The sequence below is a fragment of the Vicia villosa genome, linkage group LG1 (assembly GCF_029867415.1).
Source record: "Vicia villosa cultivar HV-30 ecotype Madison, WI linkage group LG1, Vvil1.0, whole genome shotgun sequence".
Classification (NCBI taxonomy): domain Eukaryota; kingdom Viridiplantae; phylum Streptophyta; class Magnoliopsida; order Fabales; family Fabaceae; genus Vicia; species Vicia villosa.
Window position 1 is genome coordinate 73,955,966 of NC_081180.1, and position 54,799 is coordinate 74,010,764.

Consider the following 54,799-nt stretch of genomic DNA (forward strand, 5'->3'; position numbering starts at 1 on the left):
GATGAACTTGGTTTTAATTTTTGAAATTAAGATATGTTTCATAAAACGACTTTAATTACAGTAGTTGAAATTAGTAAGAGGAGGAATAACGAGAACAAAGTGTGGATTTTTGCTTGGATGAAAAAATAAGAGCTTCTTGGATCCTGTTAGGACCATTGACATTGTTGATGTTGTTCATAGTGATATCGACGATCAAGGGTTTAAAATCGGTACTGTGGATTTTAGAAAACCCTCTCCCAACAAACATGGAAAGGAAAGTGACTGATACTAAAAAATCAAAACTTATAGTAAAATATTTTTACTCCTAATACCATATTACAAATATGACAAAATTAAATCACCTTTTATTTGAATAATGTAATGATTAAAGTAGAATGATGGGTGATAAGCATGAGATTATGATAACTTCTATATGGTTGTTCTTAAATTTAAGAGAACATTCAAGGCTGCAAAAACTCTTATAATACACCATTGTAAAAAAGTATCACAAACTAATGTGATTGCTCCCTCCATTCCAAATGACTGATTTGTAAAAAAACCACAAAAATAAAAGTCATTGTTAACTTTTAGTGCAATTTCAATTACCATTTTTCAAATGTACCATCTCATTAATATTTCTTACACTCAATATTTATAGCAATTGTAGTCTAAATATATTTTAGTAAAGCACATTATTCTCTTTCCTTCCTTTTTATACATATTATAAATTCATATAAAATGATCAAATCTATCACCTATTATGAGATTTAAATAAATGATATATTTTAATGACTATTTTTGCTATAATTATATATTTAAAAGTGAAATCAAATATAATAATACTATTTAAAAAAAATGCTAATTTGTACCTTAATGATACATGTTAAACAACTCAATATAAAAGTATTCCTACTGAGCATTCAACTTTTTAAAATTAAATATCATTTTTAATTTTTTAATTTATATTCTTAAGACACATAATGCAAATTAGCAAAGATATCGTACATCTGTTATTCAATAAATTAAAAAAATTATTTTATTTACAATAATTAATTATTTAATACCATTATTCATCTAAAATCCAAATTGATTTTCCCAAGGCAGAGTTTCTATTAATGAAATAAAATAAAAAAACGTGAACAACAAATGAAAGCAAAAAAAGAAAGTATCATCTCCACGGACCCCACGGGATTGTCTCCAAGAGCCGTGTCACCACACGATTCAGCACGTGACAACCTCTTTAATATAACACCCATCCAATCTCATCTCGCCATGTGTCTTTCACCTTCCACAAGCGACTAGTGAAGCAACCGCTATCGTTCACTGACACACACTCCAAGGCTCAACGTAGATATTTCCATTTTCCACTCCAATTCTTGCGAGATTCGCGATTCTTCCAATCTCGCCCATTCCACCGATTCATCAAAGGTTCCTTTCACTTTTTCATCATCATCATCATTATCATCATGATCAATTTTCAATAATTTCTGTTTTGTATTGTAGTGTTCACTGATTGGTTTCGGATTCATACAGAAGAAAGAGCGAGTGAGTGGATCTATCAAAATGAGCCATAGCATCTTCCACCAAACTTTGCTTTGTCAATCGGTTGCTGAGTATCAAAGTAAGCTTGGTTCTCGTGGAATTGTTTCCGGTACTTTATTCCAATCGCAGAGTGTTGATAAAGAAAAGAAGCTTTTGCTGTCTACAAATTTCCGTGGGAGTAGGCTGTGTGTTAGGAAACGCAGAGTAGCCATGGGGAAGAATCAGTCTATTTCACGCGCTACGTTAACGTCAAATGCGGCTTCTGAGGTATGCGGTGAAACATTTTGATTATTATCGCATTGTATTGGTTTCTCTGAAAGCGATTATTATGGAAACATTTTTATTATTATTTTGGTTAGTATTATTATTGTTATTATTACTAGTATTTATAATATAATAAGATATGGCTTTATTTATAATTATGATTAAAGTTATAAATCTTCTAATTACTCTCTAATTATTTAATATCAATTGAATTATATTATTATTATTATTATTATTATTATTATTATTATTATTTTTATTATTATAATAATAATAATAATAATTATTATTATTAATAATAATAATAATAATACTAATTATTATTATTATTATTATTATTATTATTATTATTATTATTATTATTATTATTATTATTATTATTATTATTATTATTATTCCAGTAGAATCCAAACTCATTCTTTTATTTTTTTTTTTGAATGTGATTAATATTTTTGTTCTTTTCTGGTAACACTGAATGCAAGCCTGTTAAAATGTCTTAAGGTAAAATTGGGAGTGTTTTATTTAATTGAATTGAATTGGAAAATTGTAAATTCTTTTTAACTATTTTCACTCACATATTCACTCTAGACAATGTTAAAGTATCCGGGCATCAGTAGTTGCTTGTATATTTATTTACTAGTTATTTGGATACTTGTTAACTTGTGATTATGATTTGTTCAATAGCTTCGTAACTTTAAAATGAGTTGCATAATGTGTGAACTGTGCAAGGTGAATTTTAATCAATGTCTCAACGAGTCTTTGTTTGTCTGTTATTCTTAACCTGAACTTGGAATGGTGTATTGACGGGTTATTTTGGGGGTCGGTGCAGCTTTCAGAGAAGTTCAACCTGGATGGAAATATTGAAATGCAGGTATTCAGCTGGCCTGAAAAGTTAAATTGTTTATACGACAAATAAATGAGAGATTGTAGCAATACACTAGCTAATGGTTGCTTTGATGTGATGGAGCAGGTCAATCTTAGTTCCTCAGGAGGATCAGGAGCTGCATTACAAGTAGAAGTTCAGGTTTCAAATAGTAGGGGCTCTATGGTCTTACATTGGGGAATTATATGTGAAAGTAAAGGGTATGTTTAGTATCATAGTTTTTAATTTATTTCAATGCTCCTCAAGTGTTTAAGGTGTTTTTCTATTGCAATATATCTTGTTACTTGAAAGATATATTTTTCCCTTATTCTGTTTCCAGGAAGTGGGTACTTCCTTCTCGTCGCCCAAATGGAACTCAAGTTTATAAGAATAGAGCTCTCAGAACTGCTTTTGTAAAAGTAAGTTCCAATAACAACTACAAAAGAAAAAATGTTTCTTATATTTTCTTGAGTGGTTCAAATATTAATTTACTTATTGTTTGACGATTTTTTTCTTTTATTTACTCTTATTAGTCGGGCTCAGGATCCTCAGTTAGGATTGAAATTGATGATCCTGCTGCACAAGCAATCGAGTTCCTTGTAATTGACGAATCTCAGAATAAGTGGTGTGCTTATCATAGTCTATTTTTTACCCTATATTTAATCCACAATGTTATTGTGAAATTGATTAGTTATTTACTTCTTTTTTTCTTTTCGAAGTAAAGGTATAAAAACCATGGTGATAACTTTCACATCAAGTTACCAGTAAAAGATAAGCCAGTTCAGCAAGTTTCCGTTCCTGAAGACCTTGTACAAATTCAAGCATATATTAGGTGGGAAAGAAAGGGTAAGCAGTCATACAGCCCAGAGCAAGAGAAGGTCAGTAATCAAATAATGTTCGTGTCTTGCTCTTATATTTAGCTGCAAAGTTTTGCTTCCTACAATGTTTCTTTCAGCTGATTCTTTTTATGGTTTTTCATGGTTTCTATTTGGTTTGTTTTACTCTCCAATTTCATTAGTGCACTGCTTTGGTGCTTTGTCTTTAGAGAATATATCAATTCTGTTCCTTTGATCTATCCAGTGCACACACCCTTGATACAACACAGCATAACAACCTCTAAAAGAGAATAGTATCTACAATCTACTATTAATGTTATGCTTATGTATGCTCTAGCTAAATTGCTACAGACCTTCCTGGTTCTTAATTTTACCTTGGTCTTGGTCCTCATTTAAAATGATTCTAGGCTCCTTTGTAATGGGTTTTAAGTCGTTGGGATTCCCATTATAATGATGATTGGGTCTTGACCCAATTCTCTTCCCTTCCAATCAAAATTCATAACTGAATTTTGTTGGGAGTTGGTTAGATTAACCCCCGATATATTCTAGATTGTAACTAGTTCTAACAATCAAGATTCATTCTACTCATTTATGATTCATAATAGAATCTCTCTCGCTCTCGCTCTCACTCATCTTCATCATGATTCTTTAACTCTACTATTGATCACGAACAAGTCATTGCCGCTGCTAAATCTACGTTCAAACAACGGATTTCTATAAAATTGGATGAAACAAACTATCTCCAATAGTAGCAACAAGTTGAAGGTGTCCTTAGAGGCCCAAAAATGATGATATACGTATTGTCACCTCAACTTCCAGAACGATACCTCACTATTGCTGATCGTGATAGTGCATCTTAGAATCATGCGTACACAACTTGGGAGGAACAAGGCTCCTTGCCGTGTACTTAGTTGCTATCCACTGTTTCTGACACTCTTCTATCTTGCTTTGTCCTCCTTCATCAATCATGGCAGATTTGGGAGGAAATTCATGCATACTGTCACACGCAAATGAAAGGGCGCTAAAGATGACTTCAATATGAACTCCGTTTACTTGCAAAAAATACAAGAACTGTTGCCGAGTTTATTGCGCGAGTTTACTTGCACCATAATTGATATGCTAATGTCCATCGGAGATCCTGTCTTGCATCGTGATCAAACCAAACTCATTCTTGAAGCACTTCTCGGTGAATATGATTGAGTTGTTACTGCTGCAAACACTAGGTCTGAATTTGTCTCACTTGATGGGTTAGAATCTCTTCTTTCACTCAAGAATCTCAAATTGAAAAATGAAAAAAATGTTTGGCTTTTTCTCTGTGAACCTCACTCAAGGTGCCTATTTCTATGTTCCACAAATACCTTTCCTTTGTGTGTCTTTTGATTATTTTCTTTGTCCTTCCAAATATTCATCATCTATGTCATCTACATCACTTTTGACTCTTTTCTATGTCCTTCCACATATTAATCACTTATGCCATCTACATCACTTTTGACTCTTTTCTACGTCCTTCCAAATACTCATTACCTATGCCATCTGCATCCAATTCCAATGCATCTATCCATAGCAATACTACACTTTACTCTAGTCCTACACCTACACCTAGACCTCACTCAAGGTGCCTATCTCTATGTTCCACAAATACCTCTCCTTTGTGTGTCTTTTGACTATTTTCTATGTCCTTCCACATATTCATCATCTATGCCATCTACATCACTTTTGACTCTTTTCTATGTCCTTCCACATATTCATCACCTATGCCATCTACATCACTTTTGACTCTTTTCTATGTCCTTCCAAATACTCATTACCTATGCCATCTACATCCAATTCCAATGCATCTATCCATAGCAATACTACACCTGAATCTATATCTACACCTTACTCTAGTCCTACACCTACACCCAGATCTTGCTCTAATCCTATAACTACACCTCTCAAAGCAACACTATATCCAGTCATTGTTACTCTAAAACAAACGGAGTCACCTATATCTTCTCTTTAGGAACCTACCATCACAATCATGCCTTCAACTCATCCTCAAACTCATCATATCTTATCAACTCATCTAATACACCATACCCATTCCAAGAATTCATCCCCAAAATTGTCCCCCCATGAAAACTACAACCGAATATGGTATTGTGTAATCCAAACTCAACCCTACCTTACTTCTCACACACCTTGAACCCAATATTCCTAAATAAGCCTTGCCATTTCTGAGTGGCATGCAATTATGTAGTCTGTGTACGATGCTCGGATAAAAAACAATACCTGGACTTTAGTCCCTCCAACCATTCATATGCAACCTATTGGTACATGGGTGTTCAAAATAAAAAAGAACACTGGTGGTAGTATCAATAAGAATAAGGCTATACTGGTGGCCAAAGGATTTCATCAAATAGCGGGGTTTGACTAAACAAAAAATTTATCTCTATTTGTGAAACCTATCAATGTCAGGATTGTTCTAACATTGGCACTCTCTTAGCACTGGCAAATTCAGCAGCTAGACATTAATACTGCATTCCTCAATGGGATCCTAAATTAAGAGGTTGGTATGGTTCAACCTATTGGTTTTGAAGGAATCAACCCTAACATAGTCCTGCAAGCTTAACAAAGCTTTGTATGTGGACTAAAACAAGCACCAAGTAACTGGTGTGAAAGGCTCAAGAATGCTCTCATCTCCCTCATCTTCATTGCAGGCAAACGTGACCCCTCACTCTTCTTGCTTCAGAACTCGAATAATTGCATATTTGCTCTAGTATATGTGGATGATATTTTCATCACTGACACCTCCAAAAACATCACTCAACAACTGATCACTAAATGCTAAATCTTCCTTTCTCTCTCTAAAGGATCTTGGTTAACTAAACTATTTATTGGGAATTGAAGTTCATCATGTTCCTAGAGGGTCTCTTCATCTATCTCAAAGCAAATACATAAGGGATCTCTTCACAAAATCCAATATGACCACTGCCAAAGGCATTGCATCTCCTATGGCTTCTAACACCAAACTATCCATAGTTGGTTCTGACAATGTCACGTACTCAACAATATTCAAATTTATTGTAGGAGCTCTTCAATATGCTACCGTTACTAGACCTGAAATTTTCCATGCTATGAACAAGGTGTGCTAGTTTCTATCTAATCCTCTTGAAGAACTGCTAAGAAATGTGGTTGGATCTAACTCATCTGTACACAACTGGCTTGTAGGAAGAGGATTGCCTTTACTTATAAGCACATTTTCAGACCATATATTGTCTGATGTGAAACTCTTAACACACCTCTTCACGCCCCGGATTGGACATATGGAGTGTGGAAATAAATGGTGGGTGGCCCGATAGAGGAGATCTGATAGTAGGTGGTCCACCGGATCTTAAACGAGGCTCTTGATATCATGTTAAGAAATGTTATTGAGTCTAACTTATCCCTACAAAATTGGCCTGAAGGATGAGGATTGCTCCCACTTATAAGCACATGTTCAAGCCATATATTATCCAATGTGATACTCTTAACAAGAACATTAAAAAGCAGAAAAGCGTATACTAAGGTACCTATAAGGATCAATCAACCACTGTCGACTTCTTACATAAGCAAGCCTTAACAACCTTCAGTAGCATTGGTTTTTGTGATGCAGACTGGGCCTCTGACCCAGATGATATGAGGTCCACTCCAGGTGCTGACATCTACCTAGGCCTTAATTTGGTGGCCTGGTGGGCCAGGAAACAAACATGGGTTACCAGGTTCAGTACTGAAGCTGAATATAGAAGTTTAGCTCAGGCCATTGCCGTGATAATCTGAGTGTTGTTTCTCTATCTCAAAATCCCGTTCTTCATTCAAGAACCAATCACATAGGAGTAGGACATTTTCTGTCAGAGAAGAAGTCATCAACAAGCCTAGTGGTTTCTCATATTCTAGCTCAAGGCCGGTGGGCTGATGGGTTAACTAAGCCTCTATGTACTTCCATATTTGTGGCACTAAGGGACAAACTAACAGTGTTTGACAAGCTCTTGGTCAATCGTCCTGAAATTGAAAGGGGACTATTAGGAATAGTCATCGGGCTTCCCATTGCAATGAGAATTGGGCTCCTTTTCATCAGAGTTCATAATTGAATTATGTTATGAGTTGGTTAGATTAACCAACTATGTATCTTAGATTGTAACTAATGCTAACAATCAAGATTCATTCTACTCATTTCTTATTCATAGTAGAATCTCTCTCTTTCCTTCTTGATTCTTTAACTCTAATCCAGTCATACAACCCAGAGCAAGAGAAGGCCAGAATCAAGAAGTGTTCATCTCTTACTCTTGCGTTTAGTTGTAAAGTTTTGCTTCCAGCAATATTTCTTTCAGCAGATTCTTTTTACGATTTTGATGGTTTCTATTTGGTTTGTTTTACTCTCCAATTTAATTGCCACTTTGCTTTGATGCTTTGTCTCTAGAGAGTATATCGAATCTGTTCCTTTGATCTATCCAGGGTACACGTCCTTGATACAACACGGCATAACAACCTCTAAAAAAGAATATTATCTTCAATCTACTATTATTTTTATGCTTATGTCTGCTCTAGCTAATTTTCTATAACACGGCATAACAACCTCTAAAAAAGAATAGTATCTTCAATCTACTATTATTGTTATGCTTATGTCTGCTCTACCTAATTTTCTATAACCCCCCTTCCTAGTTCATGTCTTCATTTTACTGTGTGGTCCTATTATTTTACCGTTGTCCTGGTCCTCATTTAAAATGACTCTAGGATCCTTTGTAATGGGTTTTAAGGTCCCCTCTCTAGTTCTTGTGTAGTTGAGTTCTGTATATTATGCAACAGAATCTGGGAATTGGCTCTTATCACACAACTGCCATTCTCTTGAGTTGTTGGAACTTGGGATTTTGAATTCAAAAGTGTTGGCTAGATGAATTTCAAAAGTCAGAACTAGTGCATTTGTCTTTCAATGCATTATTTTTATTATATTTTTCTTTTTTTTAGGAAGAATATGAAGCGGCCCGACGCGAATTATTAGAGGAAGTTTCTAGGGGTACCTCTGTACAAGATATTCGTGCAAGGTTGACTAACAAAACTAGTGATGTTGAAGTGAAGGAGCCTAACAAACCTAATGCTGCTAAAGTAAAGGAGCCTTCTGTTTCGAAAACAAAGACCATCCCTGATGAACTTGTACAGATTCAAGCATTTATACGCTGGGAAAAAGCTGGGAAGCCTAATTTTTCTCCCGAACAACAACTTGTAATCTTATAAAATCATTTCTGATATCCCCTTATCTGCTGAACATTAATTACTTAGATTCTCAACATTATAATGTTCATTTTATCTAATCAGGCTTTTTTGCGCTCTTTCCTTAATTAATTTAGATTGAATTTGAGGAAGCAAGAAAAGAATTGCTATCTGAGCTTGAGAAGGGTGCTTCGGTGGATGAGATACGTAGGAAGATTACCAAAGGAGAGATACAGACTAAAGTTTCCAAGCAATTGAAAACCAAACAATACTTTCAAGCTGAAAGAATACAAAGGAAAAAAAGAGATTTGACACAGCTTATTAACAGTAATGCTGCTAAAAACACAGACCAGCAACTTGTTGATGTAGACCAACAATTTGTAGATGCTCCAAAGACTTTGTCAGTAATTGAAAGATATGCCAAGGAAAGGGAAGAATATGATACTGGTAGTGTTTTGAATAAAAAAACTTACAAGCTTGCTGATAAGGATCTTTTGGTGAGACACTTTCATCAAGTTGTAATTTTTTTCATCTCTTTTTGGAAGCTGGTATTCTTTTGGCTGTGGTCCTAATTTTAATTCTTTCATTATTTAAGGTCTTCATTACCAAAGATGGTGGTAAGATTAAGGTTCACCTGGCTACGGACTACAAAATACCTGTTACACTTCATTGGGCCTTATCTAAAACAACACCTGGAGAATGGTTGGTGAGTGTATAATATTAACTCAAAATCTGACAGAAGACTTTGAATGTTTAAATTGACGTATGTGTTGCGTGTAGGGCTTGTACTAACGTGGAACCAAATGTCAATCTCAGGTACCACCAGAAAGTTCTCTACCCACGGGGTCTGTTATTATGGATAAGGCTGTAGAAACACCTTTTAGAGCTGGTTCTTCATCTGATCCTTCTCCCGAGGTTTCTAAAATAACAATACGAAATTGTATTTTAATCTCTTAGGCCATTGAAATCCGAGTTTAAAAATTCTGATAATAATAATACAATTTTCAGGTCCAGTCCTTAGATATAGAGGTCAATGATGACACATTTAAAGGATTAACTTTTGTCCTTCTATCAGACGGGAAGTGGTTCAAGAACAGTGGATCAGATTTTTGTATTGAATTTGGTGGGAAGAAGCAGATACAGAAGGTTACACTTTATGAAATTGTATTATTGGTGCTTCTAAATCGACGTATATTGGTTGATTTTCAGTGTTATTTTGATTGATGAGACTTTTTTTTTTCATTGAAGGATTTTGGTGATGGCAAAGGTACAGCTAAGTTTTTGCTGGATAAAATAGCAGAAATGGAAAGTGAGGCACAAAAGTCCTTTATGCATAGGTACGTTATCCCTTAAAGGTTTTACTGTTTTTTTGAATTGTTGCTAGCTGTCATTGTCATTATGTATAAGTACTAGACATAGAGTTTTCATAAAAAATCTTAAGAAAACATAATTCGCTATTGCTTTTGTTGTGAGTATCGGATCTGATACCATGATACACCATTCACTGAAAAATACAGGATACGTTACATTTAAGATACATTTATATTAGGTTAAATACTGCGGTACCTCCCATCGTAAAAAAGATGGTAGAGTCTCGTCTTAAGTAATTTGGGTATGTATAAATGACATGTTCCGACTACAGCCATAGGCTCACTTGTGCAAAGACCCCCTTAAATGGGAAATTAGAAAAGTCAGCAAAATTAGTTATGTGAGAGAGAAAGAAGGTTGAATTTTTTGTATAGAATGGAGGCTAGAAATGAGGCATTAAGTATTCAGTTAGGATCCATATGGTTTGGGTATAGAGAGAAAGAAGGTTGAGTTTGTTGTATAGAATGGGGGGTAGAATAATGAGGAATTAAGTATTGAGTTAGGATCCATATGGTTTGGGTAGAGAGAGAAAGAAGGTTGAGTTTGTTGTATAAAATGGAGGGTAGAATAATGAGGCATTACGTATTCAGTTAGGATCCAAATGGTTTGGGTAGAGAGAGAAATGTCTCTTCTCTGAGGAGCTCGGTATGGGATTATAGGGATTTCAGTCTCTGTAATACTAGTTGTCAATTCAATTATACAAGTTCTTCCTCTCTTAAATTTCGGGTTTCTATCAATGGAGAAGACTCGAAGAAGCATGAGTAAGGAGGGTTGAGAAAATGGAAAATGCAATAGATATAAATAGAGGCAAACCAAGAAAAACTATAAGCCCATTATTAAGAACAATTTAGAGGTAAATAATTTATCATTGATCTTAATCTATGTATGAAGTCCTCATTATTGGCAATTTTTATTCCTTGACTGCTTGCTGTGAGTTCACCAATATATTCTTGGATCTGAAGTAGCCTATTTTGATTCAATGTAGTCACCAAAATACTTCATAGGATCTTACTTTGTTCAGTAGAATCTTGGTAAGTCACTTGTACATCTGTTTTTGCAGATTTAATATTGCAGCAGATTTAATAGATCAAGCCAAAAATGCTGGTCAATTGGGTCTTGCGGGTATTTTGGTGTGGATGAGATTTATGGCTACAAGACAGCTCATATGGAACAAAAATTACAACGTTAAACCACGGTGAACTTCCTATATATGATTAGTATTTCTTGGTTTATGCCCTCCAGACATGAAATTTTTTAAGCCTTCCAGAAAATATAAATTATGAATCGCAATATCTTGCTTTCTGCTTCAGATTTGGACAGCTCATTGCCTTTCTTTTGTGAATGGGCTAATTCGTTTGTTATAATATATCTATATGACTATGCTTAATCTCTTCTCATCGTAAGAATTGGTTTATGGTTGGAACAGTGAGATAAGTAAAGCCCAGGATAGGCTTACAGAGCTGCTCCAGAATGTTTATGCAAGTTATCCACAGTACAGGGAAGTTGTTAGGATGATCCTTTCCACTGTTGGCCGTGGAGGTGAAGGTGATGTGGGACAGCGTATTCGAGATGAAATCCTTGTCATCCAGGTAGATATGTTCTTTATTTGCTTTTATTTAGTTTCTGCATATTTATCTCCTCTCTACGTATATTGATCTTAAATTGCATGGAAATCTGTTTGATTTTCAGAGAAAAAACGATTGCAAGGGTGGAATCATGGAGGAATGGCACCAGAAGTTACACAATAATACTAGTCCTGATGATGTTGTGATCTGTCAGGTAATGTGCTATTTTTGATATCTTTGAAATACATATGGATTCCCATGTCATCATCACCTTTAATGTTTCGGTAAAAATATCTCCTCAGGCACTAATTGATTATATAAATAGCGACTTTGATATTGGTGTTTACTGGAAAACATTGAATGACAATGGAATAACAAAAGAACGTCTTCTAAGCTATGACCGTGCCATCCATTCTGAACCCAATTTTCGGAGAGATCAGAAGGAAGGTCTTTTGAGAGATCTGGGACACTATATGAGGACGTTGAAGGTTGGTTTCATATATTTGGCTTAAGTTGAGTTATATTTTGTTTTCTTTTTCTTCTTTTCCAGTTAGTGGTTGAACACTTGTTGAAAATGTTCTTGGCTTCTATTCAATATCTTTCTCTTTTGTTACGGTCCTTATTGTTTTGCCAGCATATGCATTGCGGTATGATCACAATAGATGTGTTGCACCATACCCCTGATACCATAAGAAAATAAACAATTTTGAGGTAAATTTGTACCGGATAAAGTTTGTTGTTGTTAATGATAAGCTGCAATGGGAAGTGGTAAGGTTCATTTGAGTTACTATCTTGCATTATATAGCCTAGCCACTCACTTTTTCAATAGATTATTTGAACAGTTGTTTCTACTTCCATTCCCTCTTTAGATGGTCTTCTACGAAAGTGTATTAAATCCCGGGTTGCCTACCGGTACCCTTAACACATTTGGCCAACTTGTCATTTATGTTTTCAGATGATGATTTTGGTTTGATTATATGATATGCAGGCAGTTCATTCAGGTGCAGATCTTGAATCTGCTATTTCAAATTGCTTAGGCTACAAAACTGAGGTAACAATATTGTTAAGACTTCTGTTTACAAGGACAATTTTTCTTATACTTTTAGGGATAATGCTATAAAATTTATAATCTATTATTCCTCAGGGTCAGGGCTTCATGGTTGGGGTGCAGATAAATCCGGTGCCTGGTTTGCCATCTGGTTTTTCTGTAATGTCATCTTACTTTATGTGATATTTTTTTTTGAGATAGTGTTATACCTCATGAACTACTATAATTATTTGTCTGATCTGTCTCAAGCAGGAATTAGTTCGGTTTGTGATGGAACATGTTGAAGAAAGGAATGTTGAACCGCTTCTTGAGGTATATGCTTCTTTAATCAATCAATGATCATTTTTTGTTTATGATGAGTGTTGAAATTATAAAGTTTCAGTAGGAAATAAGGAGAAGATAGAATAAGCTTATAATTAATATAAAGTTATATTGATTTGATGTGATACTAGAATTTGTAGCACTAGCCTTAAGATTTAAGTTGTATTTTTGTCTTGGTTGTTATATTTCCCCTTTTAAAAGGTAATATATTTGTAACAAGTTCTTTGAGGGAGTGGAAGAATATATAAATATCTCATAGTATCTTTTGATATTAAGTTAGAGTATCTTAGTTTATTATCATAATATCTTAGCATTCCAAGCGTTACTGTTTTATACTGTACTCTTATATCCACTATTCAGTTCATATCACTATCCAAGATTAGACTCTCAACACGCCTCCCACACCCAATACCATCCAAGATTAGACTCTCAACATGCCCCTCACATCTGATACCCATATTAGAGTTTGAGCTTAAGGCTAACTTAACCCCATTAAACTGTCTAATAAGGTGAAAAATGTCCACCACTTATGATCATCGTTCAAGCCATATCAATATCTAGTATGTTATTCATAACTCTCCTTTATGCCCAAAATTGGACATTAGCAGCGCGATCTGAGTGGTTCAATAACGGGTGGTCCAATAGATCTAAGATAGACTTTGATAATATCTTAGAATTTGGGCTAATGGCCTAACTCAACTACACACAAGTGATTTGTAAAGGAGAGACGCTCACCGTTTATAACCATTATTTAGGACTTACTATCCAATGCAAGACTCTAAACACCTCCCCACACCCAAGAATAGATTGGACATACTGAGCATGACCTCGATACCCTGATAAGGCTAGGGCTGTTAAAAAATAACCATAAATTAGACTGAACCGCCGAACCGAACCAAACTGAGTTTAAAATAATCAAACCGTTAAGTTTGGTTAGTGAACCAAACCATATTACACAAACAATTCTAGAATCGAACCGAACCAAAACTGAAAATGAAAAATACTAAAAATAAGTTATAATTTTTTTTAAAAAATTTTGAAAAACAGTTTAACGGTTTGGTTCTTTAATAAATGGTTCGGTTCAGAAAACATTGTTCGGTACGGTTTGGAATTTTTAAACAGTATACCAAACTAATGCTCTTGGTTCGGTTCGGTTCTGAGTAAATTGAAACGGTTCAGTTCGAGTGAACTTTAACTATGATTGTCAATAATTCTTGGCTTCATACTTTTCTCATTATTATTTCTCGTATATATAAAGGTTACAGGGCTATATCAGTAATTACACTAAATAAATACATTTAAACTAATTCCTATTCACATCCCCCCTCAAATTGATGCTGCTTGTCAATGAGCATCAATTTGCTTACAAGAAACTGATGACGTGGACGCGGAACAGCCTTGGTAAGAATATCTGCAATCTGCAACTGAGTACTGACATGAGGAAGTGATATTATTCTGTCATCATAAGCGTCACGGATTGAGTGACAATCAACTTCAATATGTTTGGTGCGTTCATGAAAAACAGGATTCGCAACAATTTGGATGACACTTGTATTGTCAGCATAAAGTGAAGTTGGCTCTATTTGAGGAAATCCAAGTTCAGCCAAAAGACCACGGAGCCAAATTATTTCAGAACAAGCCGCAGACATGGCACGATACTCAGATTCAGTAGAAGATTTAGAGACTCTCGCTTGTTTCTTACTTTTCCATGAGATCAATGAAGAGCCAAGAAACATGCACCAACCAGTGACAGATCGTCGAGTATCAGGGCACCCTGCCCAATCGGCATCACTATAAGCACTCAATTTAGGAGGAATTCCAGTAGGAAAGAATAAACCACGATGAGAGCTTCCCTTCAAGTAACGAATTATACGTCGAACTGCTGCCAAGTGTAGGTGGCGAGGAGAGTGCATGAATTGACTTACTTGTTGAACAGCAAATGATATGTCAGGGCGAGTAATAGTCAAGTAATTAAGGATACCCACGAGTTGACGATACAATAAGGGATCATGCAACAGATCACCATCATCACGATGATATTTAACATTAACCTCAAGAGGAGTATCTACTGGATTAGCTGATTGCAGACCAGCCATAGAAATTAAATCTGTGGCATACTTGTGTTGATGGAGGAATATGCCCTTGGATGTAGAATGAACCTCAAGACCAAGAAAATAATGCAAATTACCAAGATCTTTCATATGAAACGCTGCTTGTAACTGTTGTTTAAGGCTTTGAATGGAAGCATGATCAGAACCAGTAATAATCATATCATCAACATACAGAAGAAGTAGGACAATTCCAGTAGATGTTCTATGAATAAATAGAGAAGAATCGCACTGACTCTGAGTAAAGGAAAACCCAAGTAGAGTGGAGCGAAATTTTTCATACCATGCTCTAGGCGCTTGTTTCAAACCGTATAAGGAGCGTTTGAGCTTGCACACACCCTTAGATGACGGAAATAAACCTTGAGGAGGAGTCATATAAATATCTTCCGCCAGGTCACCATGAAGAAAAACATTTTTCACATCTAATTGATGAAGAGTCCACCCGTTAGAAGCAGCTATAGAGAGTACCGTACGAACAGATGTCATTTTGGCAACCGGTGCAAATGTCTCATCATAATTAATTCCATATTCCTGCTTGTTTCCTAAGGCAACCAAGCGAGCCTTGAAACGGTTGAGGGACCCATCAGAATTCAATTTCACAGAATACACCCATTTGCAGCCAATGGGTTTAACATCAGGAGGACAAGAGACAATATCCCATGTGAAATTCTCTTGAAGAGCTTGAAGTTCCTCATTCATTGCTTTTATCCAACGTACATCTTTAACAGCCTGTGAATAGCAAGTAGGAATAGATATGCTAGAGAGTGTGGCAGTCAGAGAAGTATGTGAGGAATCATACCTGTCTGGTGAATATCTATCTGGTGCTCGAGATATTCGACCAGAACGTCGTGGTTCAACCATTACAGGATCAGGTGGCGGTTCAGCGTCGAGAAGGGGTGTGGGAACCTGCTGTTTGTGTTTTCTGACATATACATGACCTGGTTTATAGCGTTCTATAGAAAACTTAGGAAGAGTAACAATATCATTCATGACAGGAGAAACACATGGAAACATAAACTGGTTATCAAAAAATGTCACATTCCTAGAAATACGAAAACGATGGTTAGTGACATCATAACACACAAATCCCTTATGAGAGTGACTATACCCCATAAATGCACATTGAACAGACTGCGCTCCAAGCTTATGCCTTTCAAATGGAGGTAAGTGAACAAAACACACATCCAAAGGTATGTAAATCATTATAATTAGGCTGAATTTTAAAAAGACGAAAAAAAGGAGAATCGAGATCAATAACCGTAGAAGGAAGACGATTGATCAAGAAGACAGCTGTGGAAAGAGCCTCCACCCAAAATCGGGGTGGTACAGAAGCTTGAAGAAGTAAACTGCGTGTCACATCAAGCAAATGACGATTCTTGCGTTCTGCCATCCCATTTTGTTGGGGGGTATTGGGACAAGATCGTTGAGACAAAATGCCTTTTTGTTGAAGAAATTCTTGAAACTCACGAGACATGTACTCACCACCAGAATCTAAGCGAAAAATTTTAACGCTTTCATGAAATTGAGTTTCAACATATGTCAGAAATTTCTTAAACATAAAAAACACTTCAGATTTAGACCGAAGAAAATATATCCAAGTAAAACGACTATAATCATCAATAAATGTGACAAAATATTTATAGCGAGCATGAGAAACTACAGGAGACATACCCCATACATCACTATGAATCATTTCAAAACAAGAGGAAGTCCGATAAGCACCAGACGGAAAAGGAAGTGTTTTACTTTTAGCTAATTTGCAAACAGAACATGAAAGAGAGGCATTAGAAACAACAGTTTTTTTTCCCAACAAACCATTTTTAAATAAATGAGATAAAACAGCAGAGTTAGGATGACCCAATTTTCTATGCCAATCCTCATAAGAATTCAAGACATTATTACAAGCAAGAGAGAAATGACTAGAAATAAACTGAAGTGGAAACAATCTTCCCACTTTAGGCCCCTTCGCAACCACCTTCCCCGACACCTGTTCCTGCACAAGGCAACCATCACGAGAAAAATTTACATTACAATTATTATCAACCAATTGACCAACAGATAATAAATTGGAAGCAAGTCCAGGTGATACAAACACATCCCGAAAATCAGAGTTGAGGTCACCAACATGAGTGATAGAGAGAGCATTACCATCCGCAATTTGAATTTTCTGATTACCATGGTAAGAATGTAAATTGTGCAAGTATTCAGAAGAGGCTGTCATGTGATTGGATACACCAGAATCAAGAAACCACGGGCAGAAAACATTCGAAGACTTACCCTGAATTCCCAAGGTTGAAAGAGCGGAAAGTACCATCTGTTGGATTGTTTCAGGTTGGAGAGCACCACCATTAGATGGATTGGTGATGGAAGGACCAACTGCAGAGCTTGTACTAGCAGGAAATGCTTGCACCGACCGTTGTGCTGATCGTGGAGGACGAGTGGGACAATCAGAGATAATATGGCCCCGCTGCTTGCAATAATTACAAAACTTCTTACTGCAATTCTGAGCAAAATGTCCAAATTGTTTGCAAGAGAAACATTGGACATGTCGAATATCACGACCTTTACCTCTACCTTGAGGAGCATATGCAAACATAGAAGACTCAGAAATGACAACATCATGAGACATGGATCTTTGAGTAGCAAGACGTGTCAATAGGTTTAATGACTGCATTTATGATAATTACTAATCAGAATATTTGTGCATAAATGTATATTATACTGCACTATCTGATTTATTGGAATATAATTAGTAGTGTTAATTAGCATAATAAACTGCATAAATGTATATATGGCAGTTTCTGATTTATTAGGAAGAATAGCCCATTTATCTTGTAATTTAACGTGTATATATATGAGAATTCTCCCAAGGGAAGAATACACAGTTTTCACTCATAGAATCTGAGTTTGACATGGCATCAGAGCATGTCACGATCCAAAATCTAGTCTTTGTTCTCTAGTTTTGTCTTTCAGCTTCGAATTTCCCGGTCTTGTTCTTTTCCTCCTTTTTTTTTTTTTTTCCAATCAAGATTTCCATCTCGTGTTTCCAATTTTCTTCGATTCAATGTCAAAAGAAAAACAAGATGTTTTCATGGTTCGCCTTAATGGCAAAAACTATTCAGCTTGGGAATTCCAATTCTCTTTATATGTCAAAGGAAAAGATTTGTGGGGTCATGTTGATGAAACAACTCCTGCCCCTAACAAAGACAAAGATAAGGTTGAACATGCTAAATGGGTGGTCAAAGACGCTCAAATCATGTCGTGGATCATTGGTTCGGTTGATCCCAACATTGTTCTGAACCTTCGACCTTACAAGACTGCAGCAACAATGTGGGCTTACTTGAAGAAAATCTACAGTCAGAACAATGCAGCCCGAAGATTCCAACTTGAGCACGACATAGCTAATCTCAAACAGGAAAGTCTCTCTATATCTAAAGAAGGAACAGGATTCCTATTCAGCAAGGCACCTCTGACAACCTCAAATTCTGCACGAAGCTTCATGAGAAATTGATCCCGCCTACTAGTATTATAGACTTCTTGGACATCCGCGAGAGAACTCTTGGGTACCTCAGCATGTATAATCGCAGAGTGTTCTGTCCACAAATTCAAAAAACCAGAATAATATTCTTGAACAGACAGATTGCCTTGTTTGTAATTGGCAATGTCTAGCTCCAACTGAAAACGTTTGGCCGCATTGTCTAGGTTATAGATACGCTTCAAGTAGTTCCACATTTCTTGAGCAGTTGAAAAAGATCGCAAATTATTAATCATGTGAGGATCAATAGTACCGAGAATCCAAGTGATAATCTGAGCATCTTCTATTTCCCATGCATCTAAGTCAGTTGTCTCTAACGGTGCCAAAGAGACATCGTCCAAGTGACTCCATAATCCTTTTCCTTTGACATACATCCGAAATTGAAATTCCCAAACAAGATAATTCTTTCCGGTAAAACGAACACAAATATGATCTCTCTCTTTTTCGGAAGCCATAATATCAGAGATGACTTAAGAACAATTTTGTTAACGTAACAATTTTGTTAACGTGAAACAAGAAACACCAACGGAACACTGAAGAATACTTGCCGACACCAAATCAACACCCCAATTCAGGAGACTCGCCGACACCAAATCAAAACCCTAATTCAGGATACTCGCCGACACCAAATCAAAACCCTAATTCAGAATACTTGCCGACACCGATACGAGAACACGATCAAAGCAAACACGATTTGCAAACAAGGAGGAATAACAAAATTGTAACTTATGAGCACTACCAGAAACACGATTGTAAGCACCAGAGATTAGAATCGCAATCTTGGAAGAGATTACCGAGAACCGAGATGATTTCAATTACCGAGAAACGAGATCTACCGAGATGATTTCAAGAGCGACCCAGTGGGGTGTCGCTGAATAAAGCCAAGATTAACCTAAGACTCACAGGTTTGATCGAAAACCTACTGATACCATGTCAATAATTCTTGGCTTCATACTTTTCTCATTATTATTTCTCGTATATATAAAGGTTACAGGGCTATATCGGTAATTACACTAAATAAATACATTTAAACTAATTCCTATTCACAATGATTTGGTTTGGTTCGATTTAATTTTCTCTTTGAACCATACCATGAGAAGCCCTAGATAAGGCAATAATAGGTTGTCTAACAGATCAAAGATAGACTTTGATACCATATTAGGATTTGGATTGAGCCTACCGAACTGAACACTACAAAACTAGCTTGTTAGGCTGAGGGATGTTCACCATTTATAACCATTATTTAGACTTAAATCATTAACAAAACATCAAATCAACTTATTCTTAAATCATTCTAACAACACAAAATATGTTGAAATATGGAAAACCTCCTCTTAAGGGATAATTTGATATACTCAACATATTCTTATAAGATACAATTAAGATATTTTGAGATGTTTTTTGAATATATCTTTGTAGTTTGCATTAATACCCTACCTTTCGCCTATTGATATGTATGCCTGTTTGTTTGCAATAGGGTTTGCTAGAAGCTCGTCAGGAATTACGACCATTACTCAATAAGTCCCAAAGTCGCCTGAAAGATCTTTTATTTTTGGATATTGCCCTTGATTCTGCGGTTAGAACAGCAGTGGAAAGGGGATACGAGGAATTAAACAATGCTGGACCTGAGGTGATTCCCTGTTTTGAGAGTTTCAAATGCTGCTCATTGTTTTTATTATACGTTGATATACACATATACAAAGATATGAAGCTTGATATTCTGTTGTGTGGACTATGCAGAAAATAATGTACTTTATCTGCTTGGTTCTCGAAAACCTTGCACTTTCATCGGACGACAACGAAGATCTCATCTACTGTTTGAAGGTGTAGTGATATTTTCATTTTTTATTTCGTACTCACTAGTCATATCTTTATTTCAAGAAAGACCCTCAAGCTGTTCTCTCACCTGAAAAACTTTACCACACCAACAAAAAGAGTTAAGTTGTGCATTTCTTTAACGGTGTTCTAAATGCAATCTGAATTTAATTCACAGTGACATAGTAGGATCGATTATTAGCATAAAAGCTTATATCTATGATGCCTTAAGAGGTTGATTCTGAAGAGATCCACGACCCCTTACATCTTAATATTTTCAGCTGTTCATATATGCAATTTTTTTGACTCGGTCATTTATACAGTTTATGATTATTTAAAATAGTTAATCGAATGATGCGAGAGTTCTTTCAACAGAAATAAGTTTATTAAAACTTGTTTCATATTAGTTTGAAATTTCTTTGTGCAAAATCAAAAACTCAAAACTGATTATGAAGGACTCATGATAATACTAGAAGACAACAAGTGCTTTTCTTTATTGGTGCTAACTGGATGTAATGTCCGAGCTGTTGTAGATGTTCATGTCTATCCGTCTAGCTAAATCAAAATCATAATTTAATGTTTCTTTTTTATTTTTCCTTTTAAAGGGATGGAATCTTGCCTTAACCATGTGTAAGGGTAAAGACACTCATTGGGCATTGTATGCAAAGTCAGTCCTTGACAGAACACGTCTTGCACTCACAAATAAGGCAGAGTCATACCAGAAAATTCTTCAGCCATCGGCAGAATATCTTGGATCATCACTTGGTGTGGAAAATTGGGCTGTATGTACTTTTTTAGCTTTTTTTTTTTTCTGTGTTCTTGTTTCTCTCCTGAAAATCTCCTCTCGCAGGTGGAAATATTTACTGAAGAAATTATCCGTGCTGGATCTGCGGCTTCTTTGTCTACTCTTGTAAATCGACTAGATCCTGTACTGCGAAAGACTGCTAATCTTGGAAGGTGGGATTGATTATGCTTGTTCAACTTGAGTCCATGGTTTCATCTTCAGTATATTACAGCTCACTTAAACTGTCACGTCATTCATTATTTTATTGCTTTAATATTATTGATGGCCTTTTGATGCAATTCTAGTTGCCTGGAACAGTTGGCAGGTTATTAGCCCAGTTGAAACTATTGGATATGTCGAGGTTGTGGATGAGTTGCTAGCCGTTCAAAATAAATCATATGAGCGACCTACAATTTTGATAGCCAAGAGCGTGAAGGGAGAGGAAGAAATTCCAGATGGTACAGTTGCTGTCCTGACACCTGATATGCCAGATGTCCTATCTCATGTATCTGTACGAGCAAGAAATAGCAAGGTATCCTGTTTTGAATAACATGTTGTTTTTGGATTATATTGAAAGCTACTTCTGTAGAATGACGAACCTATGTATTTCATGTTTATTTGTGTTTAATCACTTATATATAGTCAAATAAGGCACTCTCACTGTCCCTCCTCTAATATAATGACATACTGTATTATGCGGTCAAACGGCAAATTAGTGCACTTCATAAAACCGTAGACTAGCTTCAAACCGTAAATTATTGTACTTCACTCTTTTGTCCATCCACAAACTATCAGAAAGAAGAAAATACCCTTAATTATTACAAATATCCTTAATTAATGTACTATTTTATAAGCATGATAACAGTAAGATAATTATATCTTAGTAGAGCTGTCAAATAAGCCCAATTTTATAAAGCCCTTAATTTTTAGCCCCATTAAAGCCCAACTTTATTAAGCCCCTTGCTAAAGAGAAATCTTTTAGGCCTCATAATTTTAGGCCCCTTAGTTAATGTGTTATTTTTGGGCCCAACTGAGGGGGGCCTTATTCTGTTTTAAAAATTTCACTTTTGCAGCAACTTTTCACCAATTCCTTGGTTTTTCATTGCAAAAACTCCACCCCACACAGAAACTCCACCTCTGCTTTTGTTATTTTCTTTCTGATGTAACTATAATATATAAAAAGATGTCATGCCTTCATTCTTAATGCTGTTGGTTTATTTTGCTCTTTCAAAATTATTTATTTTTTACTACTACTTACTACCTTGCACATTGGGGTGGTTATCATTTAGTTATTGAGTCATGCAGCTCCAACCTATTTGAAAATGCAATTAAAGAAACACAGAACTAATAGCCGTTGATTGATATATTATAGAATTTGATGTATGAATATACATAATAGATGTGTAAAAAATGTTATTTTTTAGATATTTTTTATTCATTTTTTTATTTTGAAAATATTATTTTTCGAAATTATTTTCTTCAAAAAAAATTTATTAATTTTTTGATTGGGGCCCAAAGCCCCCTTCTAAATTTTAGGGCCTTATATTTTTGGGGCCTATATGTTTAGGGCCTCATTATTTTTAGATATTTTTAGGCCCTCTCATTAAGTGGGCTGTGGCTCAAATTTTTTGGCCCCCTAAATTGACACCTCTATATCTTAGCATGATAAATGAGAAGAAATGGTCAGGACTTTCTGGCGTTGACTGATTCACGTAGCTGAGCTCATCTAGTGAAAAAGGGCTTAGTTGTTGTATGATAATTGACGATATTTATTTCTAATTAGATTTTCTGATGCATTCATTGGAAATACTAAGGTCTTAAATTTTCCAGGTGTGTTTTGCGACATGTTTTGATCCCAATATCTTTGCTGACCTCCAAGCAAATAAAGGAAAGCTCTTGCGCTTGAAGCCTACCTCTGCTGAGGTAGTTTACAGGTAACATTTATGCTTTAGCTTCGGGTCTCAATGATTATTAGATAAGTCAGTTTATAGTTTACATTACTAGATTGTAACTTAAACAAAATGACTTATTTAACATGTTGTATTAGTTTATACTTTATGCACCAATATCATTTTCTGTAATGATTATAAATGGTTTTTTGTTAAAACATTCACTTTACACCCAGTGAAAACCTAAATTGCAGTTTAATTACCATTTTAACACCATGTTGCTTCACTTTGGGGGTTCTTACAGTGAGGCCAAGGAGGGTGAGAGTATAAATGAGAAATCAATTGACCTGGAAGAAGTTGGTTCTGTTCCACCTTTATCTTTGGTCAGAAAGCAGTTCAGTGGTAGATATGCAATCTCATCTGAAGAATTCACTGGGGAAATGGTTAGATTTTAAAACTGCGCAGTTTTTAAGCAGTTATAATTTTTTTTTTTACTTGCGACTGTCTATCTATCCATTATTTGGCCAAACTTCTGTTGTGTCAAGACACACTGTCGCAGCTCTAGTTCTGGCCATTATTTGGCCAAACTTCTGATGTGTACAGACACTGTTGCTGCTCTAGTTCTGTGTTCCTTCGGTATAACTTGTGTAAGGTTGTGTTTTCCAGGTTGGAGCTAAATCTCGCAATATCTCTTACTTGAAAGGAAAGGTTCCTTCCTGGGTGGGAATTCCTACCTCGGTTGCCATACCATTTGGAGTTTTTGAACATGTTCTCTCTGATAAGTCAAATCAGGTACTGTTTTATCATCTCTTATATTCTATACATTATTATGTTTCATAATGAGCCTTGCAGCTTGTATTCTGAGGTTATTTCTTGTAAGGATTTTCCCTGCCTATCCACTTGTTACATGTATCTTTTATTTGATGAGGATAAGTCACACTGACATTGACTTCTGATTCTGGCTGCTGAATTGCATATTCGATCCTGGGCAATCATATAATTTTTGAAAAATGTTCACTGGAATTTGGAGCATAAATTTTAATATAAAATTTTAAGGTTATAATAAAAAAACCAAAGTTTGGTGATAAGTGAACTTTTTGTAATGTCCTAAGTAACCCTTTTGTAAAATGAGGTTCCCCTGGCTTCTTGAATTTGCTTTATAAGTGATGTAGTGAGGGAGTAATAGATTAAGGTTTTGACCAAGAACCTATTTTTGGAAAAGGAGAACATAAAAACCTGTTAGTTCTTAGGATTCAATCTCAAAGATTACTTAGATGTAGTGACGGTATCTAGTTCTTTATTTTTCATTTACTTTTTATAAGTTTCTCATGTAGTTTAATAATCTTGGACGACATATTAACCAACAGGTTGTGGCCGAGAAGATCAATATTTTAAAAAAGAAGTTAATTGAAGGAGACTTCAGTGCCCTCAAGGAGATCCGTGAAACAGTTTTACAGTTGAATGCACCACCTAAGCTGGTATGTTCTTTTTAATCTTAGGCTTAAGAATTGGCGTGATATGATAAACATAGTTCTATCTTTGATTATTATAATTGCATATGATATTGCATAAAAATACTTTACTTTTCTTGATTGATGGTACAGTAGTGTAGTTAGGGAATCAGAAAAACAGCTGTACCTAGAAAATAAGAAGACAGTCACTTCGTAAATGGTAACAAACAAAGAAATGGTAGAGGTTTGTATAAAAACTGGAAATAATATCTACTCCTAGCTGTGCTTAGAGAGAGATGTTCGAAGAAATTCAAGAACTGGTCACCTACAAAAATTTAAAAAGGCCTTACTCTAAATGAATTTATTGAAATTTGATTTGTATAGATAATCTCAAATTTAGACAAGAGGGAAATGGAGGGAAGGGAATATATAAAGTAGAGGTGTAGAAGGAGAGATGTGGAAAAGAAATAAAGGGGAAAAAGCCCCTTCCCTGCAATTTTGCCACCCGTCCAAAATTGGAAGGAGTTGGAGAGAAGGGGGAATGACTCAAAATAATTGTGTACTGACTTACAATTACTCTGGTTATTTATTTATATAAGTTTCTTACCTGCCTTTATATTTATTATCTCTTACAATCCCATTTTACCAATGGACTTCAGGCTTATTTATATCAACATCAAGCCATATAAGTTTATAGTTTTTGGCTTCCTCTTATCCTCCATTTCCCATAAAGGCATATAGTTAATTACTTTTATTTTCCTCCTCTCCCTTCCACTGCACTCAATAAAACCCCCCCTAGACCTCTGCCCTTTTTTTGAACCCAACAGTCTGTAAAGGTTTATTGTAAACATCTTACTTTATGCATATATTGTATATCAATCTGATCAAGATATTGGCCCATATTTGTAGTACACAAGAGATATCATAAAGGAAAGAAGTCTCCTAAGAACAAAGCTACATATCAGCCCAAAAACTAACTTAAGAAAACAACCTAATTAAGAATAAAGAATCCTTCTCTAGTCATGCAACTTTAATGGGGATCCCATTTTAAACATGTATTCACCATTTCTGTTACGGATTTCCCTTTCAAATATGTCATTTCAAAATTTTCATTTATAGTTTAGTTGCTTAATATAGAAGCTGGCCTTAAGTGCATCTTCTCCTGGACATAGTACTTTTGTCTGTATTTTTCTTCTCTTACTGTGTATGGTCTTACAGATGAAACAAAATAAATTGATTGTTTCAGGTAGAGGAGTTGAAAACTACGATGAAGGGTTCTGGGATGCCTTGGCCGGGAGATGAAGGTGAAAAACGCTGGGGACAGGCATGGACAGCTATAAAAAAAGTGTGACTTCTCTCCATATACTCTATTTGATGTCTGTTTCATTCAAGTATATATCATGCTCCAAAAAGAAAAAAGTTTATTTTCTTGTATATCTGGGCCACAGTCCACTACTCTTTCATTTTCAATATGGTAAACACAAATTTCATAAATGTCAATCAGGTGTGAGTGGAGGCCTATGGGTTAAAGTAAATAAGTTTATTTACTTCAGCCATGCAGTTTTATGTACAACTACTCTCCCCTTCTTTTTCTCATTCTTCATTGATGTTCTTAAATTTTCCCTAGTTGTTGGAGTGGAACATCTTATTTCAAATTTTAGTGAAATCAAAATCTTTGTAGTATTCTGGTAATCTTATTTTAGCCCATAAATTTGTTGACTCTCAAAAAGGTGTGGGGCTCAAAGTGGAACGAAAGAGCGTACTTCAGCACAAGAAAAGTGAAACTGGACCACGATTATCTTTCCATGTCCGTCCTTGTCCAGGAAGTGATTAATGCTGACTATGCTTTTGTCATCCATACAACTAATCCAACCTCTGGAGACTCTTCAGAAATATATACCGAGGTATAATTAATAATTTCATTATTTGCCTAAGCTTCCTCACGTTTGAAAAACATATTCGCCATTTGAAGAGATTATGGCAATAAGCAGACATTTGGTGTGATTCTCTTTTGGTATAGGTTGTAAAGGGACTAGGTGAAACACTAGTTGGAGCCTATCCCGGCCGTGCTTTGAGTTTTATCTGCAAAAAACGTGATTTGAATTCTCCTCAGGTGATTTTGTTATAGCATCTTTTTCAGCGTTGTTTATGTTTGGTGCTTGTTATCATTCTTGTAATGCTTATTTGTGAAGTTAGAGGGCCAGTCTATTTGGGCAAGAGGGACGAGGACAATACTGAGAATAATATTATATTGTCAGAAATGCATGTGACATTTCGGATGTTACTCATCCTTATCTATACTTGTAATAGTTTCTCAATCCCAATCAAATAAGGAAAACAGATCATGAAAATAAAGAAATACATAAATTATTTTAAAGCGGTAGTCGAAGATACTCTAATATATTTTATGATATAAATAGAATAATGATGTGGCGAGATATTTTCAGATATCCTAACAATGGGTTGTATTATAACACTATAGTGGAGGTATAAAATTACCTTCACCAGCACTGCATCTGTTCTTATAATTTTCCATTATTTGATTATGGTTCTGGGCTTCATTAGGTCTTGGGTTATCCTAGCAAACCTATCGGGCTATTTATAAGGAGGTCAATAATTTTTCGATCTGATTCTAATGGTGAAGATCTCGAAGGTTATGCTGGTGCTGGTCTTTATGACAGGTAAACTTTGACATCTATTCTTCAATGAGCATCCTTTGTAGAACTAATAGAATTTGATGAACTAATGTAACCACATGTTTAATTTATATTAATTAAGTGGCTTTCAGTATATCTTTATCCTTGTAATAAATATGAAATTGAGGTAAACATTATGCAGGCATCATATTCCAAACAAGTTAAACATGAATGTATCAAGCATAACTCGTCCTTAGATTAGCAGTATTATCCAGCACAGTGTCCACACCATAGTGATGGTGTTTTCATCTCCTTATAAAGGGTGGGATAGGGATATTGGTATCTGGAGGTTGGAGTCAGAACTGTCCTTTTTCGTCTAGTTTTTAAAGATATTTTAAGAATGGAAATATGAAACCACTGAGAGATTAGCTAGGATTTTTGAAGAAACAATAATGGTATTATAAGAAATTACTTAGTAAAAACAAAAGATATAACTACATACGATTTGTTTAAACTTTAATTATTATTAATGAAATATGTTTTTGAGAGCTTCTAGCCTCACTAGCAGTTCTCAGTTTCTGTATGAATTTTCAGTATTTCACAAAGAGATTGATTTGTCCTGTGAACCTTTGAAGTAATCGTTTTGCAATTCTAAATCATGCTGTCTGTAGGGGTTAACTAAGTTTTATTTCTGAACAGTGTGCCAATGGATGAAGAAGACAAAGTGGTGCTCGACTACTCGTCAGATCCACTGATGATTGATGCTAGTTTTCGCAAGAAAATATTGTCAAGCATTGCCAGTGCAGGAAATGCAATTGAAGAGTTGTATGGCACTCCTCAGGACATTGAAGGTGTCATAAAGGAAGGAAAAGTCTATGTTGTCCAGACCAGACCACAAGTGTAGGTCTCCAAACTCACACCAGCTAAGCCACACAATTCAATTAAGTTCTCCACCATACTGCATGCCACTTCAAATCCACTTCAAATCGAATGTGAGTAGCTTCTTGCGAAATTGAGAGCTCTGGTTTATATATTTATGAAAATAAGGAGTAATTTATGTGTAACAAAAGAATAATGTAAATATAGAAACATTACATTGTTTCTGTTTCTTTTTCATGGTCGATGATGTTGTATTTTTACTTCAGGTCTATTGTCCATGGTTAAATTATAAATTGTATAATATGCACTAAAGTAAATTATTTGGAATACCTTTTATAATTGCATAAAATCATTAGTCTATTGCAATGATTCTGTAGATATGTTTTATTTCACAGAATCCTAGTTTCCGTAGATAGATTATTCAGTTTTTGATCTCATTCTAATATTATGGGATTGTAATTACTTTGCCTCTTGTATTTATATTTATAAATCGCTAATGAATAATACGGAAATCATCAGATTCAAACAGATTCAAACTGGTGTCAGAGCACTTTGGTACGATCCAACATTTTTAGGGTTTCAACTAACTTGATTAAAACACTTTCCTAAAGTATGTTTGTAAATCTCCTATGAATAATATGTATAACATCAGATTGAAATGATTCCTTCAAATTCAAATAGGTGTCCAGTAATGGTTGATGAGATAATGTTATTGATCTACACAAAGTTTACCCCTGCGGTGTACACCCTATCATTTTTCATAATAAACACTAGGCATATTTCAAGTAGCTAGGAGCATTATTTTAAATTGAACTAACAATATATACTGAGAATCTGGACTATACTCTCAGCAATCAGTTCTGAATCCTGACACATTTATCCACACCTCATTTACCCGCTCAGTATCACGAAAAGATGCATTGTATTGAGCAACGGTATACGAGCTTGCATCATGTACTATTTCTGATGTTTTATCTAACTTCTTGTTTAAGCTACTAACAAGAGCTTCAATTTCTTTGTTTATGTTATCATCCTTTGCATATCCACTGAATTTTCTAACTGCTATGCATTGAGATTTCCATTTCTCAAGTTGCAACTTCAGTTCGGGATTTGGCTGTGGAGGCTTCCCTTGAAAGTGAGGTGATACGTACATTCTTACACTATAGCCAACCTCAGATGATACTGATGAAGGAATTCTTGTTAAGATTGGAGCAGTGATTGCGAGTTTGGAAGAATTTAAATTCGCTCCGTGAATATATTGGTACAACCTGTAGGATCATGATCAACAAAACCTGTGAAATCTGAAGTATCTTATAACAATTTTTTAACTATAACTATTGATTTTTAAATATCAACAATTTGTTTTATGTTAATACATAAATAAATAAATGATGTCGTCAGGAATTGAACATTAGACCGGCTAAATATGAAAGATAAAATAAAACCTGTGAAATCCGGCTTTTGTGGAAAGCTCGAATGAATTAGTTCCGGAAGATGGAGCAGAGATCCATGAGGATTCATTGTAGAGTCTGATCTGAAAATCTGATTCTGATTGTATTACTGTATACTTGGGTGATTCAATAGCATGTACATAATTGCCAAAGCAGCAACAAATTGCTATGAACAAATAATAGCGAAAGCACATGAGTGTTGTTTCCATGTTTTCTTCTTCAAAATTGTAGTTGAAGTTGTTTGCATTCTGCACAGAACCCTTTATGGATGCACTGCACAGACAATAGTTAGTGGGGTTCCGGATTTCAAGTGAATGCTTTTCTCATTCTCCATTTCTTCAATAACAAAAGTGTAACACTTGGACAAAAAGTAATAATAAATAAAAGAGAACTATGCTTTTTTGATTAATGCCTTTAGAACACTTTGCACACTATTGAATCAAATTCAATGGTTTTTGCCACCATTGTTAAGAAGAGTTTCACTCTAACCACCTTTCTTCAATCTCTTATGTCCGAAATTCTAAAACAACATTATTCTAAAACAACAGAACAAATGATCAACATATAAGAATTTTAGAGTCTTGTAATGGCCCATGTCACCTATCCAAACTGCTTTTAAGATTACCGACTGACTCCACAAACTAACATGGATTTTTCACCATGTTTTTGTCCTACTCACGGGTCTTTTTTATGAAACTTTCCATAAGGTCACTCATTCAAATACTATTCTAAGCTAAGCACGCTTAATTGTGGAGTTCTTATTTGGTAGGTTATCGAAAAGAAGATGCATCTTGTTTGTATAGGTAATACCAATCAATTATTATATGTCTTCGAGTGTTACAAGTTTTCTCATCTTTATTGTTTATCGGTGAAGCTTGTTATTCCCTAGTGTTACTAGGAAGACTTTTGTATTTTCATTATTGATATAGTGAAAAGTTTTACTAGACTAGGTCTTGCGGTTTTTATTCTCTCAATTTGAGGGAAGCTTTCCACATTAAAAAGTTGGTGTGTTTTTTCTATTTTATTTTGTTATTATTATTGTGCCTTAGAATTGGTTCCGCTGGTTGTCTATTTAGATTGCACAAGTTTGAGAAAGTATTCTGCTTGAGAAAAATATTTTAATTATTTGATAATTTCTCAACAAAATAGTATCGGAACTCAGTTTGGTTTATTTGTATATTTTGAATGGAAAAAGTCAAGAGCACAATATGATTAATCCCAACTCTACTAATTATACATTCTGGAAGATTCATCGAAGATATGTTATACAACAAAAATTTGTATGATCGCATTGAAGAGGAAAAAGGTAAACCAAGTGATAAGTCTGATGCCAAATGGAAAAAGATGAATCAGAAGATAGTTGCCATGATCAGATAGTGGTTGGACTTAAGTGTATATCCACATGTTGAAGTTGAAACTGATGTGCAGAAAATATGGAATAAATTAAAAGAGCTGTATGAGCGCAAGAACTTGCAAAATAAAGCATGTTTGATCAAGAAGTTGGTTAATATGAAATACAAGGATGATGACTCAATGACAGAGCATATGAGTGTGTTTCAGAGTACTATGAATCAGTTGGCAGCTACTGATATTAATTTGGATGATGAGTTGCAGGCCTTATTATTGCATAGTTCTTTGCCTGATAACTAAGAAGTTCTTGTTGTGACACTTATTAATTCAGCTCCGAATGAAAAGTTGATAATGTTAATGATTAAAAATGTCATGCTTATGAAGAAGTTAGAAGAAATGAATGTGGTTTGATTGTTCCTCGTAATCAATCCGAAACTCTAGTTACCGAGTAAAGGGAGAGGAGAAAAATCAGAAATTTTAATAAGTGTGAACAATCTATGAGTCACGACAAGTCAAGAAGCAAGTCAAGAAATAGAAAAGAAATTATATGCTACAATTGTGGAAAGGCGGGACACATAAAAATGAATTACAGGTTTATCAAAAGAGAACATTCAAAGAAAAAAGATGATGGTAATGAGTAGAAAAATGTTAAAGACACGACAACAGTTGCACGTGAAACGATGTTTACATTGTTTATGATGATAGTTCCATAAACTTTGCATGTCAAGATTCAACTTGGATTATTGATTCAGGTGTCTCTTAGTGTGAAGACAAGCTTCCAACATGTTTTGATGAAGACAAACTTCCAACATGCTTTGATGAAGACACGCTCAACATTACCATATTAAAGAAGGAAAAAAGATCTACGAAGATTTGACTTGGTTCACGAGAATTTTTTTCATCATTTAAAGTATATGAATTCTATATCATATACATTTCTATATCGATTGTCATAGGCAGATTTTGAAATTTTTTGAACGTGGAAGCATGACAATTGATTGTCATTTGAAATTTTCTGAAAAATACTTTTGTCCATAACACCTTTTCACCAAACTTTTTCATGGCATTCCATAAAAATTCATTCATCTTTTTCAGAAAATCTTTCAGCCATTGCCATGATTTTACAATGGCCGTTTCATCATTATAAATTGAATTCAAAATTTCAATTTACAACCACTTCTTTCAAACAATTATAAAAAAAAAACTCTCTCCATAATTTACACAATTTTTCTTTCTTAGATACTTTTTGAAACAACTTTTATATAATTTTAAAAAGTATCCACTACAACGAATAACACTTTTTATGACGAAGCTTTTATCTCCAACATGCTAAAAACTAAGAGGGGAGCGCAATGTTTTATTTTTTTTAATAAGATAAATAACATGTTACGTCGGTGTTATACAAAACCGAGGTAACAAAACTATAATTTAACGCCTTTATTTATCCATAAAAAAATTAATAAATTTGTTATCTCAGTTTTCTAGAGAACCAAGATAATATAGCTATATGAACCTCGCTTCGAATCCCGCATTTAAAACTTTGTTATCAATAAACAAGAATAGGCAATAATAGAAAAAAAAGAAATATTTCATTAATAATAATAAAAAACAATACAACAAAGAAAACTACTCAACAAATTCAAACTTCTCCGTCCACTCAACTTCAACATTACCCCTAAATATCTCTAACTTATGGAAAAGTTCAGAAATAACTCTTCCATAAGATATGGGGAAAATTGTTTCCTCTTGAGAAGTGTTTATCATTTCCTTCAAGAAGTTATTAAAAAAATTAATAACAAGAGATGTTAGTCATACCAAGTAAGCGTTTCAGGTCTTTCTCTCTTAGGTGGAGATTTGCCACTAGAAGTTCAAACCATAATTTTACAATAGGGAGTGGAGAATCATGACTGAAGAAGTTATTTTTTTGGCATAAATTCAGTGAAGTTGGGTTGAGTAGACATTGTTATTTTGATATTGTTCAACACAACTACCCGTCTCTTGACAATTGATTGTGATAGCAATCAGTGATGGAGTAATGAAGAAATGAGAATCATTGATATAGGACTGGATGACTTTATCATGACCTGGTGGCACAACATAAACATTCATCCAGAACTCTTTAAAAAAATGATAAAATTTTGATATTTAAAAATAAGAGTTTTGTGTTTCAAATAAAGATAACTGTTAATTAAAGTAAAATACATATTTTGTTGATAGTGATACCTGAAAACAAGAGATATTTTAACATTTTAAAAACAGAATTATGTATAAAAAATAAAGGTAATTGTGAATTAAAATAAAATAAGTATTTTGTTGATAGTTTCCCGTGAGAAAAAGAAATTTTTTGACATTTAAAATTAAAAATTTTGTGTATCAATTAAAGGCAATTTTAATTAAAATAAAATAAGTATTTTGCTGATCGTGCCCCTTGAGAAAAAGAAATTTTTTAATATTTAAAAATTAGAATTTTGTGTCTCAAATAAAAACAATTGTTAATGAAAATAAAATATATATTTTGCTGATAGTGACCCATGAGAAAAAAGAAAATTTGACATTTACAAATAAGAATTTGATGACTCAAATAAAGACAATTGTTAACTAAAATAAAATAGATATTTTGTTGATAGTGACATGTGAAAAAAATTGACATTTAAAATAAGAATTTTCTATCTTAAATGGTAAAAATTATTAACTAAAATAAAATAAGAATTTTTTTGATAGTGAAATGTGAGAAAAAAAGAAATTTTGACATTTGGAAGTAAAAATTTTGTATCTCAAATAATAAAAATTATTAATTAAAATAAAAAAGTATTTTTTATAGTGATATGTGAGATGGAAAGTTAATTTTGTGTATGGCTATTCAATATTATTTAATTTCATAAAATAAAATATAAATTTTATTAAAATTTAATATATATTAATTAATATATTTAAAAATAATAATAAATAAATAGAATTGATTAAATTTATCATAAAAGTAAAACTAAATGTCAACGTTATATATATTTATACACCAATAAATATTTAATATATAATTATACACTATAATTATACGTTTTAATAGATTAAAAATAATTAGGAGAAAATAAAATAATTAGGTAGAAAAGATAATATAATAAAGTGAGAATGAAATATAAAAGAAAAATGAATTTAATTTGAAAGAAAAATGAGATGGTGAATGAAATAGTGGAAGGTGGAGGAAAAAGTGAAAGTTGAAAAAGTGTTAAATATAAATTTGACACTTGATAGTATTTGATTGATGTTGATGGATGAATTAATTGAGAGTTTAAATTTTAACTATTTTAATATTTTGTAAGTGTAAATTTTTTAAAGTGATACGTATTATTGATAATTTGGTGGTAGTGTATTTGAATAAATAAATAGTTGATTGATAATAATAATAATAATACAAATGGTTGGAGCAAATACATATGCTATTCTATATATTATTTAAGAGTTATGATATAATATAATATTTAGTTTGATATAGTATCTAAATATTATGTATTATAAATAATTGATTTGTTTCATTTATTAAATGAGTGACAAGCATGTTTATTAATTTAGAACATATTTTATTATAAAAGTATGTTTAAGAATATAAATATTATTTAACAAAAAGTTTTAATATAGCTTGCCAACAAAATTTAATTAATAAATAATTTTTTTATTTAATACAAATATTTAGAATATTCATCTCTCTTATTTGAGATGTATTTTTTCTGTTTACTTTTTCCATGCAATCAAAATAATAAAAAGATATAGATTTTTCCTTTCAGTCTTTTTATGCCGCACATAAAAATTCTCATATTTTTAAGCAATTTCTTTATATATAATATAATTTTAAAACATATTTTATCATATTGCATTATATGCAATTAATTATTTATTAAAATATATTTTCATTTAAAAATTATATTCATGATAAATATTTCTATTAAATTTGCGCATCACAGTGGTCATATATCTAATTTCATTAATTTCAACAACTCATTTTTCTTTTTTAGGTGACCACAAGTGAGGTTAGTCCATTTTTGACTTTTTTTTTAATATTTTTATTTTGTATCTTTTCTAATTTAGTTAATTTGCCCCACTTAGGAGTCACCACCCTATGTATATAACTTTGTGGGGAGCAAATTCTTGCATGGACACGACCCTAAATCTATATTCTTAGGCACAACCAATAAGAAAGAGTCTTTTTTAAATTTGTTTTAATTTTAATTTTGGTTTTAATTGGATTCATGGGGTGGTTGAGATTATGAAGAAGAGAGAAAAATCAGTATTTATTTTTTTAATTAATTAAAATTCTGTGATTGGTTGTGTGTAAAACAATTTCTTAGGTATGTGTCCACCTAAGAATTTTCCCTTTGTGGGGTGTTCTTTGAGGCATTATTATTACTACCTTATTTAGACAAGCTTTGTGTCGAGTATATTCTAATAAAAAAACTTAAAAGAGTTTAGTTGGTAATGGAAAGAATAATTGAAGAAGATATTGTGATTGTAGGAGCTGGAATTGCTGGCCTCACAACCTCCTTGGGACTACACAGGTATTCTCTACATATCTCTCTCATATGACACATTGTTAATGTAATTTAACATATTGATTATGATAGATTGGGCATAAGAAGTTTGGTATTAGAAAGTTCAGATAATTTGAGAGCCACTGGATTTGTACTAACATTATGGGAAAATGCTTGGAAGGCTTTGGATGCTGTCGGTGTTGGAGACATCCTCCGCCACCAACATATACAATTTCATGGGTAACTTAACTCCCTCTCTTCTTTTAATAAAAATTTCTCTCCACTTTTCATATCAAAGCAAAAGTTTAAAATTACATTACTATATGTGGGATTCAGATCCCAAGTCAAAATAATTTTAAAGATAATACTAACCATTCGATCAATCACATGTATCATCACTTGGCATGTATTTTGTGAAAACATTTACATAATTGATAGAAATAGGAACAATTATTCTTCTTATCACTATTATAAACAAAAAACTTATTTATATTGTTTAAACAGTTGATATGTTTGATCAAATATTCAACAATTTTTTCATTGATAATTATTGAAAAAAAATACTATTTTTATTTTTAATTACAAAATATTTTTTTAAAGAAATCTTTTATTATAAAAAATATTTGTAATGCATTTATTTTATGTTTTTTCTCCAAACATGCTTTTTCACTTTTTTGAATAATATACGTCATATTAATACTATTAATTTATCTCGATAGCCAAAGTCGACAATCCCTCTTATTAGTTAATGAATGGCCTCAAATTGAAGGTTGGATATGGCCTTCTTACTTCTTTTGAAAAGATATCTGGGTGAAAGTACTCCTTTTAGATCTAGATTCTTGAGGCTCTTTTTCATCTGCGATCAAGTCCGTTGGTCAGTTGGAGAGTTGGGTGGATGGAAAGGGGGTTTGGGTTTGCGACCTTAAGTGGAAGAGGATCTTCCTTTTCAATCACGGGCAGGTTCTTATTAATAATCTCATGTCATTTAGTAGGGACTTTACCCCTTCTTTTGAGACAGATGAGTGGAGATAACATCATTCTTATAATGGTTCATATTTTCTGACTATCGTCTATTCTTGCCTTCTAACTTGTGAGCTCCTATTTGTCTGTCAGACTACTTCTTTGGATGTAACTCTTCCTTATATCTGGAGTAGTTGGGCCTCCGCTAATCAATCCTGCTTGTCAAACCTCATCGTCCCCTTAAATCTAGCCCCAAACTAATCTCAAGAGAGATTTTTAGCCAGAGTAACCAACTGAAGAGCTCCTTTGTGACCTTCCTTAAAAAGATTGTCATTCCTAACTAACCAAAGAGACCATATAACTCCAAGCTAAAAAAGGACGCAAAAGTTCTTACTAACCTTCCTTTTAAGCAAAAAGAGATAATCCTTCAAATGATCAAGAATGGATACAAACGAGATGAAATAACCAAACCCGGTCCAATTTGATAAATGAAGCCAAACATTTCCTGCTATTGGGCACGAAATGAATAAATGGAATAGATTTTCTTCTAGACCTAAATACATAGGGCAAACAAGGTTATGATGCCCACTTATATTCCTTATTTTTGTTAATTAATCACGCATTTGCAACCTATTGAGCAAGAGCTTCCAGGCGAAAACTTTGCTATTGCTAGGAACGTAATATTTTCCATAACAACTTAAGAATCAGTTTCAACAGAATGTCGATGTGAGTACTTGTTGATGCTAAGGAATTCAATCTAGCCGAAGCTATTTTGACATAAAATCTCCTCACATCACACCACCAAATGAATGAATAAAACAAGTTAGGATTAGGTTTGATGTTCAACATAAAATTATGTAAATCTTAAAGCTCAATCAAAGCCGCATCAGGTGAATGATTTGGGTATAAGACAATGTCCTAGCTCCAATCTTCCTCTGACCAATGCCCCATGCCACCAACTGAGATTTGATTGACCTGCACACAACCAAATAAAGAAGAAAACTACAAGCACATGGGTTCAACGCCAAGCCATTTATCTTTCCAGAAATCAACGGTTGAACAATTTCCCATTTTGCATGACATGCTGTTTCCAAACCAGTTAGAGTCTAAACCCCTAGGGCCTAGCACAAGTCTTAAATCCATCCACCATAACGATGCTTTCTTGTCATTAACGGACCAAGAGGGATCCATAATTATCCCCTTTTAAATCTCCATATTTGAAGGCAAGCAGAGAGCTCCAGGATATATCTTTATCAGATAAGATACGCCACACCCATTTACTCAAAAGGACACTATTGAAATATTCGACATCCTTAACACCTAATCCCTTCTAATTTTCGCTTGAAAATAGTGGCCCAAGAAACCCAATTGACCCTTTTCCGATTTTCTTCACATTTCCATAGAAAAGATCTGTGAATGTTTATAATTTCCTGTAGAACTAGCTTTGGTGCCTTGTAGAAATAAAAGAAGAAGGGGAGAATAAAGGACAACACCAAACTTAACAGAGTGATCCAGTCCTCCATTGAAATATTATTCATTTCCAACACTGCAAGACTACTACAAAGTTTAGCCAAAATAGAGTCCCACGACGAGCGCCTGTGAGGATTGATCCTAATAGAAATCCCAAGGAAAATGAAAGGAAAGTAGCTTATAGGGAAAGACAAGAAGTTCAACATTGTCTCAAGAAAATCAGGTTCCACATTAAATCCATGATCATGCTTTTATGGAAGTTCACAGTGAGGTATGATGCTAATTTGAACCCATGCAAGAGAGATTTGGTAGACCTAATATTGGACCATGAAGCCTGGCCCAAAATGATGGATTCATCCATGAATTGAAGTATATCAAACTCTAGGTTTTATTCCAGATAAAATGGGTAGAAGGTTAGGGAAGCACGAGAATTAGACAACAAACCTAATAAACCTTCAATAGCTATGACGAAAATAAATGGCGAGAGAGGTCACCTTAACGTAGTCCTCTCTTAGTTTAAAAGTCAGTTGTAGGGATTTTGTTTATCAGGATGGAAAGAGAAATATTGAGAATACAAGCTTGAATTAACTAAGAGCCGATTTTCATTTGCTTTAACACATACATCAAGTAGTCCTACGAGACTGAATCGAAAGCCTTTTTAAAGTCGACTTTGAAAAGAAAAAGTTCATTCTTGTATTTATGACCATATTATAATACTTCATTGACTACTAGGTCTCCATCAAACATGTTTATGTTTTAAATAAATGTTGATTTATTAGAGGAAACAAGCTTCCCAACAACCTGCTTTTGCCTACTTGTCAATAAATTCAAAACGATTCTATAAACACTCCCAACTAAACAAAGGGGCGAAAGTCATTCTGATTTTAATTATTATGGGACTTAGGGATCAATGATATGAAATTTGTTGTGAAGACCTTAAGGAGGTGACCTACTATAAAGAAATCATTAACACATTCTTGCGGACCAAGCTTGATGATCTCCCAAGTAGTTTAATAAAAAGCCATCTTGAAGTTGTCCAGGCCATGACTTTTATCGCTTGTAGAAGACCAAACCACTTCTTTAGTATCATCCAACAAAAAATGAAGCTCAAGATTCGCACTTTCAATAAGAGAAAGTTTGTTGAAATCCTCTTCATCCAATTTAGGCCTCCTTAAAGATTGTTCTTGAAATTTATCCTCGAAGTGATCAAAAGCTAAAGATTTGATGTCTTCAACCTCTTACAATAGATTATCACCCAATTTTAAAATCGAAATTCCATTACATCTAGATCTTTCTTTCATGAAAGAATGGAAATAATTGGAAGTTTGGTTTCCTTCCTTTAGCTAAAGACACATGAACTTCTGCTTAAGGATGGATTCTCAATAATTCAATTTTTTCCCAAACTCGACTTTGAGCTTCAACCCTCTTTCCAGACTGATCCATGCACAAAAAATCGTCATCAATTTCCACTAAATGGTCCAAAGAGTTGAGCTCTTGAACTGCATCTTTCATTTCTAAATACAAATTCTCGAAAGCCTCATAATTCCACACTTTCAATATGGCTTTTAGATTTTTGAGATTTTCTTTAAAAATTTAAAGCTTCCTTCCTTGAATATTAGAACTCCTCCACTCCTCTTTAAATACCTCTAAGAACTCAAGATGTTGTATCCAAGCCACAAAGAACTTGAAGGGTTTATGGCCCTAATTCACACCATTCGCCTTTATCAAAATTGGGTAGTGATCAGAAATTACCATGTTTCCTACCAATTGGTCTTTCAATATCCAACTATATATTAAGGCTTTTGAAGTTAGGAATTGATCCAAACTACTCATTGATGAACCTGAAACATTAAACCATGTAAATTTGTTGCCCACCACTGGTAAATCAATTAACTTCATGTCATAAATGAAGTCACAATATTTTCTCATCTCCACTGAATTAGACTGAGCCCTGCAACCTCTTTTTTCACTCAATCTCTTAACTGAGTTAAAATCCTCCATACACACCATTCACCCCTAGGGAATAATGATTTAACTTCAATTAATTCGAACCACAATTATTTTTTCTTGTGAAGAGAACATAAGGAATAAACATTCACTACATAGATGATTAAATCTCACCAAGATAGTTGAATGCCTACTAAACCTTCGCCTTCAAAATTAAACAGAGGAACAAAGAGATTTGATTCCACAAAATTAACAATCCACCTGACCTTCCCGAAGCCTTGGTTTCAAAGAAATCTAGTATTGTCGTATACATAGAGGTACTCCCCCATATGAGAAACCAAAGCTTCAAACAAATATGGATTCCAGGCTTGACAAGGAATTCCATAGCATCTAATCCAAGTGATTCTTGCGTCATCCACATATTTTGGTTTCCTACGCCTCCCTTTTAACCCGATCATCGAGAAGACAGAGGTTTACGCCAAGCAGTGTCAGTTGTACTCCAAAATATCCCTCAGTGTTAAAGATCTCTGGCATGTTATAGGACACACCTGGATTTTCATAAAATCTAACGTAAGCTTTCCTCAACCTAGCAAGATCACTTTCAGCAACTTGAAACTCTACTTTTTGCCTCAACTCTTCCACTGGTGAATTAGTTGAATATTTGACCTCATCCGCATAAGATCTTTTCCCCACTTTATTTGAGTTCACTTGATGAAAAGGAGTTTGCTTTCCTGCCTTTTTCCCCAATCATGAATCTTGTTAGTTCTAGGACGCTCCTTAGTAACCTAAGCGCCCCTTATTTGAAACCTTGGTAGGTTAGCAAAAAAGTTTCTTCTTCCAATGAATATATTGTCTAGTTTAACCGCCAACAACTTGTCATCCCTTACATTAAAGAATTTTATGAAACCATATCAATTACCTATGATATCATTTTTTGAAGGAATGATAACCTCATCTATGTCACCGTAATGTTGGAACTCCTCATACATTTCTCTTGCCTTCGAAATCATTCCGAAACGATGTGAAAATGAAAGTTGATATTATTTTATCTTCTTATACAGAAAAAGGCCGCCTATCCATATTATCCCATCACATTTTAGTTGAAGCATAATGCCATTTTCATGGTGATACTTTTTTCCATTAATCTTTGTCTTCGCGATTTTTGAATGCTACAGAAGATTTCATATTCCCGGTTGAATCTTGAAGGAGCTAAAGTCAAACCAAATTAGAGAGAATGAAGAGTTTCTCTCTCATTATTGGTTGTGATATTTCATCTATTAGTTTCTACAATACTAATGTTGATTAATCACTATTTTGGAAAACTACTTTTAATTTTTGCAAACTAAAAAATTGTTTTGAAATTCAGGCTTGTAACTACAACTTTGATTACGGGGAAACAAACATCAACAACGTATTTCAAGGACAACACAAGAAAGAAGTAAGTGCACAATCTAATAAATACTTGCTTCTACAAGTGTTTCAATTGTTACCTTGTCACAATTCTACCATTCTTAAATGTCATTTAGTGGATCGCATGAGGTTCGTTGTGTTAGAAGGCATATAATATTGGAAGCCCTAGCCAAAGAGCTTCCAAGTGGAACCATTAAGTACATGTCAAAGGTGGTTGCCATTCAGGAATCTGGATTCTCTAAGATACTACATCTGGCTGATGGAGCAAGAATCAAAACCAAGGTAATCACTATTATTTGGAAGAACATTTAAAATAAGGAAAAAATGCATGTAGATAGTCTGATTTATTAAATTCTATATAACATATTTATAAGGAGATTTGAAAAATAAGTAGAAAAATCTTTAATATTTTTTAAAAGAATAATTTTTTGGTTTAATTGTAATTTTGGTCCTTTTACTATTTTTTTTTTTTGGATTTTGGTCCCTTTATTTTAAAATCCTGAATTTTAGTCCCTATGTTTTTTTTTTGAGGATTTTGGTCCCCCTGCAAATTCGAAGGCAATTTTAAATGAAATGACACTCACATTGATGATGTGTCATTATTGCCAGTTCAGCAGTGAACTGTTCAAAAAAAACTAATTTTATTTAAGATTCATGTTGAACATGTCATCAATGTGAGTTCCATTTCATCAAAAATTGCCTTCGAATTTGCAAGGGGACCAAAATCCTCAAAAAACTAATATAAAGGGACTAAAATTCCGAGTTTTAAAATAGGTGGACCAAAACCCCAAAAAAGGAATAATAGGGGGGCCAAAATTGTAATTAAGCCTAATTTTTTATAAAAAAAATTATATTAATATATTTGAATTTTTAGAATATTATAAAAACATATTTTTTTAACTAAAGAATTTATCTAAACCTTTCAAAACCTTCAAACCCCTCCTGAAATATAATTTGAGTTTTCCAAAACTAGAGAATTTTTGGGTTATGAATAAAATTAACCCCTCTTAAACCTTCTCCATCTAAATCCCTCAATTGTTTTCACTTCATCCTTTTTTTTCATTAAAAAACATCTCCCATCCTCTCAAATCCCAAACAAGTCTTAAGATTTTTGATGTAGATGTGATGTTTCCATCTCTTGTTGTCATGGAACATTGGTTTCGTTATTTTTCCCTCCTTCCCTGAACTTCCCCAAAAGTGATATCAGAGCCTTCGTTCAACTTGGTGATAGAGTGAGAGATGAATCATGTATTGGATCATAATGAAACAAAAAAGGGCCATTCATCCTTTTTAAAACTTCCCTTCATTTGATTACACGAAAATAGAAGGCAAGCGGGTAACAAGTCACACTGCTACCTCTTTTTTAATGGAAAAATAAATCCTCTTAAATACTATGTGCATAGCCATATGAGATACATCATTGTTATTAGGAGTATGAAACTCATAAACATAGCTTGAAGAAAGTGAATGAAAATAGTGATTCTCTCTTACATTTATCAATGGGAAAATGATTATATATACAAGAGTGAGTCCTCATCATAAATTATAATTGTGCATCATAATCAACTAACTTCACTAGTTCCTTACAATGCAAGTAATAGACTTCTAACAAACTGAAATGAAAGATAACTAACCGTAACTATCTCTCTTCATTTGTTAATATCTTCCCATAAGTTAAACCTTGGTAGATATTGATCAGGTTCAATAAGAGAATTGACATGCTTAGGTAACAATGACTCAATGAAGAAGTCTACTAAATGGTTATCTGAAGAAACAAGGATCAACTTCGCAACTCTTGCCTAGAATTTATCTAACAATATTACAGTCTATTTCAAGGAACTTAGTATTTTTCATGGAAGACTTAGTTGGCAGCCATGTGAGTGCACTCTAACAATCACAATATAAAACATCTGGTTTAGAACAACTCACTTGTAGATACATCAGATAAAGGATCGATTAAAGCTCACAAGTTGCAACAGCTAAAGCTTTATACTCAGCTTCAGAGGAAGATATTGATAAAATGCTTTTCTTTTTAGTTATATGTGAAACAGAAATGCTATTCTTACACCAATTCTTACACCTACACCGTATGTACGGACGACACTATTCATGTACGGATGACACTGTTCATGTACGGGGCGAATACTATTCATGTACGGCGTGAATACTATTCATGTACGAACATTTATTTTTAATACCTGAACGTGCATTAACTAACTTCATTACTGCATTAACCAAATTTTTACACTGCATTAACCAAGTTTGATGACTGCTAAAAATTATTTTTAATACCTGGATGTTGCATTAACCAACTTTATTACTGCATTAACTAAATTTTTACACTGCATTAACCAAATTTGGTGACTGCTAAAAATTATTTTTAATACCTGAATGTTGCATTAACCAACTTTATTACTGCATTAACCAAATTTTTGCACTACATTAACCAAATACGATGAACAGTGTTTGGTGTAAGTATTTAGTGTAATAAATGGTGTAAGAATAGCATTGATCTATGTGAAATAAGAGAAGAACCAATAAAGAAGCAAGATCGTGACATAGATCTTGTAGTGTCAATACACCTTTCCCAATCAGTATCTCAAAATCCTTGTAAATGCACAATTGAACTACTGAGAAAGAATAATCCTTGACCAAAGATTATATCATGCACAATAATCATGTTTATTTAAAGGTTTGACATAGATGGAACAATCATGTTTATATCTTCATGTAACTCACCATGTAGGAATAACTTATTACATAAAGATGATGTAGATGCATCTTGTGAATTGATTATATATCTAGAACAAGTCTGAAGTGGGGAGTATTGCAATTGGTGAATAAGTATTTGAATAGTCAAATCCTGTTATCTAGTTATATCCTTTGGAAACTAAATTTGTCTTGAATCTCTCTATGATGCTATCTGACTTATATTTGAACTTATAGACCCATCTACAATCTATTGGTCTAACATTGGGTGGAAGAGCCAGTTTTACATAAAGCATCAAGCTCATCTTTCGTAGCTTGATTCCAACATTCAAACTTTCTTACCTCATTATATGAATTAGGTTCAATGTGAGTTGTTACTGAAAGACTAAATGAACATTGAGAAGGAGACAAGTTGGAATAAGAAATAAAATTGGAAAGGGTATTAAACGTACTCAAAGAAGATTGATTTGGTGTGTTATTGAATGAAGTACATACATAATCTCTGAGATGTGATGATCAATGCCTTACTCTTAATGAAATACAAATAATATAAGACGAAGAAAAAGGTTGATCATTGTGAGTCACGTGGTTAGTTGAATGAAGGAATTGGCCAAGAACAAAAAAATTGGGTGTGTTTATGTCTGACTAGTTTTGCAAGTAACTGAGGTATTCTCAATTATGAGTAGCACGTAAATTTTGAATTTGGTATGGTAGTATATGTTCATGAAATATGACATTTCTAAATATTAATATTTCTTGTGAATTATGATTTAATAGAATTGAACCTTTACAACTAACTGCTCATCCTAAAAACAAGTACTTCCTTGTTATACAAGCAAGAATGGTTTATGGTTATGTAAATTTGAAGCATATCGAAGGGAACCAAAAACTTTTATTTGACTCATACCAGGTAGTCAATAGTGAATAATTTGATATGGTGAATTTCTACTGAGCAATGGAGTGTTAATCCTATTGGTGATGACGATGGCATAAGATACAAGATATTACTATTGAAGAGTAATTCAATATTCAGAAGTTGTTGTTAATCAGAAGAAGATGCTTCTGATGTTCTGGTGTTGCTCAGAAGCAGTAGAGCTTTTGAGGTTGTTAATCAGAAGCAGATGCTTCTGATGTTCTGATGTGGGCTGATCTTCTGATGGTTACTCAGAAGATAGTGTTGACCAGAAGATGTTACCTTCTGGGTCCCATTAGCTTAGCTGTTTAGTAGTAAGGGTACTTTAGTATTTTGTAGTACTGTACTGTTTGTACCTTAGACTTGTTCACTAAGTTTACTCTTTTAGGGCTTATGTGGCAAGATTTTCTTTTTCCTATAAATAGCCTTGTAGTAGCTATCATTTATAACACAAGCAGTAGATAATCAACAACTTTATTCTCTCTCATTAATCTTTGCACCGTTATTCTCTTTGTCATCATCTTTATTCTTTGTGCACCAATAGTTGGTATCAGAGCTCCGGTTCCAAACACAGGGAAACACGAGTGAACGTGAGTTTGTGTGACCGTGTGATTGATTTTGTTTCTGGGAAACAAAGTTGTGTTAAATCACATTTTTCTTGGTTGTTTGTGGGTTGGTAAACACTATGTGAGTGTGAGTGAAATCTGATTTTTTCTGCACAAGTTTAAAGATGAGTGGAAGCAACTTGAATACCAAACTTCCAGTTCTTGATGGTAAAAACTGGAATAGATGGATGATTTAAATGCGTGCATTATTTGGTGCTCAAGATGTTTTAGATCTTGTCACTAGAGGATATGTTCCGGTTGCAGCGGATGCAACGGAAGAACAAAGAGAAGCACAGAGGGAAATGAACAAGAGAGATCAAAAGGCGTTGTTCTTCATCCATCAGTGTGTGGATGTGAATGTGTTTGAGAAAATTTCTGATGCTATGACGTCTAAGGAGGCGTGGGATATACTGGTCAGGTGTTACGATGGTGACGTATCAGTAAAGAAGGTGAAGCTTCAATCCCAGAGAAAGCAATATGAAAATCTCAACATGAAAAACAATGAGAAAGTCTCTGAGTATATCTCTAGAGTGATTTTGATCACTAATGAGATGAAGGCTTGTGGAGAAACTCTTTCTGAACAAGTAATAATAGAGAAGGTATTGAGATCATTGACCCCTATATTTGATTACATTGTTGTAGCCATTGAACATTCTAAAGATCTGGACACCATGAGAATAGAAGAGCTGCAAAGTAGTCTAGAGGCGCAAGAGTTGCGTCTGACTAAAAGAACTTCTGAGAGAGAAGTTGAGCAGGCTCTGAAGGCTTCTTTTGTCAAGAAGGACCAGAAGCTGAAAAAACATGGTAGGTCGCAGAAGTCAGAAGTCTTCTATTCTGATGAGGAGAAACATCAGAAGGGAAATGAGAAGTATGACAAGAGAATGGTTCAGTGTTACTATTGTAATAGGTTTGGCCACTTTGCTAAAGATTGTTGGTCAAACAAAGAAGAAGCAAAAATAGCTAGAGGTGATTCAGATGATGAACCTGTGCTATTAATGGCTTATGAATCTGATGAGGAACCTGTGAGTTTGTCGTTTTCTGATTCTGAAGGGGAAGAAGATAACTCTGAATATTCTGAAGGAGTATTTTTATATGATTCAGAATCAGAAGATGACTTTGAAGATTCTGGAGAAGAGTCAGAATCTCAGGTTTCTGAAAATAAGTCAGAGTTAGAAGATGACTCTGAAGCTGAAGACAAGTCAGAATCCAAAGGTGATTCTGAGTCTGAAGGAGAATCAGAAGATGAGTCAGAAGATGATTCAGAATCAGAAGAAGATTCTGCTTCTGATGATGAGTCAGAACTTGAAAGTTCTGAAGAAGAGTTAGAGTCAGAAGATGAAGAATCTTCTGGAGACTCTGAAGATGAGTCAGATGGTGAATTTGATTCTGATCCAGATTTTGATGATGATCAAGAATCTGGTGGTGGTCATGCTTCTGGAAGGGAAAACTCTGAAGACATAGGTTTTGGAGGACAAGCTTCTAAAGATGATCATGTTTCTGGTGTTAATCATGACGTTGAAGGTGGAACTTCTGAAGGCGGAGCTTCTGAAGGTAGTCCAGCTTCTGACGGTGGTCATGATTCTGAAAGAAAAGATTATGAAGTTGGAACTTCTGAAGGAAGAGCTTTTGAAGGCGATCCAACTTCTAAAGGTGGTGGTTTTGAACAAGACCTAAGAGTTAACAAAGGTGGAACTTCTGGATTCTGGAGAAGAGTCAGAATCTGAGGTTTTTGAAAATAAGTCAGAGTTAGAAGATGACTCTGAAGCTGAAGACAAGTCAGAATCCGAAGGTGATTCTGAGTCTGAAGGAGAATCAGAAGATGAGTCAGAATCAGAAAAAGATTCTACTTCTGATGATGAGTCAGAACTTGAAAGTTCTGAAGAAGAGTTAGAGTCAGAAGATGAAGAATCTTCTGGAGACTCTGAAGATGAGTCAGATGGTGAATTTGATTCTGATCCAGATTTTGATGATGATCAAGAATCTGATGGTGGTCATGCTTCTGGAAGGGAAAACTCTGAAGACATAGGTTCTGGAGGACAAGCTTCTAAAGATGATCATGTTTTTGGTGTTAATTATGACGTTGAAGGTGGAACTTCTGAAGGCGGAGCTTCTGAAGGTAGTCCAGCTTCTGACGGTGGTCATGATTCTGAAAGAAAAGATTATGAAGTTGGAACTTCTGAAGGCAGAGCTTCTGAAGGCGATCTAACTTCTAAAGGTGGTGGTTTTGAACAAGACCCAGGAGTTAACAAAGGTGGAACTTCTGGTGGTAATCAAACTTCTGAAGAAAATCCAGAAGGAGATATGGTTCTAGAATTAGAAGGAGATTCTGAACTATTGGGTATTGAAGAAGCACTCGAGAAGAAAGGCTGGCTGAATGCCATAAAAGAATAACTTGAGGCTTTAGAAGGAAACAAGACTTGGAAGTTAACTAAGCTTCCAAAGGAGAAGAAAACCATCAGCGTCAGATGGTTTTTCAAGGAGAAATCTGCATTTCTAAATGGAGTATCAGAAGTTGCACACTGTAGCAACCAGAAGAAACTTGCAGATGTTCTGTTGAAGGATGTCAAGACTGAACACCTTATCCGTTTGGGGGATGGAGTTGGTGTTGTAGATTTTGGCTAGCTGAATATGAATTAAGGGGTGGTATTGAAGAGTAATTCAATATTCAGAAGTTGTTGTTAATCAAAAGAAGATGCTTCTGATGTTCTGGTGTTGCTCAGAAGCAGTAAAGCTTCTGAGGTTGTTAATCAGAAGCAGACGCTTCTGATGTTCTGATGTGGGCTGATCTTCTGATGGTTACTCAGAAGATAGTGTTGACCAGAAAATGCTACCTTCTGGGTCCCATTAGCTTAGTTGTTTAGTAGTAAGGGTACTTTAGTATTTTGTAGTACTGTACTGTTTGTACCTTAGACTTGTTCACTAAGTTTACTCTTTTAGGGCTTATGTGGCAAGATTTTTTTTCCTATAAATAGCCTTGTAGTAGCTATCATTTATAACACAAGCAGTAGATAATCAACAACTTTATTCTCTCTCATTAATCTTTGCGCCGTTATTCTCTTTGTCATCATCTTTATTCTTTGTGCACCAACAATTACAAAAAAGATTTAGAGAGTTTATACTGATATAGCACGACTCTTCCTACATTGAGAAGGTGTTGATGTTTGCTTTCAACCCTCCCATTTTGGGGGAGGGATTAACACATTATATTTGGGGGATAAAGCCTTTAGAAGCATAAAAGTTTGGGATAAGGAATTCATGTCATTATCCGATCTAACAAATTTAGGACAAATTTGAAATTTCTGCTTTGGATTTAAGTAAAATATCCATACATATCTACTAAGATCATCAAGAAAAATGAGAAATATTTATGTCCATGAATTGAGATGGTAGATAGAGGGCCCAAATTTTAAATTGTTGCAGATCAAACTGATTTGATCATATGATCCAGGTTTTAAAATATTCATTTAGCATTTAAACAAATTAAAATTAATTTCACGTGTCTAAAATTATATCGTATATTTGAACAAGTACTAATTCTGTGATATTTCAATTTTTTGTCATTACATAGAATCAAATTTACTTGTTAGAAGGAAATAGCTTTAATTATGAGTTTAAATTAGTATAACCTCAGTTTATACATGGATATTTTCAATTTCAAAGGTATTGATAGGGTGTGATGGAGTAAACTCTATGGTGGCAAAGTGGTTAGGCTTTAAGGAGGCTTCTCCCATAGGAAGATACACAACTAGGGGTTATGTAGAGTTGAAGAACACTCACGATTTGGAACCAATGCTCATGCAATACTTTGGAAAAGGTTTTAGAGCCGGAGTTATTCCATGTGATGACAAGGGTGTTTATTGGTATTTCTCATGGACTTCTATCATCGAAGGTGAGAACTCAATCTATCCGATTTTATCTATAAACAGAAGTTAATCGTTGATTCTTTTTCTAATATTTTTTTATAAGAGTCAATTTATTTTAAATTTTATTGAATAACTAATGTATCTAATCTATCTAATTATTAATCTGATATATTAGTCGTATAAAAGTTAATATTAAAGTTAATATTAAGTAAACTGTCTCTTATAAAAAATATTAGAGGGATAATTTAATACTGATAATATTAAATATAATTGAAGTAATTAATATTTGTTTATATTTTAGACTACCAAAAAGATCTAGCACAAGATCCGGCTAAATTGAAGCAATATGTGTTAAATAAGTTAGAGAAGATGTCAAGTTATGTTAGATCTTTCATTGAAAACACTGAGTTAGATGCTTTTCATTTTGCTCCATTGAGACATAGACATCCCTGGGAGCTAATAATGGGAAATATTAGTAAAGGAAATGTTTGTGTTGTTGGAGATGCATTACACCCTATGGCACCTGATCTTGGACAAGGGGGTTGTTGTGCTTTAGAGGATGGGGTGGTTTTAGCAAAGTTTTTAGCTGAGGCATTTTCCAAGAATCCAAAAGAAGGAGAAGAAGAATATAAAATAATTGAGGAAAGTTTGAAGAAATATGCAAAGGAGAGGAGATGGAGATGCATTGATCTCATTACTAGATCATATATTATGGGTTCCATTCAACAAAGTGGTTCAAAATTGGTTAACTTTTGTAGGGATCAAATTTTGACTAAATTCTTGGTTGATCAGACGTTGAAGAAGTCAGATTTTGATTGTGGACAACTAAAATAGCTCTTATTAGTGACACAATGATAATAAACTTGTGTTCTTTACGTTTGATGATGTTGAGATTTACTCCTTTTTTTTATATGGTTTGATGTTGATTAAAAAATAATAATGTAAAATGATTAATGATGAATTTATTACTTGATAAAGTATGAAATATTTTTAATATTTCATAAAATTTTATGTATTTTATCTATTAAATTAAATGAAATCTACTCCTTCTATGCACAACTAGACATTTGCCCGTGCGATGCACGGGATTGTCATGCATAGTTTTAGAAAAATAGAATAGTAAACGATGGGTGACTCGTTGCATCTTATATTATTTTTTCTATCAAAATTTTAGAAATTGTCCCTTTCATTTCGTCACGATAATTCAATTCAATATATCACACCAAAGTACACTAAAAATATGTCGAATACTGTTCTCCGGACACACCATCCGAATAATGTTATTCGAATGAATAGTTTATAATAAAACAAAATAAAATAAATTTAAAAAGGAAAACAAATCAAATATGTTAAAAAACGAAGAACCGATATATAGAAGGGAATCAAACCTAAACCCTCAATGTTAAAAAAAAAATGATACTTTATATTTCTTCTTGAGATCATTTTTATTATGAAAACCGCTTTCTTCAGAGTTGGTTTAAAAACATTGGTTTAATAACAATTTCAACGACAACACTACATAAGAAAACGTGGTTATAAATAAATATTTATGTTTCAATTTCTTTAATCAAATTAATTAATTAAAAGATTTAGTTAATGAGTATTTTTTAATTATAATAATTATAAGAAAATCACATTATTTTATTTTAATTAATTAATTAACTAAAAATAAATAGAGAGAGACGTTGAAGAGAAAAGTTAATTAGTGGGTTAGTGTGTTTTTTTATTAATTTATTATTTATTTAATTAAATTATTATTAGTGTGTTTTTTTATTAATTTATTTTATTTAATTAAATTATTATTTATTAATTAGTTTACTTATTAACCACCTTGATAAATTAATTATTTTATAGAATAACACTAATTTTAAAAATAAGATTAAAATATAATAGTGATAATTCAAAAGCAATTAAACTATATATAAAGTGAGAAACATAATAGTGAAATCAAATTCATCAAAAATGTATTTTACAATACAAAATAAACCTAGCAAATAGAATAAAGGTTGGGAGAGGCAGGAGAGAAAAATAGATTTTGGTGTGTGTTCTTCGTAACCGATTGCCATAAAGGATTGTTCCTTCAAATTTCAATTGTTCCAAATCTTCAAATTTCAATTGCCCTTAAGAAATTAAGTAGTGAGAATGAAATGAATTAATAAGATGAGAGAATTTTAGTGGCTATACCTTAAATAATTAAGCAATGAGAATGGAGAGAATTTATAAGATGAAAGAATTTTGGTGGCTACAATTATCTATGGAAGTTGTATATATAGTTGAAATTTAGTGGAGTTAGTGGAATTAGATAAGAATAAGAAAACATGTAATTAGTAGTTTTATATATACTTGTGAGTTAGTGGGGTTAAAAAAACCACCTTTAAAACAAATAAATTATAAAATCACATATTAGTGGGTGAGTGAGTTTTTTTAATTAATTAATTAATTAATTATTTATTTAATTTATTATTATGTATTAATTTATTTATTTATTTTATTTTATTTACTTTTTATTTATTATAAATTTTTTGGTGGGAAGAACTTCTAGAATTATAATTTAGTATGATATATTTGACCTATTTGTAAAAATAATTGTTTCAAAATAATTTATACTTTTAATTACTAGAGAAAAACCAAACCTAAAAGGGCATGTAAGTCATAAAAATAAAATTGAAAGAGATGAAAACATGTATGGGTGTAATATGGTGAGAGAACTGACTTTTTTAAATGTTGCGGATAGCAAGAATCGCCACCGACTTTTATTTTATCCAATTAGAAAGGCAAAAAGAACATGAAAGACCTTTGAAAGATTTTGAGTTCGGGGGTAAATTATACAAAGGGAAGGTGTAAGCACCCTTTGCATCCATGGTTATCCATGGGCTCTTAATTGCTTAGCTCACTTTTTGTTTTCAAAATGTTTGAAGTGTAGTGTGTGAATAGGAAAAGATTTTAAATAAGGACTTTAGCTTGTAAATAAGCGTAGCCTTTTTGAATTGATTTGAAAAAGAGTGGGAAAAGCATTTTTTATTTCAATTTGAATAGAGCAAGCATTTAAGAGCACCTACCCTAAAATTGTCGTTCTTGTTCTTTAAGTTTTCGTTCGAAAGGGCTATCCATACCATAAGGAGGGCAGGTAGTCCTTTCATTGGATTTAATCGGGTCATCGAGGATTATCGTTCGCCATAAGACTGTCCCTACCATAAAGAGGGCAGGTAGTCTCGGGAAGGATATAATAGTCATTCTAGGAAACTAATGAGGATACCATAGTAATTGGGACAATCATCATTTGACCGCTGTTAGGCAACTTCGAAGGGACTATGATCTTATGATGATTTATGAACTGAGAGCGACATTTGCTTTAGGTATCATCGTAATTGACTATTTTGAAATTTATAAGGCAACAAACAACAAAAGAAGTTACCCTAAAGGTGTGTGTGTGGCACAACCAGGTGATCAATATTCAAATATTTTATCTTGTAAATTAGTGATGCTAATTCAATTAACAGGCTTGCACTCCCTAGGATTACTAACCACGCAGTTAATATCATACAGAAATTAAAGGCAGAGAATATAAATTCCTACACTATTACAATAAACACTTGTAGGGCATAAAAATAAAGGCAAGAAAATAAAATCCTAAATCTATTACAATAAATACCTGTAGAGGAATAGAGGCAAAATAATAGAAACCCCTAGCTATTACAAGGCTTTGGGGCAGATACAATATAGAGGAAGAATTGGGCGCGAAAATAAAAATTAAAAATATTACAAGCCACAAGGGCAAACACAAGGCAGATAACAAAGAAGGCAAGAATAGACAATAAAAATTAAAAGGAGAAAGGTTTTGAAAATATTCAGGGTAAACCCTGATTTTAAAGAAAAGATTTAAAAGAAATAAGGTAAAATAAATTAAAAATAAAAAGGAAAGGTTTTTTTTTGAAAATGTCAGGGTAAACCCTGATTTTTTTAGGGAATGAGGTTTTATGAAAAACGACACTAAGTTAATGGACGACACCTACCTAAGACTTCTAGGGTTTGGAAATCAGCGCTAACAAACCTAAAATTAATTATTAAAAAAACAACTAACCTAAAAATGTTTTTTATGTCTTTTTTGTGATTAAAAAGTTATTGAAACGAAAAGAATTTATTCTAATTTAGTGGTTAATCCTATGATTAATAGTTGGTTAAGAAAAAGATAGAAAAGAAATTAAAACAAAAAAAAAAAATCAAATACTACAAACCACCAAAGGGGTAAGGTCGTTGGGATCAGATAAGGGTGATCCCTGAGGGTGCACCATGCAGACACGACTCCTGGACCGTTTGATATGATTTTGGGATAATCTGATGGTGGAGATGGACCAGTGTACGATGCGCGTGCGTGGATCTGTAACACCGGATCTGTAAACAACTAAACATGCAATTGATAAAAAAACAGAGTGTAAAGGGTAAGGTTCGAACCCATGCCCTTGAACTCAAACGCAACACCTGGCCTTTGCCAAGCGCGCTAGCTGCGACTTCTGTTAAAAATATGTTTCACAAATAATATATTACAATATTCATGATAAAATTTCAAAACGCAAACGCTTCGCGCCAAGCACTGTTCATCATCAACCTACGTTAATTTTTTTTACACAGACTTTTAGCCACGGTTTTCCTTGCGTGGCTACAAACCTGCACGAATCAAACTCAAAAAATAATGCAAATCAATTCCAGATGATGCCCTAGATCAAGGTAAAATCATCTTCCGAATTCAATGGTGCCCTTAATTTTGGCTAATTTCCCCTGAAAAGCAACATTCCCAATTTCTTGAGCTCTAAACCCTAGCCATGGCACCTTACGATTCATGCTCTAAAACTCGAATTAAACCAATCAGATACATTGAAAACATCATATATAACACCAATATGCCATCGAAATCAGATTTATAATGAACAAAAGCAAGAAAACGAAATTGGATTAGAGATGACAAACTGTGTACGTGGGCGATAATTCTGAGCTTGTTGGATGTTTGTGAGGGATGAATCGGTTTCAGGAGACACTAAGGGTGGGTGTTTGATCCTCAAAAGGCTTTGAATTTTGCTGCAAGTGAGAAAACGAGTTTGATTTTTTATGAAGATTTTAAGAACTTGACTAGGATTCTTCTGTCTGCAAAAACGCCCTCTAATGCTGTGGATGAGTTATGCCTTTATAGGAGGAAGGATTAGGTCAATAAATTTGACTTGTATCTTGCTAAATCCATGATTTCCAATCTTGAGAAATTTGATTTGTAAGGTTTCCAAATCGGTTCAATTTCAATCTTATATCACCAATATTATTTTGCATGAATTTGTATGGAATATATGATGTTTAATCAATTGAATTTGATTGGAAATCAAATCCAAATCAACTTTTTTCCATAATTCCTTGAATATTTGATTTTAATCACTTTTTAAATGAATAAAAATTAATATGAAATCAAATAAAACCTAAAAATTCGTGGCAATTAAATTGGATGCCTTG

General features: G+C 33.8%; 3 protein-coding genes across 5 annotated transcripts; 2 read left to right on the forward strand and 1 right to left on the reverse strand.

Annotated features, from left to right (window-relative positions):
• Positions 1 to 1,248: 1,248 nt before the first annotated feature.
• Positions 1,249 to 28,468, forward strand: LOC131642142 (alpha-glucan water dikinase, chloroplastic). Of its 3 annotated transcripts, none has more exons than XM_058912427.1 (34): positions 1,249 to 1,407; positions 1,483 to 1,788; positions 2,615 to 2,656; positions 2,756 to 2,868; positions 2,988 to 3,066; positions 3,181 to 3,272; positions 3,372 to 3,525; positions 8,467 to 8,721; positions 8,847 to 9,206; positions 9,305 to 9,415; positions 9,526 to 9,624; positions 9,718 to 9,855; positions 9,958 to 10,046; positions 11,138 to 11,272; positions 11,504 to 11,666; positions 11,767 to 11,856; positions 11,945 to 12,130; positions 12,631 to 12,693; positions 12,787 to 12,849; positions 12,943 to 13,002; positions 20,132 to 20,284; positions 20,395 to 20,478; positions 21,075 to 21,251; positions 21,320 to 21,426; positions 21,572 to 21,785; positions 23,084 to 23,187; positions 23,447 to 23,585; positions 23,809 to 23,934; positions 24,510 to 24,620; positions 25,840 to 25,938; positions 26,324 to 26,497; positions 26,614 to 26,706; positions 27,159 to 27,274; positions 27,929 to 28,468. In XM_058912427.1, exons 2-34 carry the CDS (start codon positions 1,543 to 1,545, stop codon positions 28,131 to 28,133), a joined length of 4,440 nt encoding a protein of 1,479 aa, XP_058768410.1. In that variant the 5' UTR covers positions 1,249 to 1,407; positions 1,483 to 1,542; the 3' UTR covers positions 28,134 to 28,468. The 3 variants fall into 3 exon arrangements, with proteins under 3 accessions (XP_058768410.1, XP_058768412.1, XP_058768417.1); XM_058912429.1 differs by having other exon boundaries at positions 1,513 to 1,788; XM_058912434.1 differs by lacking the exons at positions 1,249 to 1,407; positions 1,483 to 1,788; positions 2,615 to 2,656; ... (2 more) ...; positions 3,181 to 3,272; positions 3,372 to 3,525 and adding an exon at positions 7,631 to 7,756.
• A 293-nt stretch (positions 28,469 to 28,761) lies between these two features.
• Positions 28,762 to 29,930, reverse strand: LOC131642157 (uncharacterized). Its single transcript, XM_058912437.1, has 2 exons — positions 29,554 to 29,930; positions 28,762 to 29,376 (listed from the first exon to the last, which is right to left on the reverse strand). The coding sequence occupies exons 1-2, from the start codon at positions 29,766 to 29,768 to the stop codon at positions 28,956 to 28,958; spliced, it is 636 nt and encodes a 211-aa protein (XP_058768420.1). The 5' UTR covers positions 29,769 to 29,930; the 3' UTR covers positions 28,762 to 28,955.
• Positions 29,931 to 35,362: 5,432 nt separating this feature from the next.
• Positions 35,363 to 50,140, forward strand: LOC131645881 (monooxygenase 2-like). The gene is made up of 6 exons (XM_058916082.1): positions 35,363 to 35,456; positions 35,523 to 35,669; positions 41,173 to 41,244; positions 41,333 to 41,498; positions 49,104 to 49,332; positions 49,608 to 50,140. The coding sequence occupies exons 1-6, from the start codon at positions 35,377 to 35,379 to the stop codon at positions 50,138 to 50,140; spliced, it is 1,227 nt and encodes a 408-aa protein (XP_058772065.1). The 5' UTR covers positions 35,363 to 35,376.
• The last annotated feature ends 4,659 nt before the right edge of the window (positions 50,141 to 54,799 follow it).

Excerpts from the sequence above, each read along its gene's own strand:
- LOC131642142 (XM_058912427.1), top strand. The coding sequence starts at position 1,543 with ATGAGCCATAGCATCTTCCACCAAACTTTGCTTTGTCAATCGGTTGCT. Across the intron at positions 23,586-23,808 it reads AAGAATTCACTGGGGAAATG|GTTGGAGCTAAATCTCGCAA; the intron begins GTTAGATTTTAA and ends TGTGTTTTCCAG. Across the intron at positions 26,498-26,613 it reads CTTCAGAAATATATACCGAG|GTTGTAAAGGGACTAGGTGA; the intron begins GTATAATTAATA and ends CTTTTGGTATAG.
- LOC131645881 (XM_058916082.1), top strand. The coding sequence starts at position 35,377 with ATGGAAAGAATAATTGAAGAAGATATTGTGATTGTAGGAGCTGGAATT. Across the intron at positions 35,670-41,172 it reads CAACATATACAATTTCATGG|GCTTGTAACTACAACTTTGA; the intron begins GTAACTTAACTC and ends TTTGAAATTCAG. Across the intron at positions 41,245-41,332 it reads AAGGACAACACAAGAAAGAA|TGGATCGCATGAGGTTCGTT; the intron begins GTAAGTGCACAA and ends AATGTCATTTAG.
- LOC131642157 (XM_058912437.1), bottom strand. The coding sequence starts at position 29,768 with ATGGAAACAACACTCATGTGCTTTCGCTATTATTTGTTCATAGCAATT. Across the intron at positions 29,377-29,553 it reads ACAAAAGCCGGATTTCACAG|GTTGTACCAATATATTCACG; the intron begins GTTTTATTTTAT and ends ATGATCCTACAG.